At 46.9% G+C, this 59,677-nt stretch overlaps 3 long non-coding RNA genes across 5 annotated transcripts; 1 reads left to right on the forward strand and 2 right to left on the reverse strand.

The window, feature by feature from the left end:
* Positions 1-201: 201 nt before the first annotated feature.
* On the reverse strand, positions 202-11,532 carry LOC145532396 (uncharacterized). 2 transcript variants are annotated; one of them, XR_014073193.1, is made up of 7 exons: positions 11,270-11,532; positions 10,634-10,686; positions 6,143-6,235; positions 4,141-5,800; positions 3,936-4,035; positions 2,876-3,608; positions 202-708 (listed from the first exon to the last, which is right to left on the reverse strand). It is a non-coding gene; the product is annotated as an uncharacterized LOC145532396 (long non-coding RNA). The 2 variants fall into 2 exon arrangements; XR_014073194.1 differs by lacking the exon at positions 10,634-10,686 and having other exon boundaries at positions 4,141-5,026.
* A 48-nt stretch (positions 11,533-11,580) lies between these two features.
* Positions 11,581-59,247, forward strand: LOC145532400 (uncharacterized). 2 transcript variants are annotated; one of them, XR_014073197.1, is made up of 2 exons: positions 11,581-11,753; positions 58,129-59,247. It is a non-coding gene; the product is annotated as an uncharacterized LOC145532400 (long non-coding RNA). The 2 variants fall into 2 exon arrangements; XR_014073198.1 differs by lacking the exon at positions 11,581-11,753 and adding an exon at positions 47,677-47,972.
* Positions 23,543-27,570, reverse strand: LOC145532395 (uncharacterized). Its single transcript, XR_014073192.1, has 2 exons — positions 27,125-27,570; positions 23,543-26,950 (listed from the first exon to the last, which is right to left on the reverse strand). It is a non-coding gene; the product is annotated as an uncharacterized LOC145532395 (long non-coding RNA).
* Positions 59,248-59,677: the final 430 nt, after the last annotated feature.

The raw sequence follows: 59,677 nt of genomic DNA on the forward strand, positions 1-59,677 counted from the left end.
GGAGGACATATGGGGCAGTAATTAAATAACCGTGAACACTTGTCAAGGGCTGTTGGACAGTCTGGCTGGAACCAGGCAGCTTTGCCCGCCTTGAGTCCTCAGGACTGTTCTGTGAGGTTGTATTCATGTCCTCTCCTTTTCACAGAGGAAGAAATGGAAGCTTAGAGGGATGGTGAGAGTCACCGAATGTTACAGCTAGATGGGGCTGAGCAGGCATTGACTGGTTTATTTCGCTTCAGTATCCGCCACCAGACTACTTCCCAAGCTTTATTCATTTATGGATGAACTGTTGGAGTTGCCACCACATTGAAGATCATTTATTCATTTGGGTTGGCCAAAAAGTTCATTCAGGTTTTTCTATAATATCTTATGGAAAAACCAAAAGGAAGTTTTTGGCCAACCCAGTCCTCACACACACGGGACACACTTTACTACTGTCCCTCTGACTTGCAAAGATGCCAGCTCTGGGCTGTAGCAGAGCTGAGTTTAATCCTGCTCTTCCCACCCTGCACAGGCCACCTGAACTCGTCTCATCTCTAAAATGGGGAGCTTGGGCTCAGCTTGATTGACAGAGGAATAGATAATGGGAATAAATTCAGAGGTACAGGGACTTCCCTGGTGGTCTAGTGGTTAAGACTTCGCTTTCAAATGCAGGGCGTGTGGGTTCGATCCCTGGTGAGGGAGCTAAGATCGCACGTGCCTTGTGGCCTAAAACCAAAACATAGAACAGAAATAATATTGTAACAAATTCAATAAAGACTTTAAAAGCAGTTCACATCCCCCCAAAAATCTTAAAAACAATTAGGAGGCACATTTGTAGCATATTTTCAACATTATCAATATTAAGGGATTCCTTAGCACTTTCCATATCCTCCCAGAAATTTACAATTAAGTTAAAATTGGAAGGTAGACTTAGTGTCCTAGAGTTTGAGGCAATATGACATGGTCTTGTTACTCTATTTGGAGCAAACACGTTTGGTATGTGTTTTTGCTTACTTGCAGAAACCATAATGACAGTAACATCATGCTTAAGGCCACAGATTTTAAGGTCAGAAAGATCCGGTTTCTTTCGGATCACTCCATTCACTGGTGGCGCGAGCTTGGTTATCTGATGGTGCTCCGCCTCGACTGCATTAAATCAGTTTGGGATGCTTTCAGGTGTAAGTAGCAACTACTATAACAAAAAGCCAGCGGAGACTTAGGTTTTTTCCCTCTCATGTAAAAGGAAGTCCAGAGGCAGGAAGTGATTGTTTCAGAGGCTCTAGAATGTCAGCGCTATGTGACTCTTTCTTCTTTGTGCTCGCAGGAACCTGACTGCTTCACTCTCAAGTCAGGGAAAAGGAGGGCAGGTGGAACCAAGGACCTCCCAGGACTCGCCCAGAGACCTCCTGTTACTGCTTCACTGGCCTGAACTGGGTCACGTGGCCAGAGTGGGGTGGGTAATTAAGTCAGATAATGCATGTAACGGGATTTTTTTTTATCAACTACCTGACTTTTCCTACAATACATGCTTCCTATATATTTTGTCTACATACTCGTGTGTGCTCAGTCACTCAACCATGTCCAGCTGTTTGGGACCCCATGGACTGCAGCCTGCCCGGCTCCTATGTCCGTGGAATTTCCCCAGTAAGAATACTGGAGTGGGTTGCCATTTCCTACTCCAGGGGATCTTCCTGGCCCAGGGATCGAACCTACTTTTCTTATGTCCCCTGCATTGGCAGGGAGGTTCTTTACTACTAGTGTCACCTAGGAAGCCCTGCAAACTCTTGGACTACCTGTTAATATGACAATGATCTTGGATTATCATTTTCTAGAAAGAGACCACTGGGAAGAAGATTTAATCCTTCTACCATCAGGATTAATTAAAATTTATTTTTAAATTATTGTCAATTTAGAAAAGTTTCTTTTGGCTTCACAACACATTACTGTGATACAAATCTTTAGGATTTTTGTGTCAAATTTGGGAAAATACCTGTCAAGTTTGTTATATATGATCTCTAAGATTTTAGGCAATGTGTGTTTCCTAGGGCAGGGATGAATCTTCCCAAGTGGCTCAGTGGTAAAGAATCTGCCTTCCAATTCAAGGAGACGCAGAAGACTGCGGGTTCGATCCCTGGGTCTGGAAGATCCCCTGGAGGAGGAAATGGCAACCCCCTCCAGGATTCTTGCCTGGAGACCCCCGTGGACGGAGGAGCAGGGTGCGCGCACGCGTCTTGGCTGCCGTCCCGTTTGTGGAGATGGGGCATTTCTTTTATGTTATCTCTGTCAATGTCAGTATTTCTTTTTCCTGGGTGATCACATCATGTATTCCTCTTCAGTAGGTTGTGATGATTAATTTTGTGTGTCAACAAGATCTCGGGTTGCCCAGATACTGGTTCCATGCTATTTCTGGGAATGGCTGTGAAGGTGTTTCCAGATGAGACTAGCATCTGAGTTGGTCGACTCAGTAAGCAGTGTGCCCTCCTCAGTGCGGGTGAGCATCACCCAATCCCGTGAGCGACTGAGCAGAACAAAACAGCAGACAAGAAGAGTTGGGCTCTTCCCGACTCCTGGCTTAAGCTGGGACATTGATTTTCCTGCCCTAAGTCCTCCTGTTTCTCAGGCCTTTGGACTCAGCCTGGAACTATACCCCTGGCTCTCCTGGGCTGCCAGCTTCTAGACAGAAAATTATGCAACCTTTCAATCTCCTTAACTGCATGAGTCAATTTCGTCATAATAAATCTCTTCCTATACATGCATATCGTATTGATTCTATTTTTCTGGAGAATCGTGATTAATAGAATGATTAAAAAACCCAATAGCCTAGTGAATACTTCATTCAAAATTCTCTCTTGCTTTCTTTGGTATCCCACTTGTACTTGGACAGAGCACTCACCAGAATTCCAAGGTTAGTTGCATCAAGTATAATAAGAGGTGAACTGGTAAGTGGGAAATGCACCAAACGTGACCCTCCTGTGTGTCTTCACACACATGGTCACTATTTGTTGGATGAGAGGGTCTACTTCCTTCTCAGATAGTGCTGGTGGTACAGAATTCACTTGTCAGTACAGAAGGCTTGAGACGGAGGTTCGATCCCTGGGTCCGGAAGATGCCCTGGAGGAAATGGCAACCCACTCCGGGGTTCTTGCCTGGAGAGTCCCCATGGACAGAGGAACCTGGCGGGCTACAGTCCTCAGGGTCGCAAAGACTGGCCACGACTGAAGTGACTCCAAACATAGGACTTATAACAGTGTCTCTGCTTTTCTGGCCCTGCAAGTATGTGTGTGTCTAGTCCTTTCTGGAAGAGGCCAGCACTGATGACCACTTTTGTATCCTAGCACCCAGGACACGCAGTCGTTGAATTTGGTAAATGTATGACCGTTGCATCAGGGCATGATAGCTCTATTTGCTTGACAGCAATTCTGGAGCACTGTAGGTATTGCATCTTTCTGCATCAAAGCTTTCAAAGTAGTTATGGGGTGTGGAGGTGCACACAACTTCTCACACTGCCGTGCACACCTCGGAGGCCTCCCAGCAAGGCGCTGCCTCTGGGTTTCTGTGTGTCTGCTTCCCCTGTTGCGGAAATGAAATCGCTCTCTCATCTGATGTTGCCCAAGGGAAATGCGTGCCTGGAAAATGATCAGCAGAGAAAAGAGTGTAGACAAGTAAATAAACAGTTTAATGAATGTAAGATAAAACGTGAACTCAACCCAGCTTTCAGAACCTTACATTTTCCTTTCGTCCTCTCTTTATTCAATAATTGCACAATTACACCTTGCATAACTGATTTTATGTACCTATTGGTCTATAACTAGCTACAGTATCATGGTTAAACAAACATGTTCTGACATATTAATAGAAATAACTTTGTAAATACAATCCAAATTCAGATTCTACCAGTGCTGGTTTTTCCTGACCCAGGCGAACTCAGTGTTGTGAATTTTAACAATAACTACCTTTCACTGAGAGTGTAACATACACCGTGCATTGGGGTGAGATGTCGCTGTGCTACTTTCAACCCAGGTAACAGCACTGCCATGTCACACCGTGTCCGCGCTGTACAGAAGGGAACACAGAGATGCAGTGAGGAGCATGAGCCTGTATTTGAACTTAACATGCTTCACTAGAAAATCGGGCTGTTGCTGAAAGTTGACTACCCACCTGTGTACACGGAGCATCAGCTGAGGACGCGCAAGGGTGGCGTATAGATAGCCACGTGACGTCACGTCTCACTTCTCGCCCCAGTATTAACGTGACCAAACACCGGTGCGGGAAGCCCCCTGCAGATATTTGTGCCTCTCCCCACCGTCCTGCCCCCTTCCCTTACGCAGAGCGGAGTTTCTTGTATCAGATGACTGGGACAGGGCTGGCGAACATGTTGCCCGGGGCTGTCAGCTGCTTCTGGTTTGGAAGTGGTCTCTCTCAGAAGCATGAGTGAGACCCGGAGATGACATCTTACAAGCTGGTGACAAGGCCTTCAAGTAGCTTCCACGGCAAGAAGGGCTTATTATGTGTGATTGTTTTCAAGCAGTATCTGCAGATTCTGCAGATAAGTTGTCTTGTTTCTGTCTGCTGTGTGCCTTGTACGGGCGCCCTGATTGAATCATGACTGTTCGCTCTCCTTGGCTGTGAATTAGGGCACCAAGGGCCTCTAATCAGGCCTGGCCGTTGTCCACACAAAGTTCATTAATGCTCTTCTGGTTGAAATGTGAAGGAAAGAACAACCATTCGGTACTGCAATGTCAAGGGAGACATTTGGTTTGAAAAGTCTCAAAAACAGCCTTACTTAAAAAAAGAAAAACCAAACCTTCTAGGGCATTTCTTTTTTGAAAAAAGTAAGTTGAGTATCTTGGTTTAAAAAAAGGAGAGTTTCTGCCTTTCCAGTTAAGAGCAATCTTTAAAAGTCATCCAAAAAAAAAGTTGGCTCTGTTTTCTGAATCGCTGGTTGGGAGAACAAAAGCAGCAAGGGAAAGTTTGACTTGGCTTCCTCTACAATTTGTTTATATCATCGGAGCAGAAAGAATCTCAGAGTTCAGCTCGCCACTTCCTGAATCAAGAGAGAAAAATGCCCTGAGTGTTGGATTCATTGAGAAATGCAAAACGATCAACAGAAATCCTGCCCGACTGGAGGGGCCCGGCGGGGGTCGGGGGGAGGGGGGCGTGGGGAGGCCACAGGAAGAACCTCTCTTGGTTCAGCTCGAGTCTGACAAGACAACTGCAGAGTCCCGAGTCACTCCCTGTCCCTCCCAGTGGCCGCAGAGAGGCAGCCTGGTGGAGGGTGCAGGCTTCCCTGGCTGGTTGCTATGGAGCCGGCTTCCTCCGAGACAGAGCTGTCAGTCGATCCAGCTCACAGACAGCAGTTGGCAGCAGTGGAAGAGCATTGAAATCACAAATACTTAGTTGGGAAAAAAAAATGTCCAAGTCAGATGTAACTGAGAATGATAAGGTTCTGTTTGCTTCTCCAGGTAGTAGCCGGGAAACAGCCAAACCAGTTAGGTAGGACATTTTCTTTTTTTGGTCAGGTATGTACTGAATCACTGGCAGCAAACTTCAGACAGTGTTAGGAGAGAGGATTTCTCTCTCTCTGGGTTCTCCTGGGCAGAGTGCCTGTGTCCCTTCCCCTCCACACACACACATGCTTTTTGAAAGAACCAGTTCGAGGCTGGCTGAGCTCAGTCGACTATGGCTGCTAGTGGAGTGAGGGCCTAAGGATCTAGATGAGAAACGTCAGGCTGCTCTCCTCTTGAAGGACTCTCCCTGGTGTGGTTTTCCAGCTCGCCTTTTTGTAACTGATTCGGTTGAGGTCTGCCATAGCTGGCCTCTTGAAAGAGAAATTTGAAATCAGTGGGTGAAAGAGCTGAGAAAGAGAAAAACACAGTTGAGCAGTGACTGTGCTTGGCTGAGCACCCTGACGGGAGACGCTTTCGTTGGCCTTTGGAACACTGGGGAGGTTTGCAACACAAGCAGGTAGTAACAGAGACAGAGCACAGATGGAAGGGAGAGACAGAGCGGGAGGATGCAGAGGCTTCCTTTCCTCTGAAAGGCTGGCTCAGCCTTCCTGAAGCGCATTTCTACAGGCAGCTCAGAAGCGGGAGAATATGCCAGGTAAGGAGGTTGGAAGCCGTCTGAATAATGAATAGTGCAACGTGCAGTGACTTCAAACCTCTCAGTTCCTTATTGGTAGTTTTTCTTCCCATTTGGAGGGCGGGTTTCAGTCAGTTCCCTTGTCTAATTCTTGCTTCCCGCCACGCCGCTGCTGTTTTCAAAAAAAAAAAAAAAAAAACTTGGTCATCGTTTGAGAGCTTCAGACCTCAGGGTGCAGTTAGCTTCCTCTTGAATTCCTCTGACGGTTGGTGGGCTATGTGTCCAAGGTCCTTTCTGTAAGTAGGGCTGAGGACACTGAATTTTCTGAGTGTTAAGAAACAAAAATCAGGTTTCAACAGCACTGTTACTAGAAAATTTGGAAGTTGCATTCTTTCTAGTCTGTTCTGTTCAATTCTGTTTTATTGGCATCGGAACATTTCAAAGTACAAAGGGCTATTATATAAAAAGGACACTTGGATATTCTTCTTAAAGGTTCCCTTGTACTTTCATAGGATATTTACAAGGTTACTAAGGATGCTTTCTCATCACTGTATTTTAAATGGCTTGACTATTACTCCCACATTCATTTGAGAATCATTGAAACTGCTTGAATGGAATGGGGATATCCTTTGTTCTCCATTGATTTGGAAACAAAGACGCAGAAAACAGTTTACTTTGCTGCTGAATGCCATATGCAGATGAATGTATCATCCATTAAATTAAACCAAGGCTCTGAAGACTTTTTCAAGTCTTAGAAAGAATGCTCTTGTAGCCCTGGTACATGTTAGAATTTGCCCTCCAGTTTTCATTTATTCCATTGTGTTTGGGTCTAACATGGCGTTATTGAAGTCACACACCCAACTCTTCAGGAACAACAAAGAGTAATCCGGAGGAGAATAAGTTAATAAGTAAGTAAGTGTGTTCAGTCGTGTCCGACTCGTTGAGACCCCATGGGCTGTAGCCTGCCAGGCTCCTGTGTCCATGGGATTTCCCAGGTAAGAATACTGGAGTGAGTGGCCATTTCCTGCTCCAGGGATCAAACTGGCATCTCTTTGGGTCACCTGCATTGGCTGGCAGATTCTTGACCACTAACACCAGCTAGGAAGCCCAGTCAAGAGCGGAGAGTCAACATCAAAACAGACAGAAGTTGCTGTGCTGTTTCTCAGGTGGGCAATGCCAGATGGGCATAAGTAGGCAGTGAGCTCCACTCATTCTCTCCTGTCTTCCCCTTTCCCAGTCTCTTTAGACCACGGTTCTCATCTCTGGCACTGTTGATGTTCGGGCTGGGTCACTCTGTACTGGGGTGGGGGCGCTGTCCTGTGCATTGTCGGGTATTTACCAGCTCCCCAGGTCTGGACCCACTAGATGCTGGCAGCACCCCCTCCACGGTCATGACAGGCAACCCTGTCTCCTGTAACGGCCGCATGCCCCCCAGAAGGAGCGGGTGTGGAGGGGGTTTGGATCACCTCTGGTTGAGAACCACTGTTGCAGAGCAACCCGCCCACAGATCCTGTTTGAAAGAGGAAGAGAAGATTAACCTAGTGCTCAGCCAGGGAGAGGGAAAAATCACTGATTCCAAAGCTGTGCTCTTATCAGAATTTGTCAAGTTAGAACTGAGAACGTGAGAGAAGGGGCAGGAGAAGGAATCAAAGGGCTCAGAGACAACTTCACAGCTAGCCCTTCACTTTAAGGGAAGGACTACAGCAGAAGTGCATGCCAGCATACGCAGTCAGATGCTGAGCTAAGGCTAGTGATTGTTAGTTGTTTTTCTTGTTATTTTAAGTAGTTCAAGGACTCACTATCATTGTGCCCCTCCGACCGGTGAGCATCTCACAGTAGACAGAAAACAGTGTGTCTCAGGGTCTTTCCCTTATGATCTTGAAGTAATTAATATTCACTAATTTAATTTTCGGTGGCTAAAAATGGGCTTATACTATTCCAGTATGCTTTAGGTGCAGACAGATACTCTTTAACTCTACTTATACGAGATTCCTAGAACAGACAAATCCATAGAGTCAGAAAGGACATTGGTAGCGGCCAGGGGGTGGGCGTGGGGAGTAAGCGCTTAACGGGGACAGAGTTTCAGTTTAGAAAGGTGGAGAATTCAAGAGATGGCTGACGGTGCGAGTTGTACAATGGTGAGAATATACTTAGTGCCCCTGAACTGTGCAGTTAAATATGACCAAGATGTCGTCATTGTTCAGTCGCTAAGTCGTGTCTGACTCTTTCACAACCCAATGGACTACAGCCCTCCAGGCCTCTCTGTCCATGGGACTAATCAGGTAAGAACACTGGAGTGGGTTGCCGTTTCCTCCTCCAAGGGATCTTCCTCACCCAGGGATCGAACCTGCATCACCTGTACCGGCAGGCGGATTCTTTACCACTGAGCCACCAAGGAAGCCCCATGGTTAAAATGTATTTGTTTACATTATGAGCTTTTTACCACAATAAAAGAGATTTTTTAAACGGGCATGTACTATAGTAATAAAACACACATTTTATGAGATACTGTGAGAATAATAAAAGTGTATCATAATGACATGAAAATGACTAAAGAATCTTAAACCCTGTCTTAATAAAGATATATCTGTTTTTTTTCTAGGATGTGTAGTCCACACTGACTTTTTTTTTATTAACTATTGAAAAAAGAGAAGCAGTGTCCAGAACCACACAATCTGAGTCCTGTATACACAATAATAAAGCTATCAGTGTTCACCTTTAGTTTTTTTTTTTAATTTTAAATTATGAAGTGTTTGGAACACTGTGACAAGTGTATAGAATAAACAGTGCAATGGTCCTGTACTTACTGTTGATTTACTGGTTTCCAGCTCTCCCATTTCAGAGCCTTTACTGGTCCGTCCTTCTGGCAGAGAACACTCCGGTGTCATTTATCTGCACGGCTCACCCCTCCCTTCAAAGCACCCTCCGTTTCCCTGGACACTTGCCAGCCAGCCCTGCTTTCGTTTTTTTATAGCACTTATTGTATGTAAATATGTATTTGGTTTACTTGTCTGTTTCCTCCAACTAGAATCTAGCCTATAACTCCCTGAGGGTTTTGTTTTATCTACTAGTCAGTGCTCAGAACAATGCCTCGTACACAGTAAGCACTCAGTAAACATCTGGTGAACGAAAGTGTTACCTGGGCAGACTTTGTGGGCACAGCAGGCTGGTAATGGTTTGGTTTGCGTGGATGAATTCTTGCACTCTAGTAAATGACCTTTGTCTTTTCAAGTGTAATATTTAATATTTAATTAGTTTGGCATGACAAGTTAAGTGTTTCAAGCAGTTAATCATTTATTCATTTAAAATAACAGGTTGTTTTTAGAAGTCTAAGGAAGAAAATAAAAATGGACTCTCAGCCTGTTGACCAAAGAAGCCTACTGATAGGCTTAATAAAGCCTACTTATATCTTAATAAAGATATATCTATTTTTTTCTAGGATAATAACAAAACAAATGATAAAAGGACATGCTTATAGTTAGAAACCTGAAATTGTATAGAAAAGTTACAGAATAAAAAGTAGAAGACATTCCCCTCTGTACTTTACTGGTTTCTATCACAAAAAGAGACCCTTGTAACCAATTTCTCATGAAATGTTTCAGAAAATTTTTCTGTGCCTATAGGTATACGTTTACTAGCAAAATACTCATTATCTTAAGTTGCGTTAGACACACACAATAGCTTCTTCCCCGACCCTTGCATAGTTTGTCCTTAGGTATTTATTTGGTCAGCTACACGTTGAAGATGCTTCTTCCCCCAGCTCTGCTTGCCTAATCACCGTTCACCCCAAGGGCCTGGCGCACAGCAAGCCTCATTACCCGTTCGTTGAGCCATTGGTTAAACTGGTACACACTCTCCAATAGCAGGCACTATGCATTTTTTTAATGTACATTCACCAAAATAGTGTTCTTATACCATTAGTGAAGCTTTTTAAGATTCGTGTTCAGTGAACAGTAATAGATTCTTAAAAACTGTTAGCATTCTATGCGTTTTCAATAAATCATCTCATGTGATCCTCAGGCAGATCTCCTAAAGTGATTATTGTCATTTCTGTTTCTCGAATAATAAAGACCCAGAGATGTCAAAACCCAAGGATAGATGAAGACTGTAATATTAGGGGAAAGTTCTAGGCCTCCACGCCCTATTTATATTTCTAGGCATCTTCGTTTTTCACCAGGCTTAGAATGCTGTGGACGTTTGGGCGGAGCTCTAAATACTGACTGTGTCTGAATAGTCTGTCGTGTCCCAAAGGTATATTTCACATCTCTCTAATTAGCCCAGCAGATGAAGCAAAGATCTGAAGACTCACTAAGCACTAACAAAACAAAAAAGCAAGCAGAAAATTCCTCTACCACAAGAGAAACTTCTTGACAGTGTAAAAAAAAAACAAAAACCAAATCCACCTGGCTTCTAAGAAGCAGGCCTGCAGCTCAGAGTCAAAACACAGGAAGTGAGTTGTAAATGGCACAATGAATAAAACAACTATTTTGGGGGGTGAAACAGAATCTGGTCTCTGATCTTTAGATTGTCACCTCTCAAACTGAGGAGGGACTGGAGTCAAAATGCTCACCCAGTGGCTCCTTTTTCAAAAAAAAGCAGCCAGTATACACCTCAGTAAATAAACTGAAAAAGAAAAAAAAAAAAGATTGAATTACACACTTAAAACCAGTAAATTTTATGGCATGTAAATTATATCTCAATTAAGGTGTTAAAACAGCCAAAGTAACAGTGAAAAGTTGTTTTCTTTTGCCAGCAGTCAGCTAGTACAGATTCAGGGTGTGTGTGTGTGTGTGTGTGTGTGTGTGTCGTGTGTGTGTGCCGTGTGTGTTCTGTGGTGGGTGTGTGTCGTGTGTGTGTGGTGTGTGTGCCGTGTGTGGTGTGTGTGCCGTGTGTGGTGTGTGTGCCGTGTGTGTGTGGTGGGTGTCGTGTGGTGGGTGTCGTATGTGTGGTGTGTGTGTCGTGTGTGTGGTATGTGTGTGATGTATGTGTCGTGTGTGTGTGATGTGTGTCTCTCTGAAAACTGTGGTCTGTGAGTCCAGAGCACACCAGGATGTGGAAGACTTAGAGGTTACTGTTTCATATTATGCAGAACACGTGCAGAGCCAAGGAGGCGAAAACAGTCCTTTGATAAAAAGACATGGGACTGGGGGTCTCCGGAAAAGTGAAAGCGGTTGAAAAGATGAACCTTTTGTCCCGGAGGCGTTACCTGGTCCTCCGACGGGCGAAACCGCAGAGCGTAAAAACTTGCCTCCCAGTTGCCTGTTGATTCTGTCCCCTTGCAATGCAGGCTCGTTCATGCGCCAGGATTCAGAGATTTATGGAGGCAGAGTGCACAGGGAATTATTTCCAAAAGAAATAATCCCGGGAATAGTGAGAGGGGAGGGAGGGAAAGAGAAACGGAAGGGAGATTAATTTCCAGGACAGGAACATTGGCTGTAACGCCATTCAAGTACTGACGCCGCAAGAACTAGGAGCGGACGAGGGCGCCTCAAGAGGAGCCCCCTGCGGGGCCTGGGCGCGGAGTGCAGCCCAGAAGCGGAGGCGGGGCGGTGGCGGGAGGGCCGCGCGGCCGCTGGGCCGGCGCCGCGGCGCCCCCCGGGGGCGGGAGGGGCCACAGGCCGGCCTCCGAGTGGCGGTCGGACGCGCGCTCGGCCCGAAAGACCCAGCGAGCCTGTTTTTCGGAGAATTACGTAAGCAAGTGCCCCACGCTTCCCTCGGATGATTGTCTGTGAATCATAGGTTTAAAGCTGTCAAGACGTGTCAGGCGAGGACAGTGGTTGCCTTGGGGGAAGAATAGGGAGTAGTGAATGGAGCAGGCACGGAGGGGCTTTCGGGGCCTGACTTCCCGGATGCGCTACTTTGGGAAAAGTCATCAGGCTGGATTATTTCTCGTCTGTCTGCTACCCTGTATGTGGGTTTGACTCACTTTAAAAACATGTGCCAGTATGCTCCCCCTGCCCCCACCCTCGGTCCTGTCCCACGTCAGTGACCAAAGAGAACCTGGGCCCTCGTCCTGGTGAGTTTACGCCCTGAGCTCCGGGGGCCCTCCAACAACCCGTGCACCCCGAGACCTCCGCACCCCGGATCCCTCTTCCTCTCATCCTGTCGTCTCCCCCTCCAAGGCAGGTCCCACGTCTGTCCGGTTCTCGCCGCCTCTACTGACCCTCTGAGTCAGCGTCCTGTTTGGCTGGGTGATGCCTAATGGCCTGCTAATGGGGTTTCCTGCTCCCCTGCTCCCTCTTCCGCGAATCCAGTCTCCGGCGTTACCCTTGTTTTCATCTGGGGCTGTGCTGTGCAGGCTTTTTTCTCTAGTCGCGGTTTACTGGCTTCTCACTGCCTGGCTTCTCTTGTTGTGGAGCCCGGAGTCTAGGCACATGGACTTCGGTAGTTACAGCCCCCGGGCTCCAGAGCACAGGCTCAGTAGTTACGGGGCATGGGGCTTTGTTGCCTCGCGGCATGTGGGATATTCCCGGCCCAGGGATCAAACCCGTGTCTCCTGCACTGGCAGGAGGATTCTTTACCACTGAGCCATCAGGGAAGCCCTCCAAAGTTATTTTTAAAAATGGGAATCAGGTGTGACTGCATCCTTCCTCAAAGTCTCCCAACAGCTTCCCATTGTGTTTCTTTATAATAATCTTTATGATTTTACGGTCTTCTTTTAAAAAACAAAACTCACTTGGTTGCACAGAGTCTTAGTCGCAGCATATGAACTCTAAGTTGTGGCCTGTGGGGTGTAGTTCAACTCCGGATCGAACCCAGGCCCCCTGCATTGGAAGTGTGCAGTCTTAGCCGCCCGACCACCAGGGAAGCCCCGCCCATCACATTTCAAGTAAGACCCAGTGATGGGTAAGCCTCCTGGAGTTGCCTTCTTTCTGCTTCTCAGACGCACCAAGCTCATTCCTTCCTCCCGGGCTTGGCCTGGCGGTCCCTGCCCGGGTCTCAGCTCTCCTGCCATCTCCTCACCATCGCCGCCCCCCATCCATCACATCACGTGATCGCCGCGACCTCATCACCATCACGGCGCCCGCACTAGTTCACGTGGTGCAGCGCCTCTTAGCTGTGCTGTTGGCCAGGTTTCTCCCTCACTAAGATACAGGTTCCCAGAGAGGCAAGGACGGTGTCTGATGTAACTGTGTCCCCTGGGATGCTATAAATAGTCTGAAGCAGCACATGCCTGAAACCCAGCTCCTCCAATCCGCATTCCCCACCATCACCACCTCCCCACGACCTGCTTTCCTCAGAGTCCGATAGAAGGAGCTCTGGCATTCAGTGGCTTAGGCCAGAGATACTGGAGTCACCCTGACACTCCTTTATTCCTTCACATCCCACAGTCAATCCTTAGCACCTCCTGGTACCCTTACCTTCACAGAGCCTGCCCCAGCCCCGGGCCAGGGAGAAAAAGTGTCCCCAGAGCTTCCCAACTCCCCCCACGCCTCCCTGGGCCCCCCTTCCAGCTAGTCTCCAGAGTCAGACTATGTTATTTATATATATATTTATATATATATATATTCAAATATCTGTCAATTGTCAAATATATATCTGTCAAATGTCAAATATACATATTCAGATATTCAAATATATATGTAGTCAATAATATATATATTCACATATATATATATTTACTTAGGCACTCCATGCAGCCTGTAGGATTTTTAGTTCCCTGACCAGGGGTTGAACCCAGGCCCTCAGCAGTAGGAAATAGAGTCCTAACTACTGGATTGTCAAGGAACTCCCTCCAAAATAATTTGAAATCCCACTTCTCTTTCCAGATGTATCTTCTCAGCAACTCCCCACCTCAGAGCACAATCTAAAGTCCTTCAGGGCCCTGCCTGCGTCTGCTCCTGGGCACCCCACCTGCCTCCCGGCCCCCTCGCCGTCTCCCGGGCACCCCGTCCTCCGCCCGGCCGCCCTCGCCGTCTCCCGGGCACCCCGTCCTCCGCCCGGGCACCCCGTCCTCCGCCCGGCCGCCCTCGCCGTCTCCCGGGCACCCCGTCCTCCGCCCGGCCCCCTCGCCGTCTCCCGGGCACCCCGTCCTCCGCCCGGCCCCCTCGCCGTCTCCCGGGCACCCCATCCTCCGTCCGGCCGCCCTCGCCGTCTCCCGGGCACCCCGTCCTCCGCCCGGCCGCCCTCGCCGTCTCCCGGGCACCCCGTCCTCCGTCCGGCCCCCCTCGCCGTCTCCCGGACACCCCGTCCTCCGCCCGGGCACCCCGTCCTCCGCCCGGCCCCCTCGCCGTCTCCCGGGCACCCCGTCCTCCGCCCGGCCGCCCTCGCCGTCTCCCGGGCACCCCGTCCTCCGTCCGGCCGCCCTCGCCGTCTCCCGGGCACCCCGTCCTCCGCCCGGCCCCCTCGCCGTCTTCCGGGCACCCCGTCCTCCGTCCGGCCGCCCTCGCCGTCTCCCGGGCACCCCGTCCTCCGCCCGGGCACCCCGTCCTCCGCCCGGCCCCCTCGCCGTCTCCCGGGCACCCTGTCCTCCGCCCGGCCCCCTCGCCGTCTCCCGGACACCCCGTCCTCCGCCCGGGCACCCCGTCCTCCGCCCGGCCCCCTCGCCGTCTCCCGGGCACCCCGTCCTCCGCCCGGCCCCCTCGCCGTCTCCCGGGCACCCCGTCCTCCGCCCGGCCGCCCTCGCCGTCTCCCGGACACCCCGTCCTCCGCCCGGGCACCCCGTCCTCCGCCCGGCCCCCTCGCCGTCTCCCGGGCACCCCGTCCTCCGCCCGGCCGCCCTCGCCGTCTCCCGGGCACCCCGTCCTCCGTCCGGCCGCCCTCGCCGTCTCCCGGGCACCCCGTCCTCCGCCCGGCCCCCTCGCCGTCTTCCGGGCACCCCGTCCTCCGTCCGGCCGCCCTCGCCGTCTCCCGGGCACCCCGTCCTCCGCCCGGGCACCCCGTCCTCCGCCCGGCCCCCTCGCCGTCTCCCGGGCACCCCGTCCTCCGCCCGGCCCCCTCGCCGTCTCCCGGACACCCCGTCCTCCGCCCGGGCACCCCGTCCTCCGCCCGGCCGCCCTCGCCGTCTCCCGGGCACCCCGTCCTCCGTCCGGCCCCCCTCGCCGTCTCCCGGACACCCCGTCCTCCGCCCGGGCACCCCGTCCTCCGCCCGGCCCCCTCGCCGTCTCCCGGGCACCCCGTCCTCCGTCCGGCCCCCCTCGCCGTCTCCCGGACACCCCGTCCTCCGCCCGGGCACCCCTTCCTCCGCCCGGCCCCCTCGCCGTCTCCCGGGCACCCCGTCCTCCGCCCGGCCCCCTCGCCGTCTCCCGGGCACCCCGTCCTCCGCCCGGCCTCCTCGCCGTCTCCCAGGCACCCCGTCCTCCACCTGGGAACCCTGTCCTCCGCCTGGCCGCCCTCGCCGTCTCCCGGGCACCCCGTCCTCCGCCCGGCCCCCTCGCCGTCTCCCGGGCACCCCGTCCTCCGCCCGGCCCCCTCGCCGTCTCCCGGGCACCCCGTCCTCCGCCCGGCCCCCTCGCCGTCTCCCGGGCACCCCGTCCTCCGCCCGGCCCCCTCGCCGTCTCCCGGGCTCCCCGTCCTCCGCCCGGCCCCCTCGCCGTCTCCCTCCGGCCACGCTGGCCCAGGACACGCCCCTCCCTGCGGCTCCCTCTGGACCTCTCCCCGATGCCCCTCACTGTGTTTCCTCACTTGTTGGGGGTTCTGCTTCTCCAGCATCTGTCTTCAAAATTGCCCCCATCCTGACCCTCCCTATTTCTCTTCTCTACTTACTTTTCTCCAAAGCTTAAGACTCCACGGACGTATGTCATCTTTGTGTAGTCACTAATGCTCTCCTCCCCCTAAATTCCACGAGGGTGGAGATTTTTGTCTCTTTGTCATGGCTGTGTCCTCACTGCTCACGTTTGTGCCTGGCAGATAGTAAACACTTATAGGTTATTAATAATTAATTGAATGAAAAGTACACGCTAAAGATGTACGTGCTCATCACGTGAGTGAATGAATGATAATTAACAGAGCATTGCCAAAGTCATGAAATCAACTAAGACATACAGAGTTTCTATTGTGGGTCTAACCTGATCTATAGTATATATAACAGATACGATCTCTGGTCATGTGGAACTTGCAGTCTACTTGGGAAAAACAACTGATCCAACAATCACAAAAAGCATCTCATTACAAACTTGGGACTGCTAGGAAGAAAAGGAACATTCTGAGAGTGTAGCTCCCTTAGAGAGAACTAGGAAGACTTCTTGGAGGTGTAGCTCCCTTAGACAGAAGTAGGAAGCCTTCTCAGAGGAGGTGGCATTTGCACTGAGATAAGAAGGTTTGGATGGACAGAGAAAGGGAAGCTTGGAGACTAAGGAGAACATCTGTGGCAGGAGAAGCTTCCAAAGCAAAGCCCCACCCCCAAACTTCTAGTCCAGTGGGTGCGGATTAATCATTTACATCTTACTGCTCCAAGATCATAGTGAACCTTGGAACTTGATTTCTGATACTTACTATTGAGCTCAGTTTTTGGCTGCCAATATTGGTGATGATTGTGATTCTTTTCCTAATGGAGATGGGAACCACCTCCAAACTCAGGAATCTGATTAAGTATTGGAGACTTCAGAGTTTATGCAGTATGTGGTTGGGTTTTTACATCCTCATCCTTTTTTGTTTTCTTCTTTTTGCAGTCTTTCAACACTGGCTGGTCATTAAAATTTAGAGCTCACCCTGGGTTAAGTGGATGATTTCCTGGAAAACAGCTGGTTGAGCTTCCCCCGCTTGCCTCTGAAATAAACATCCCCTTTGGAGAAAGGCTTTCTTCAGCGCCTTCCTGCTCAGCATCTTTTTTTTTTTTTTTTTTCAATTTACATTCCTGTTTTGCTTGACTTCTCAGAAGAAATCTAGAAGAATAATCACTAAAATGACAGCCCAAGGTTATGATGCACTGTTTAGCATCCCCAGCCCTGGGAGCTAGGCACTATTCCTAGAAGAATAATCACTAAAATGACAGCCCAAGGTTATGATGCACTGTTTGGCATCCCCAGCCCTGGGAGCTAGGCACTATCCCTATCTTGTATTAAGAGATGAGGGCCTGAAGCTCGGAAAGCCATGTGTCCCACACCAATAAATAACTACAAAATGGCAGAGGCGGGCCTTATGTCCAGGCCAGTTGTCTCAAGAACTCATGCTTTTAATCATCAAGTCACAAGGCCTCCTTGACCTCAGATTTGAAAGTCTCCTCTTAACTTTAATTTCTCCAGCTGTTAGATGAAGGCGTGGAAACCAAGGTTCTAAATCTTTCAGTCCACGTTTAGACCGGGGGGTTGGTACTTTCTCTTGCAAAAGCAACCAACTTTGGCTGATTTGTGTTGAGAAGAGTTTAATGGGCTGATAGTCACAAACAGGAGGGGAACTGAGAGCTAAGGAAGAAAGAAAAAGGGAGCGAGGGCTGGAGAGGGAGGGGGGCAGAGAGACCGAGGGCCAGGGCTGTCTCGTGCATCCGGGGAGCAGGTAGACGTCTCAGAAATACTCTCCCAGAGTGGGGGAGCTGCGGTGTGGTCTCCACCCTGCCTCACTCTGGTGGAGATGGACCGTCCCGCTGTCTTGGCTGTGGATTCATCCCTCGGCTAGGAAAGGGCAGGGTGTCTTGACAGTCCCACTGATGTGATTCACGGCGGGGTGGGTAATTCCTCAAAGGACAATCAGGGCACTGTAACCCAGGCAAAGAGAAAGAGATGCTGGGTTCCTCCAAAACAACTGACCCCCCTGTAACTTCTCAAAAGATTGGAAGTGAAAACTCGGTTTGGTCTCGATTAAGGCTTTTGCTAGGGCTTCCCCAGTGGCTCAGTCGGTAAAGAATCTGCCTGCCGTGCAGGAGACCCCGGTTTGAATTCTGGGTCAGGAAGATCCCCTGGAGATGGAAATGGCAACCCACTCCAGTATTCTTGCCTGGAGAATTCCATGGAAGGAGGAACCTGGTGGGCTACAGTCCATGGGGTCGCAAAGAGTTGGACGTGACTGAGTGACTGACAGTAATCCACTCGTGGTGGGGGTGGTCCTCCTTCTCAACCTGATCACTTCCCAAAGGCCCACATCTCCTAATACCATGACTGGGGATTCGTTTTCAACACAGAAATTTGAGAAGGGGAGGAACACACAAACATCCAATCCAAAGGGCAGGTGGGAGCCAAAACGTCACCTCTGTGGCTGATAAATCTAGATATCTGGGAGCCACTGGGCTACCCCCCCTGGACCCCAGAATGAAATGAATCTTCCAACAATTCCAACACAGGAGCAGAGGACAACTCCCCTGTCCACGAAAAGACAGGGAACAGAGGACAGCTTGATTCTGCCCCAATTTACCTACTAGGTAATCCTCTCTCCTCCAGGAGAGGAGTCGGGGAAGGGCAGAAAAGGCCAGGAGTTTTAGGCGATGGGCTCTGTCCACATGGATGGAAGCGCCAGTAAGCAGAGAAGGCCCTTTCCCGAGCTTCCTGACCAGCACCAGGGGGCCTGGGGAAAGTGCACGGGGGTGTAGACCCTGCGCTGATCACCGTCAGAGAAGCATGACTTGATACTCGGCAGCGATCTACTGGTTACATTTTCCCAGCTGCAACTAGAAATATTGCCATCACTCAGGACATGACACCAAAACACTTGGTTTTGAAGGGTGGAAACTTTTGTCAAGGACTGAAAGTTCTCTTAGAATAGAAACGTTAAAAGCCCCAGAAACAAAGGTACAATAATTATCAACCTGATGACAGTCAAAGCTGGTTGCCTCACTGCCTCACACCGAATGGACTGACAGAACAGTGGCTGAACTTTGGGGGCTGAGGCTACGTTTGATTTTCTGCTCCACTCCTTGTTTAACCGTGTGAACTGAGGCTTGTTGATGTCTCTGGACCTCATTTCTGCAACTTCCATTCCACAGGTTTTTGGGTGAAGATTCTGTAGAGATAAAAAATTTCAAACTCACAGACCACTTCCTGGCACAGAATAAGCTCCTAACAAACCCTAGCTCGTGCTCCTGTGATGATTTTTTGTCATTGGTGACAATGGTTCGGGTCCCCGTGTTGCCATTCTTTGTATTCACTTGCATCGTCCTCTGGTGGTTTGTGCAGCAGAAACAACCCTGAAAGAGAAATCCGGGGACCCAAGTTCAAGTCCAGGTTTTGGTACTTTCTAGCTACATGTTAGTTGGCAAAATCACTAGACCTTGTTGAGCCTCAGTTTTCTCATCAGTCATGGGTGACATAATAGAAAGGCTTAATTTGAACTTGGAACATGGCCTTTTCTTTCCTTGGGACATTCTTTTCTTCATCCCTTTATTTATTAACAAGAGTTCAGCCAGGATCTCAGCTCCTCTGCCTGTCCTCAGGGCAGCCCCGCCCCGCCCCTCCCGGATGCACAGACTTTAACGGGCAGCATCCTGCATGCCAGGCTTTTCTGGGGGCTCAGTGGTAAAGAATCCGCCTGCAAAGCAGGAGATGCAGATTCGATCCCTGAGTCGGGAAGATCCCCTGGAGAAGGGAATGGCAACCCACTCCAGTGTTCTCGCCTGGAGAATCCCACGGACAGAGGAGCCTGGCGGGCTGCAGTCCATGGGATTGCAGCTGAGCACGCACGCACACTCTGAGTGCCAGACACTGTTCTCGAGGCAGAGTGGTGAATTAGCAGGATATGGTCTCAGACTTTGAGAATCAGAGGAAAAGGTCAAGGGACTCTTCTCCGTGTGGCGTCCCCGGGGGTCAGCCCGTCTCCCTAGCCAGGCTGGCTCTGTGCTGTGGACACAATCAACGTGATCCAGATCTAGGAACACGCACACTCTCTCTGCCACCTTCTCCCTGCACCAGGGACGTTGTGAAGCTACTTGTCAGAGTCCAGCTGATTATGTTAGTACATTGAACTTCCCCAAGAAAGTTCTCCCAGCGTCACGCCTGCTCTCCACCCCAGAGGGAGATTATTGAGATTGACTAACAAACCTCCTTGTGGCATCACTGAGCCATGGGGCACCAACGTCCTGACTCAATCAAGATGCCTTGCCATAGGCAGACACGTACAGAAAACAAAATAAGACAAAACCAGCCACATTCCTTCTCACTGTTCCTGCTGGGACGCCCTTGACCGACTTTGCTGGGCAGGCAGGCTGCAGGCTGAGCTTGGCCTAGACATGCTTGGCCAGCTGCTTGTTGTCTCTCAGTAACAGTGCGGCCTTGGGCAAGCAGTGCACTCTCTTTAGGCCTCGGTTGCCTCGCCTTGTCTGTGAAATGGGGATGATGGCATTTACATGCTAAGATCACTATGAGGGTTAATGGAGACAAAGTATGAGAAGCATTTAGGGTCACGCTTGGGGCATTGTTGCTCAGTAAACACTAGGTATTATTATTCCTGTTGAGGACTCATGTCATTATTATCACGTAGGAAAAAGACCAGAGTAGTTTGATAAAGATCCACCACTCAGACAGTGGATGGCCTGGAGTGAAATCTCCCCTGCCCCGCCTGGCTGAGTTCTGCTCATTTCTGAGGTCAAGGCTGTAATGTCATCTCAGTTATTTTCACCTTGGCTACACATTGGCAGTACCTGCGGTGCCTGTACAGTTTGTGACGCCTGGTCCAGCCTCCAGAGGTTGATTCAACCAGGTGCCCCCTGGCCATGGGGATTTTTAAATGCACCCCAGGAAACTCTCGAGTTCAGCCAAATCCCAGAGAATTACTGCTCTTAGAGGCAGTGGAGCGCAGTAGCTGAAAGCACAAACCTAGAGCTAGACTGCTGGGGTTTGAATCCTGGTTCTGAGAGTCACTAGAGGTGCAACTTTTTGTTAAGACTAATGCCTCAATTTCCTCACCTATCAGATCAGTTCAGTTCAGTCGCTCAGTCGTGTCCAACTTTTTGCGACCCCATGAACCGCAGCACACCAGGCCTCCCTGTCCAATAAAATGGGTTTAATAATAATAGCAGCACCTACCACATAGTGTTGAGAGCAAATGAATTAATATGTGATACTATTAGATTTGATCCCTGGGTCAGGAAGATCCCCCGGAGAAGGAAATGGCAACTCACTCCAGTACTCTTGCCTGGGAAATCCTATGGACAGAGGTTGGCTATAGTCCATGCTGTTGCAAAAGAGTCAGACAGGACTGAGAGACTGAACTGAACACTTAGTACAGGGCGCTGTAGTAAGACTTTTAGTTATAATTCCTTTAACTTCTCAACCCACGAATATTTTACCACAATAAAATATGACAAAATTTCCCATTTAACAATGTTAAGTGTACAATTCAGTGACATTCGGTATATTTTCAGTGTTATACAACCATCACCACTGTCAATTTTTAAAACTCTTTTATCATCCCAAATAGGAACTCTGTACCAATATAAATAACTCCCCCTTCCTTGCAGCTCCTGGGGATCTCAATTACACTTTCCTTCCCTCTGAGTCTGCCTATTCTGTGTTCCTTCAGATTAGGGACATCATTCAATGTTTGTTCTTTTGTGTCTGGCTTATTTCACTTAGCATAATGTTTTTGGGCTTCATTCATGTTGTAGCATGTAGTAGTTTCCCTGTCTTTATAGCTGAGTAATACTCCATTGCATGTTAACACCTCTTTATTCACTCACCTGTTAGTGAACACGGGTTGCTTCCACCTTTTGCTTATTGTGGATACTGTTGCTATGAGCCCTGGTGCACAGGGATCTGAGTCCCTGCTTCCCGTTCTTTGGGTGTTTGCCTGAGGGTGGAGCTGCTGAATCGTATGGTGATTCTATTTAACTTTTACAGGCTTTTCACATGGGCTGCACCATTTTACATCCCCACCAGCAAGGCACCAACATCCTATTTTTTCCACATCTTCACCAACACTTAAAAAAAAAGTAATAGTCATCCTAATGGGTGTGAAGTGGTATCTCATTGTGGTTTAGTTATAATTCCTTTTGATCTCGTCCAAAGTAGATTATCCATCACCTATTATTCACTCGCCCACAGCACACACAGCTCTTTACTCTCACGCTGCTATCACAGCGTGTCCTTCTGCTTGTTGAGTGTCTGCCTTGCTGGCAGTCCAGGGCTGGGCCAACTGTGGCCTGAGGCTGCAGGTCAAATCCTGCTGCTGTTTCTGTATGATCCATAAGCTAAAAATGATTTTTACATTTTTCTAACTGGTTAAAAATGAAATAATATTTCATGAAATATAAGAATTATATGATATTCAAATTTCATTATAAATTGCCCATAAAGTTTTATTGGAACATAGCTATGCCCTTGTGTTTACATGTTGTTTATAACTGCTTCTGCACTACAAAGGCAAAGTTGAGAAATTGCAACAGGGAGCATATGGCCTGTAAAGCCAAAAATATTCACTATCTGGCTTGTTTATATATAAAGAAAAGGATTTGCTGAATCCGGCCCTAGACCCTGAACGTAGAACAGTCACCCTGATGTCTCCACAGTACTGGCCATGGAATTTGTTGATTCCATCTTTCATGCTAACTCCAGACACAAAAATAAATTTGAGATGAATCAGAACTAAATGTAAATGCTAGAACTAGAAATCTTCTAGAAGATTAGAAAAACTTCTTTGTAAACTTGGGTTAGGCAAAGATTTCTTTGGACACAGAATCACAAAAAAAATTGAACAATAAAAAGTTTCTGCTTGTCCAAAGATACTAGGAAGAAAATAGACAAGCTACAGACGGGGAGAAAATTTTTATACCTGTATGGGATAAAGAACTTTCATCTAGAATATACAAAGAATTCCTACAACTAATACAAGACAAACATACATATTAAATGAGCAAAAAACCTCAGACACTTCACTAAAGGTCTAGGCAAGCTCCTTTGTTAGCATATTTTTTGTAAAATAAGTAATGATCCCCTACATTTTAAAATATGTAAAATTCCATATACTAAGATACACTGACAACATTTAGAGGAAATGCAAAAACTAAAGAGTGAGATAAATTTTATCCCTGGAAACTCAGTTGAGACAGGTTTTGAAGTTGAAATAAATGTGTAAGAATTTAGTAATTTTTGAAGTTGAAAGAAAAGTTTCAGAATTTAGTATCTTCATGGTCTAACTTGTAGTGTGCTCAGCACTCTGCAGGTGTGCAAAAGTGTATTCATGAATAAATTCATACTGATGTTTATGAGCTTTAACCTCCTATAAGAGTTAACTCTAGTTTTCATGCCTATTTTTACCTAAAGCCAAATACACTTAATTATTTGAAGATCTTTAAAAAAGATATAAGCATGGCCAATCAGCCCCTGAAAAAGTACTTACCATTAGTCATCAGGGAAATGCAATTTAAACCCACAATGAGATACAATCAATTCACATATATTAGAAAAGCAAAAAAAAAAAAAAGAAGAAGAAGACAAAGACATACGCAAAAAGCAGTGGGTGCTGATGAAGGGAGGGGCCCCCACATCCACTCTGGGTCTGTTAGTTAATGCCTCACAGAAGTACAACAGTTGTGGAGAACTGTATGGCAGTTTCTTATAATTCTGCTCCTCGGTATTACCCAAGAGAAATGAAAACAACCGTCCACACAGCAGACTTACACATGGAAGTTTACAGCATTTTTATTCATAACAGCCACAAACTGGAAACAACCCAAATGGCATTAACAACAAAACAGATCTTTAAGACTAAGGTGCATTCACTGGATGTACCTACTCAGTAATAAAATGAAAAGAACTACTGATACATGGAATGACACAGATGAATCTCAGAATTATGCGAAGTGAAAAAACAGACCCATCAGAGCACACGATGTATGATGCTGTTTATATGAAAGTCTAGAAAAACTAATGTAATTTATAGCAACCAAAGCTGATCAGTAGTTGCCTCTTGGGGGGTGCAGGGTGGTAGTTGGTGTTGCCCGGGAAAGGACAGGAGGTAATAAATACATTCTGTGACTTGTTTTGGGTGGATGTTAATTACAGCAGTGTATATAATTGTCAAAACTCAGAACAGTTGAGATCTGTGCTCTGTATGTAGAGCGAACAGCTGAACTTGAAACAGACCATCTCCCTTTATAGGTGGGCCAGTCTCTGAGGGTCAGCCTCTCCTGCCCACAGTGAAGCCTGTCAGGTTTGCAAAGGAAAGGGGAAACCACGGTGCTCTGATGTCTGCCAGCTGCCAATGGCCGGGCAACTCATTTCCTGTTTTAACCAAAGCTCTGGCGTGAAGGAAAATTACGTGATCACTCCTCCTCTGTGAGCCCCGGAGCTTGGACACTAGAAAGCCCATTTCCTGGTCTTGCAAAAAATACACCAAAATACATAAAAAGACAGTTCCCTCAGCTAGAAATGCCTTCCACCTGCTCCCAGGTGGAAACTGCTGGTGGCTGCCCCCCCAACATCCCAGGACGCCCCTCCTCTGGCTGACTAGCCGGAAGCCCACCTCCCCCATTAGGCTGCATAGACTCCCTCTGGATGAGCCCTGGGGTTCCAGCAGGCAGGCAGGCGGGAGACACAGAAGCAGTGGCTGTTTCTGCTTTTATTTTTAGAGCGTGAATGAAACCAAGCTGCCTCGCTGAGGCGAACTGCTCAGACCTCTTGATTCCTATAAAGCTGAGGCCAGAGTCGGAATCTTTCCTTCTGGATGCGTTTCCCAGGGCTGCTGTAACAGCAGCACCTCAAACATGAACCTTAAAACAATATAAACTTGGGAGCGCCCTGGTGGTCCTGTAGTTAAGACTTCACCTTCCAGTGCAGGGGTTGTGGGTTTGATGCCTGGTTGGCGAGCTAAGATCCCATGTGCCTTGTGGCCAAGAAACCAAAATGTAAAAAACAAAACAGAACAACACTGTAACAAGTTCAGTTAAGACTTTAAAAAATGGCCCACATCAAAGAAAAAAAAAACCACTTTAAAAAATACACACTTATCTTAACAGTTCTGGAGGTCAGATGTCCAACCTAGGCCTCTTTGGGCTAATGATCAAAGTGTGAGTGGGGCAAGTTCCTTCTGGAAGTCCCAGGGGAGAATCTGACTCCTTGCCTCTTCCAGCTTAGAGGCATCCTGGTTCCTTGGCCCCCGGAGCCTCCCTGCATCTTCAAAGCCGGCAACATGGATCCCGTCATGACTTGCTTGTGGGGCTGTGCTCTCCCGCTTTAACACTTTCAAGGGCTCTGTGATTATACCGGCGCCACCCGGATAATTCAGACTTCCCTCCCTGCCTTCCCTGTAGGCCGACTCCCTACCATCTGCTGAGGAGCAAGCTTGGTTCCAACTGCAAACTCTATTGCCAGTGAAGGTGACGTATTTCCAAGTTCTGGGGGGTTAGGATACGGACCTTTCTGGGGAGCCATCAGTCTGCCAACTATTAATACACTCCCTCGATTCAAGTTCGACTTCAACTCCCAACTTCCTCACTCTCTTCAAAAGGACCTGGGTTGATAGCTCAGTTCTGAGATTTACGAGTATGATAACTCCAACAACAGCGGCAACAATGACAGCGACCGTACATTGGGAACAAGATGTAAAAGCAGGCACTGGGGACCCAAGGTCTCATCTGATGCTTCCAGGACCCCTGTGGAGTGAACGGGCTTCCCTGGTGGCTCCGTCATAAAGAACCTGCCTGCAGTGCGAGAGACCTGGGTTCCATCCCTGGGTAGTGAAGGTCCCCTGGAGCAGGGCATGGCAGCCCACTCTAGTACTCTTGCCTGGAGAATCCCATGCACAGCCTGGCGGGCTGCAGTCCATGGGGTCGCGAAGAGTCAGACACGGCTGAATGACTACACACATGTGTGGATATCGTCACCCTATCACAGATGGCGAAACTGAGGCCCAGGCAGTATAAACAGCCAGCCCAAGTTTGCTTAGCTTTTAAGGGGCCAATCCAGGATCGGCACCTAGTTTGTCTGACTTCAGGGTCTTTGGTCTTAACAGCAGATGTCTTAATAGCAAACCTCTATGACATCGCCATGTTACCCTTTTTCTGAGCAGACATTTTATATGAGGATTAAAGGTAATGTCTGTTGGGTGCTTAGCACGTATGTAGTAGAACCCATGACATGGATTCAGGGTTATTCCGAGATAGTCCTGTTGCCTCTTTATGCCTCTCCTGTTCCTTCTTTTCATCCATCCATCCGAGGCAACTTTTTAATTGTCTTCAAAGTTCTGTAAGTTAGGATCTAGGTTTCAAGTTCAGACGACGACTTGGGTTCAACTTCTGGTTTTAGCTGCTTCACTTTGAGCCCATAGCACCTCTTTAAGCCTCAAATTCTTCCCCAGTTGTAAAAGTTGGCATGTAATTATTTCTACCTTATCAGGTTGTTGGGGGAATTAGAAACAGCCCCATGCATCCACATAACTCATGGTTAAGTCATGGTTAAGTCAACCTCATGTGTCTACTACTGAAGTGGGTAATGTGAGTGAAGAAAGTATGACCTACGTTCACATGGATCCTCTCTGTCTTTAACACACACACACCAGCTAATGACATAAAATGGGAAATTAGGAAGGACTTAAAATGGGAGACCAAGACAGTTGATAACGTGATTCCAATTTGTGGTTAGGAAATCCGTCAAGGATTTCATGTTCTCAAGGTCGACGTGTTCTCAGAGAAAGGAAGGATTCACTGAGAAAGAACGTGGAATGTGGAGTGAATCACACAGGCTGTCATTGCCTGCAGCCCTCTAGGGGCCCTTTGACCATCCTGCTGGGCTATTTTAATCACCAGATGTGGTCAACCACAGCCTCTCACACACAGCCATTCACATACAAACGTCATGATTTTTCACCATATCTGTCTCTGCCTTGTCTAATATTCACTTATCTTTTTCTTTAAATCAATCTACTACTTACTATTACACTGCTAATATTAATAGCAAGAAAATGATATTAATACATAGTATTTCTTACTACTTACCTACATTTATGGGCTTCCCTGGTGGCTCAGGGGTAAAGAATTCGCCTGCTAATGCAGAAGATGCAGGTTCCATCCCTGGTCAAGGAAGATCACCTGGAGAATGAAATGGCGACTCACTCCAGTATTTTTGCTTGGGAAATCCCATGGACAGAGGAGCCTGGTAGGCTACAGTCCTTGGGATCACAAATAGTCGGACACAACTTAGCTACTAAACAACAACAAACAAAAGCAAAAAGTTACATTTATAGTGGAAGGAAACTTTGGCACCTTAGTAAATGGGAGACTGATTCGCTTGCACAGGCAGAAACTATGAAAATAACAACACGACTATGAAACGCATTAAGTAACTTGGTGCATCCCGTCATCCTGTATCCCAACAGCAGTCGGTGTAACGTCCCTGGGGAAGGCCTCTGCTAGGGAAAGCGCTGCGGAGGATTCTGCGTCTTCAGGAATTTGTTGCCTGAACTTTCTGCTTCCCAGTTTCTTGTCAGTAGGCCAGGACTGCCATAGCCACCACTGCTGAGAAATGACTGAGCTGAGATGTGCGGGGATGTGCACCAAGCCGGTCTGCGTCGAGTCTGGATTCTCACGCCCCTCTGTGCTGCCTCACCGGGGCAGAGAGCCATCAGGTCAGCCAGCGCTTAGGAGGAGGTCCGGGGGGCGCGGACGGAGAATCTGTGGGCCCTGAGCGCGGGACCCCCTGTGTGAGACACACTCCCTGTGTGAGCGCACCCATCCTCACAGCGGACTGTGACGGAGGTCTGCGTGTGGTTCCCACTTACAAATGCGGACGTGGAGCCTCAGAACCTTTAATGAACTTGCAAGTAGTCGATGGTGAAGCTGGGTTGGAACCCAAGCAGTCTGTCTCCAGAACCACTGTCCCCACAGTTTTATCAAGGCATCCTACAGACAGCAAGATGTTTATGTCACCGCCCGTGACGGTTTCCGCGCGGCATCTGAACATCTATCAGTCCGACGCAGGTCTTACCTAGCCGCCGCTGAGCCCCACCTTGCTTGATGTCCTTTTAAAGGTAGAATGCAGATGACTTTGGTCTTCTAAGAGATTAACCTACCGGGAAGGTGCCCATCCATTCACTCGCCATCTGGAGGCTGACTCTGCCAGGCACTGTGCTCAGTCTCAGGAGAAGGAGAGGACTCGGAGAGGACCGATCACACCGACCACGTCCGCACCCGCACCAGCATTTCCAGCTGCGGGCGTGCATGTCCCCTCACCTGTAAAGGAGGCTGACTGCAACTCCCCACAATTTTTTTTTGTCTTAATTCATCTTATGGAGAGAATTTTTTGGCTGAGTGTTTACGGAATAATCTTCCTCATTTGCTCTATTCTGTTGAGTTGACGAGTATCACGATGCTTTCCATGCTTTCATTTGTTTTGCTGCCTGTAAAAAAGAATACAGTCCCACAGCCCCAGACCTAGGGGCCAGGGGTGCTGTGTAAGCCAGGCTCTTCCAGATTTTTAGATATGTTTTGTTTACACTGAATATCAAATAACACATGAATACTTCTTCGAAGAAAGGTGTGAATATTCATGCCACCTGGGATCATGAAAGCCCTCGGGTAAATTCAGAGGAGTCCACATTTGCTGTCAAACGAGTTTTATGGATTCTAGATTTTGGACTTGTGATTGAAGGGTTATGAATAGGACCTGGTATAGTGGAAAATTTGGGAAAGCATAATGATGTATTAAAAATGAAATAATCATATTGACAAGAGATCACTACTGACATTTCCATGTATCTTTTCTAATTCATCGAATTATCAAACAATATCATTATTTTTTTATATAATTTTTATTTATTTATTTTTGTCTGCACCAAATCTTTGCTGCTTTGCTCAGGCTCTCTCTAGCTGTGGCGAATGGGGGCTATCCTTGGTTTCCTTGTGTGGTCTTCTCACTGCGTGGCTTCTCTCGTTGCGGAGCACAAGCTTGGGGTGTGTGAGCTTCAGCAGGTGCAGTGTGTGGGCTCAGTAGCTGTGGCTCCAGCTCCAGGGCTGAGCTCAGTAATTGTGGTGCGTGGGCTTAGTTGCTCCGTGGCATGTGGAATCTTCCCGGACCAGGGATCAAATTCAGGTTCCCTGCATTGGCAGGCGGATTCTTATCCACTGCGCCATCAGGGAAGTCCTAAACAATGTTATTTTATATGTCTGGGCCAGTGGTTTTCTACCAGGGCTGATTTTTGTCTGTAAAGGACATTTGACAATATTTGGAGACATGTTGGTTATTGCAGCTGCGTGGGTGGAGAGGTACCACTGACTTCTAGTGGGTAGAGGCCTAGGACGCTACTAACCATCCTATAATGCACAGAATGGCCCCACAACAGAGGACGATCCAGCCCCAAATGTCAGAAGTGCCGTGACTGAGAAACCTTGTATAGGTTCTGGGCCTACACAACAAACAACAGCAAAAATACCCATCTGTTTACTATGTGTTTACAAAGTGTATATAGATATACACACAGACAAGTATAAGCATTTTACAGATTTGGTATTCTTCAGTATATGTTGTTGTTGTTTCATCAATAAGTTGGTCTGACTCTTTGCAACACTGGACTGTAGCCTGCCAGGCTCCTCTGTCCATGGGATTTCCCAGGCAAGAATGCTGGAGTGGGTAGGCATTCCCTTCTCCAGGGGATCTTCTCAACCCAAGTATGGAACGTGCGTCTGCTGCATTGGCAGGCAGATTCTTTACTGCTAAGCCGCCAGGGAAGCCTCTCTACAATATTTAGGTGTTTATTTTTTTGGTCAATTTGGGCAGCTTGTAGGATCTTAGTTCCCCGACCGGGGATCAAAGCTGCACCCCCTTACTAGTGCAGAGGCTTAACTGCTGGACTGCCAGGGAGGTCCTCAGAGTTTTTAACTTACTGTTTCATGAACATTATCAAAACTTCTTTAAACGCATCAATTTCATGGCTATAAAATGTTCCTTCAGAAAGATGTGAAATTGATTTTTTTGGCCATTTCTTTAGATTAAAATTGATGTTTTCATTTTTTCCTATTATTTAAAATAGCACCATGATAAATATCTCTACATCTACATCATTGGTGTCATCTCTGGTTATTTCATTAGATTTGAAGGCTTGGGATGGATTCTAGAAGAGAGGTGATTGAGTTGAAGGGTATAAACTTAAAATATCCTTGATGTACATGATGAAACTGCTTTGTAGAAAGGTCCCAAGGTCCCTTTGGGACCTTTTGTAGAAAGGTCCCAAGTTTTACTTTGCATAGGAGCTTACAGAGTGAACTAACCCAGGAAGAGAAAAACAAATATTGTATATTGGTGCATACATATGGCATCTAGAAAAATGATACTAATGAACCTATTTGCAGGGCAGGAACAGAGATGCAGACATAGAGTGGACTTGTGGACACACACAGTGGATGGGGCAGAGACTGGGGCAGCAGTGACATGTACGCTCGCTGGTGTAAAGCAGGCGGCTGGAAGGAGGCTGCCTGCAGCACAGGGAGCACAGCTCCGCTCCGTGCTGCCCTAGGGGGGTGGGGGAGGGAGGGGGGCTCAAGAGGGAGGGAAAGTGTGTGCCCAGAGCTCATTCCCGTCGTTGTACAGCAGAAAGCAGCACAACCTGGGAAAGCAGCTATACTCTAAACGTTGTTTTTAATTAACAAATGTTAGAAGTCTTAGCTGTTAAATAACAAACAAAGCTAGTTCAAGCTCCCAACAGCAAAACTAGAAGATTCTGGTGACGGGAAAAGGCCTTCAGAGAGAAGGAAACAGTGTGCTGGGTTCGAGGGCAACTTCACATTTGAACCTGAATGAATCAGGTTTGCTTCCTCTCAGTCGGTTCCGGGCACTCACTGTAGTTTGATCATCCCAGCGTGCCAGCCGGTCGGTTCCAGTGCAAAGACTAGGCAACAAAACATAATTAGGAAGCGACTGAGTCCTGGGAAAACGCGGCAAAGGCTCAGAGTCAGAGCTGCGGGGCGGAAAACCCTGGGAGGAGGCGATCGCCGTTTCCAAGCACTGAAATTCGGTAACTAAAAGGCTAGAAGACGGCCTTCTTGGGGAGCTGGGAGTGGTTCAAAGGGTGTGGGATATATTTGGACAGTGAGAATTCCAGAGTGAGATCTCAAGATGGAACTTCCTCGTGGGTCTCTGTAGGCCTAATCTGTGGAGGGAGCGATAGAATTCCTTTCCAAGAGTTAGCAGGTGAGACAGTGAGAGAAATGCAAGCCAAACAGATGATGTGATTTTGTTCTTCAATGAGTGTTGCGTGAGAACTTAATACAGTGGGTAACCTTCTCCCCCCCCTGGGGTGAGGAGCTGTCAGCTCCAAACCGCACTGCAGGGAGGACCTTGATTTGAAGGGAAGAGAATTCACATTGTATCTGGGGCTACCCAACAACAACATCATTTAGAGTAGGGGTTGGCAAATTTTCCACAAAGAGACGGATTGTAAATATTTTTGGCCATGTTGGTCTGTGTCAACTGCTGACCTCTGCGCTGGTAGGCTGGAAGCAGTCACAGACAGTGTGTGGATAATGTGCATGGCTGTGTTTCAGTAAAACTTTATTTATATAAGCTCCGCTTATTAAAGCTTTTATTTAATAAAAGCTCCCTGCTCTGGAGACTTGGGAAAGAGTGAGGAGATTCTGAGAGATCTGAGCTCAAATTTCATCTCTACCACTTATTGGCTGTGTGACCCCAGACCAGTTAATTAACCCTTCTGAGCATCACTTTTCTTGACTCTAAAAGAGGACTAACTGGAGTACCCACCGTGAGTTTGCTCTCTGAATCAAATAGAACTATGCCTGAGTGGTGTTCAGCGTAGGACTCGGCACATAGAAGCCCTGTAATTGAAGAAAGGCCTGTAAAAGGAAGGCAGGTGTTACAATTCTTATCCCGTTGTATGTGGGTTTGTGTAACTGTTTTCTCCACTCAGTTTCTTTCTCCTCAAGCTCAAGGACCTGCTGCCTTGGCACATAGTGGGTCTCTAGAAGCAGCAGTAGGCACGTGGGTTTGGGTGCCCAGGGTTTAGCTGGGCAAGGTGGGGCAGGGCAGCAGGACAGGACAGGGAGGCGTTAGGCAGAGCTTTGTCTCAGCTGCGGTCCACCTTCGTCCCCATCCCACGGAATCTCGGAAGCATCCATGGCACCACAGTGTCACCTGGAGGCAGAGGGGCCGTCCCTTCAGACCCTGAGCTGGTCAGTTGGTTACTGGCTGTGAGCTGTCCCACGAGGGGGAGGGACAGTCTCCCAGGTGAGCTAGCAGCTTTCACACTGACGGCAGCTCCAAGGAGGAGCAGCTGCAGCTGCCCTGAGCAACACAGCAGCGGGGAAGGTGCTCTGCCTGTTAGGGAGATGGGAGGGCACAGCGCCAGCCTGGCACCCAGTGCTTGGCGATGGCTGGTTGCGTGAAGGATGCTCTGAGGTTGTGCCCTAACCACCCATGAGACCAGGCTGCTTACAGGAACAGGAAGAGGCACAGAGCCGAGGGGACTAACTCCTCGTCTCTCAGTTCAAGGGTGAGTCGTTTAGCCTAGAGGCTGGACCCAGGGACGGCGAGGACCTTGATGGGGCTGTTCTCATTCTGCAGGGACAGGAAGTGGCTTCTTTCCCAGTGACTCGTGGCATTTCCTTTGCCCAGAGGGGTGACTGGCATCATCTGGGTGACCGAACCCTGAGCTTGGCACTAATGGTGATGATGTCACAGTTAACACCTGCCCAGGTTCTGGGGTCCTAGCGGGAGTGTGGTCACATCCGAGCCCTGTCACTGGGGCCAGCTCACCCTGAGCCAGTTGCTTGGCGTTCCTAAGCCTCAGTTTCCTCATCTGTAAATTGGGGATAAATAATATTTCTTAATTCATAGGGTTTTTGTGAGTATTAGAGTTAATGCTCGTAAGATATTTTACAGACATCAAATGTCTGGCACCTAAGCAAAGTTGAGTGTGTGGTAAATTTTTTTTATTTTTTACTTTCTTCATTGTGGTGGTATATTTTGTTTTGTTTTGTGTTTTTTTTTTCATTTTGAGAAATGGTATTGCCAGCTCACTGTTTCTCCATTGTCATTTGCATATTACTTTGGATTTTTGCCATATCTCTCACCACCTAATATGCGTTAACTGACTCTTTACAAAAAGCCTTAAACACTGTGAACTTGCAGGTAAGACCAGTACAAGAATGGTGCAGATGAGCTAGTACCTGGCACATGGTGAGTCTGCTATAATGAGAGTCACTGTCATCAACATTGACATTCAGTGATGTGTTTTGCCCCATCTCAGACCTTTCTTTTAGAACCAGCTCTCTTGCATTCCCTCCAAAGATGAGGTCACATCTTTGCTCCTGCATGAGCTCATAGATATATTCTTATAGTGACTGGCTGAGCTAGGAATTCTGTGCATAATATCAGGGGATTTTCTCTTCCTGTTAAATAACCTGGAGTCTGACAGATTCCAAGGAAATGGTTACTCAGGGCAGAGTGCTCATGGCTGATTAGAAGGAGTGGAAATTCCCCTTCTTTGCCTAAAGTAACTGGAACTGGACCATGACAATATGAGCTTTGTTCAGGCTTGAAACAGTATCCTTTCCAAGTGAACTTGGTACGGAAATACTTACCAATATATGTTGATAGTTCTCACTGACAGGCTAGAAAAAGGTTGGTTCTTCTGTGTTTGCAGTTAAAAGGGCCATTGTTAGGAGCGATGAGCCCCAGAGGAGAGAACTAGAAGTAGGTGGACCTGGTAATATTGGATCCACCTGACTTCTCTCTCCGCTCCTTATCCCCGTGGGTTTCTTTCCTAGCGTACAAAAATTCAAATTCTGAGAGACACAGATGCATGGAACAATTTTATGGACTCTGTGGGAGAAGGTGAGGGTGGGACGTTCTGGGAGAATAGCATTGAAACATGTATATTATCGTATGTGAAACAGAACACCATTCCATGTTCGATGCATGAGACAAGGGCTCAGGGCCGGGGCAATGGGATGACCCAGAGGGATGGGATGGGGAGGGAGGTGGGTGGGGGGTCCAGGAAGGGGAACACATGTAAACCCATGGCTGATTCATGTCAGTGTATGGCAAAAACTATTACAATATTGTAAAGTAATTAGCCCCCAACTAAAATAAATAAATTTATAAAAAAAAAAAATTCAAATTCTGGAAACAGACCTGCTCTGCATTTATTTGCTTATTTTTATGACAAGTCTGTTTGTGACAACCTTCTCCCGGACACTCCCAAGCAGATTCTGAGGAAGTGCGAGAAGGAAACGCCCAGATTGTTCAAGTGGAGCAGAGTTCAGACTCCAGAGAAGCTTTAATCCCATGCCTGGAGCCGGGTGAGAAAGTTCATAATTACAACAAGGGCAGGGGTTCAGTCCGGGTCTGACACAGGATGAAAAGATCTGAGATTTGGTTTGGATGAATATTCTAACACTCAACTATGATTCTGACTACTGTAAACTTAAGAAAAAAGACTGGGCAGGATCTCCAGGAGGACTTCACTCTCTGTTTGTTTGTTTTTTTTTAATTTACTATCATTTACAAATGACAACCCACTCCAGTATTCTTGCCTGGAGAACCCCATGGACAGAGGAGCCTGGTGGGCTACAGTCCATGGGGTCACAAAGAGTCGGACACGACTGAGTGACTAACTTAACTTACAAAAATGTATTAAAGGCTAAGAGGAGGAGGGGGTGCAGGAATGAAAGTGGGAATTCATACATCAAAGGTTTTTTTGGGCTCCAAGAACTTCTGTTATTGCTGGTTATGTTAGCCAGCGCTAAGATTTTCTCAAGGCCTGAAGTCTACTGCATATGATTTATTAAGATGAAGCACCGTATCAGGGACAACTTCCTTCTAAAGGAAGGCGGTAGAGTAGAAAGGTCATTTTGATGCATTTTCCTGGCCGAGGGCTGGATCTGTCAGCTCCCTGGACTCAGGACTGCCAGCAGGGTCCCCTGGCCCAGCTTCAGAGCCAAGTGCTTAGGGCAAGGACTGGTTTCACCCACAAAAGGAGGCTCCGTGCTCTGGCCTGGAGCAGAGTGGCAGGTGGAAATTCAGAGGTCACTCAAGCCTCAATGCAGTTGCATCATTCTGCTCATTGAACACATCTATTACTCAAACTCTGTGACCCCAGCTTGGCCAGGGATAGTCACAGGAGGGAGAGCAAACGACAGTGTGTGTGATGCTGGTGATGGTGGTTCCAGCTCTCCAAGGAGCTTGAGCTGGAAGGACACGCCTGTTCTTCCCAGAGGAAGGGAGAGCCCCCTGGCTCCTTGGAGTATAAACACGGTCTACAGATTCATAGTGTTTTCTTAGACTGTGGCTCCTAAAGATAAGCCAACTATTGTGCATCTGGTGTTCAAAGACATAGTCACCTCTCTACTCCAGAGTAACCTTACATGAATGTCTAAGGAGACCTAGAAAAGAACTGACTTGTCAGTCTGGTTTACGAAGGGCTTCCCTGGTGACTCAGTCATAAAGAATCTGCCTGCAGTGCAGGAGAAGTGGGTTCGATCTCTGGGTTGGGAAGATCCCCTGGAGGAGGGAATGGCTACCCACTCCGGTACTCTTGCCTGGAGAATCCCATGGACAGAGGAGCCTGGTGGGCTACAGTCCATTGAGTCATAAAGAGTTGGACACAACTGAGCGGCTAACACTTTCACATTTTTCTTTTTCTGGTTTGTAATGGTAAGCAACTGGATACACATGAAATGGCCAGTTAAGAAAGAATGCATTCTGGATTGGGTATGTGCCTCAAGTATGTGGTCAGTCAGATTCTCACCTGGGACTTTTGTTAGAGGTATTAGGAAAGGTGTGTGTGTGCACAGGACTCACCAGCCATGAGGACCATTTAGGCCTGAAGCTAGATATGATCACCGTACATTCGTATGGAAAGAGTCTGCCTGAAAATGACAACAACGCAGAGGAAAAGAGACCCAAGAAATGGGGAACGGCATGCTCCTGCCACCGCATGTGACGCCGGGATCCAGCTGTGCCTGGGGTCAGAAGTAAATTTGGATGTGTCAGTCATGACAATGATGAATTCCTTTTTATTCCTAAAGCAGATTGACAGATGCTGCTGTTGCTTGCAGCTGCGGTGGTCTTGCTATTACCCCCTCCTCCATCTGATCTGAACTCTAAATGGATAGATAAATACTTATTTTGGTTAATGACCAAATTCTGCAATAGAGGAAATCCACTAATCCAAGAATTAAGTGCTAAGGATAGACTTTCATTCTAAGAAATTGGGCTGCTTCAACTATAGTTTGTTCAAGGGGAAACGGAAAGGTATTCTGCCTGCTACTGATAGTCATTTTTGGCGTAAGTTGGGACCAGAATGCATCCAGTTGCTATCAAACATTGATATCTATGATGACTACAAAGAATTTCTTAAACAATCAGTTTTCATCCCAGAAATATACACTTACCCTTTGAGTCACTGGTGGGCTAATCATTCTTTCTGCCACTTTGGGCTGGCTGTTCACCCAGATTTTGAGTTTATGACAAACGCACACTCCCAAATATCTATCCCCAGTGGGCCTCGACGTGATGCTCCGGCTTGTGGGACGTAGCCTTGCAATCCTGAGGCCTCAGCATAACCAGGCACCCATTTCCCATGGCTGCCCACTGAGTGAGTGCTGGTTTCATCACCAGGGGAACAGGCCTTCGACTTGTTTTTCTTCTAAAGATAATGCTTCACGCCAAGTCATCCACAGCATGCAACCAGGGACGAGGCTGAGATGTCTAGAGATGCAAAAGGGAAATTGTGTAAGCCAGTTGCATAACCATCACCTCCTGTTAGAGCTTGTGCCTGAGAAGACTGTCTTTCTCAGCCTTCCAGAAAGCTGTGTGCCCCCCGGGAGCGAGTTTGACAGGAATCTATCTTGAAGAATGTGGACACTAAACGGGTATGGGACTTGAGACCACAGAGAGTCTGAGAGAGGCCCAGCCTGTCCCTGCTTGATGAGACTTCCAGCATCTCAAGAAATAAAAATGAAGAACTGACAAAGGCCACCAAGAATTAGGGAATATTTTCAATGTCTACAGTGAATGAAATAAGAACTTGAGTAGACACACTAATTACTGCCCACCACAATGACACTGCGCTGTGTGCAGCAGTATAGGATTTATAAGACCCTGTATCTTAGGATGAACTACAGCCAGCATGGTCTGTGGCTGGCACACAGGTGGTGTTGTTCAACTGTCCCTTAGACTCCTCACTCCAGCCCTCCACCTCACTTTAATAATTTAAATTATTAAGAATGATTCAGTTGTGTCATGAGCCTCTTGCCTGCTTAGGCCTGGAAGTGAGCGCAGGGAGAAGCAGCAAGAACCGTCACTTGATGGGAACCCAGAGGAATCCAACGCTTGGTCTATGGCTTTGTTCCAACCAGCTGTGTGATCTTGGGGAAGTCATTGAACCTCTGGATTTCCCCATCTATGAAAAAGCGCTGGATAAGGGCCATACAAGTTCCTTCTAAAGTTTTATGATTACACCAGTTTCTTGTGAAGAGTCTAAGTACTAAGGGCAGGAGAAAAAAATAAAACAATTCCACATAGATTCAGCCTTTGCCAGTGGGGTGGGTGATAAGGATCAGGAAGTGTGTGTGTGTGTGTGTGTGTGTGTGTGTGTGTTGACAGCCTGCAAAGAAGATACTATACAACACTAACACTATACTGAGAGGGTAAATGCAATGACGAAAAACGCAGCAATGAAAGGAGACGGAGAGAGGCCCAGGAAGGCTCTTTGAATGACCACCGCTTCCCAGCTAATTTGACATTCTTTTAGCAAGACACTGAGAAAGGACGCACCATAGAGGTGGGCAGAGGACTCAGTGGGCAGAGGGGCCATTGAAGGATCTAATGGTACTGGAAATGACTCCTCGGTGAGTCAAGAGCAGAAGGTAAAGAAGAGAAAGGAGAGCAGTAATGATCAGAACTGGATTCCTGCAGCACTTCTGAGCGTGCCGTTAGGCAGGTCTGGATTTGAATCCCAACCCTGATCACTTATCAGCTGTGTAAACTTTTATCCCCTCTCTGCTCTGATCTTCCATCTGATCTGTAAGAGGAGACTCAGAAGAATCTCTGCCCTGTGAGGGTGAAATGGAATCATGCCTCTGAAGAGCTTAAGCCCAGGAGTGGGCACATTAATATTAATACCCAGCCTATAATTAGTACAATGCTTGCTAATATTTGCTGAGCATCAACCAAGTCATACTTAATATGATGACTTCTTCTCGCCTTCCCCCAAACAAGCCTGTGGGGCAGGCACTGCGACGATCCCATTTTACGGATGAGGAGGCCAGGCTCAGCGCCTGGGTCACCACACGAATGTTAGTCATCGTTATTATCTGTCCTCTAGCGACACCAGGGGAGGTTATGGCGACCCAGCAGCTCCACAGGCACGTGAGCGCAGATAGGCAGCGGCTGCTGAGGCTGGCACTTTCTGGAGGTGGGAAGTGAAGAAATATCACACTTGATAGTAAGATGTTTCTTTCTTCATCCAACATGCTTGTGTTTTATTGGGGCATCATACACACAATGCAATGCACCCATGTTAATCCTTGGTTGGAATTCTGACGGAGACACGCAGCCCTCTAACCACCACTACGGCCTTTAGCCAGAACTCATCTGCTTTCTGTCTCTAAAGCTTTGCCTTTTCTAGGATTTCATATAAACGGATTTCATACGTTCACTGCACACGTTTTTGAGATGCACCCTTGTTCTCCAGTGTATTAGAGACCCCTTCCCTTATCCTGCTCTGTCACAGTCCATTATAGGGAGGCACTACAATTTGTTTATTCACTCATCAGTGAGTGGACACTTGGGTATTTCCAGTTTGGGGCCATCATCAAGAGAACTGCTATGAAAGATTGAACACACGTTTTTGTATAGACACATGATTTTTTTTCTCCTTGGTAACACCTTGGAGTGGGATTGCTGGGTCGCAAGCTAAGTGTACGTTTCACTTTATAAAAATCAGCAAACCATTAGACAATGTGGCCGCACCGTTTTGCATTCCTATCAGCCCTGTAGGGAATGTCCAACTGCTCTGCATCTTTGCCGACCACCGGATTATCAATCTTTAAAATTTTAGCCATTTTAGCAGCTGTGTGGTAATACCTCATTGTGGTTTTAATGTGTATTTCCTAATGACTGATGATGCTTAGTATCTGTACATGTGTTTATTTGATGTTGTTATTTCTTCCTTGGTGAAGTGTCTGCTTAAACATTTTTCCCATTGGGGGAAAAATGTCTTCTTACTACTTATATATCTAGAATACAGGCATGTATTCTAGGTTCAAGTCTTTCCTCAAATATATGTTTTGCAAGTATTTTCCCCATTTGTGACTTGCTTTTTCATTTTCTTAATAGGGTCTTTTGAAGATCAAGTTTTTAATTTTTATGAGGATTAATTTATCAATTTTTTCTTTTATATGAAAGATTTTGTGCCCCAAGGAATATTTGCCTAACCCAAGGTAGTAAAGACGTTTCTCCTAAAAGTTTTATAAATTTCTCTCTCATGTTTAGGTCTATTAGCTCTTTGGTCCATTTTAAATTAATTTTTTATGTATACTATGAGGAAAGGGTCAAGGTTCATTATCATTTTCATATGGATATCCAGTTGTTCTAGCATCATTTGTCAAAAAGACTACCACTTTCCCATTAAATTAAGTTATGCCTTTTTATAAATCAACTGACCATATTTATGTGGGCATTTCTCTGGATGTTCCATTAATCTACAAATCTCTTCTTACGTCAGTAAAAATCTTGTCTTGGTTACTGTAGCTTTACTAATAAGTCTTGAATTCAGGTACTTGAAGTCTTCCACTTTTGTTCTTTTCAACATTCACTTATGGAGTGCCAACTGTATATCCAGTCCTGCTCATTTGTTCATTGATTCATTCAAGAAAAAATTTAGAGTGACCATTATACCAGGCTTGCTTTAGCTGCTCGGATTCAGCGGTGATAAAAATACACAAACTTTCCGCCCTCATGGAGTTTACAATCCATTGGAGGTTTGGGGTTGGTGAGTTGGCTGATAATCAGAAAAATATGTAGATTATGTTTGTAAGATATATACTCTGTGTGTGTGGTCAGACAGTAATAAATGCTATGAAAAAAATAAAGGAGAATGAACTTGTGGACATGGTGGGCGAGGGGAGGGGAGGGTGGGATGAACTGAAAGAGTGGCACTGGCGTGTAAACACTATCATGATCCGCCTGCCGTGCAGGGGACCCAGGTTCCATCCCTGGGTCGGGAAGATCCCCTGGAGAAGGGAAAGGCTACCCACGCCAGTATTCTGGCCTGGAGAATTCCATGGACTGTATGGGGTCACAAAGAGTCAGACAGGACTGAGCAGCTTTCGCTTTCACTTCACTTCACGCAAACTAGATAGCTAGTGGGAAGCTGCTCCATAACACAGGGAGCTCAGCTCTGTGCCCAGTGATGACCCAGAGGGGTGGGATTGGGGGAATAATGGAAGGGAGGCTCAAGAGGGAGCGGATATATGTCCTTAAAGCTGATTCACATTGTTGTACAGCAGAAACTAACACACACTGTAAAACAATTATACTCCAATTAAATAAAAAATAACTATTTAAAAATAGAGAAAAACATAAGGCACAGGAAAGAATAGTGATGGAAGAACTCTGAGGAGGTGATAACCCCAAAAGAAGTGAGGGGGTGAGTCATTTAACATGGTCTCTTCAGGGCAGAAGAGAAAAGAAGTGCCCAGAAACGGAGCAGGGTAGGAAATGTTTAGGGAACTTTCCTCTGGTATATTCGTAAGGATTGTTTAAGTCAATCCACGGAGTGGTCATCTCTATGATAAATAGAGCTGGGTGACAGCTGAGTTGAGGCTGAAACGATCTTAGAAAATGGATGCTGTTATGTGAAGAACTGGATACAAGCTTTCTAGGAACAGGAACAGCAGGTGTAATGGCCCTGAGGTCAGATAGCCCTCAGCATGTTCTAGAAATCAGGTTAATATGGGGCAGTCTTTGAGACGAAGCCTGACAAATAAAAGAGACCAGGGAATTCCCTGGCGATTCAGTGGTTAAGACTCCACATTCCTACTGCTGGGGGCCTCTGTTTAATCCCTGGTTGGGAAACTAAGATCCTGGAAGCTGAGTGGTACCACCAAAAAAAAAATAAAGACAAGATACCTATAGGTATAGGTGTAGGTGTCAGTGTAGGTGTCGGTATAGGTGTAGGTATAGGTATAGATACAGGGACAGGGACAGGTATAGGTGCCTGTGTGTGTACCCAAGTGTCTGCACAACGTTGCTTCCATCACGTCTAACTTTTCTCTTCCCTGTGGGCTGCAGCCCGCCAGGCCCCTCTGTCCATGGGATTCTCCAGGCAAGAACACTGGGGTGGGTGCCGTTCCCTCCTCCCAGGACTGAGTCCATGTCTCTCACGTCTCCTGCATTGGCAGGAGGACTCTTTCCGCTAGCGCCACCTGGGAAGCCCATAGGGCTTCATGAGCCAGAGGTTAAGAGTTTGGATTTTATTCTATAGGGCAGTGAGTACCATCGGGGAGCTTTAAATAGAGGGAGTGTTTCTATATGTCATTCGGTGTAACTTAGTGGCCTGTATTTCAGAAACTTCAAGTCCTGAGAAGCTGCTGGGGTGTGGCTGTACCATCTGGCAGCTTCTGGTAAACCCCGTAATCTGGGAGAGTTTATGAAAACGTTTAGGAATGAACCTCACATTTTGACTGTTGAGTTATCTTGGGTGCACGCAGGGACGCTTCATTTTATTAGTATGAGGTGTGAGCTTTGATATAGGGGGTGTGCACGTGTGTGTTCACGTGTGCGTGTGTTTGGAATTCTTAATCTTCGTGAGTCATGAAGTGTATTTCCACATTTCAATTAAGTGAATGCTGTTTATTTTTATAGTCTTTCTCTGTCTCCGGCTTTTAAACTACCTTTAATTTGAAAATAATTTAAATTTATCCACCAAGTTGCAAATAGAGAAATAATGTAGATTACCTTTTTCCCTTTATATATTTACCTATTAACATTATTAACATTTTACTCTATCTGCTTTTTTGGTCTCTCTCCACATACACACACAGACACACAATTTCTTCCTAAACCATCCATAACTGTTACATTCATCATAGCCCTTGACTCTCAAATACTCCAACTATGTATTTGCTGAGAATGGGGATTCTCTCTTACACAGCCACAATAGATTTTAAAACTTAATACATTTATCCTGATATAACAGTTTAACTTACCATCCAGATTTTTATCAGTCAGCCTTAGAGTGTTCCTTTTGACATTCCCCTTCCAGTACAGGCTCCTGTCTAGCGACAGGGTGTGCATTTAATTGTCATGGTTTTTTTAGCCTCCTTGGACCTGGAACATTTCCACAGCTTCTCTTTGTCTTTTGTGAGATTAGCATTTTTAAAGACCGTGATCCTCCCCCTGCCCTCTGCCCCACTGTAACAGAATGTTCCTCTAATTGTGATTGTCTGATTAGGTGTAAGTTAGGTATGCATTCTTGGCTGCACTGAGGCACACAGAGGATACGAGGATACGTATCCTTCTCAGGATACCATCTCTGGAGACACAGGACATCCACCTGTCTGTCTTGGTGATGTTAAATACTCACAACTTTTCATCCGGTGTTTATGGACGATATGAGGTAGGGGAGAGGGGAAGAAACCTGAAATAACAAAGAGGTGGATGACTCAGCATTTGTTAAGTTCCTGAGTCATCTGTGTTACTGATTTAACCACCCAAAGCAAGGCTTTGTATAATCACAAAGGACACACACACATACACACACACACACACTCACACACCCAAGTTCCGATCCACTTTGCATTTTTTGTAGCTGCCGCCAAAGTCCTGTTTCAGTATATGGAGCATTGGAAGAAATAATGTGAAGGTATTTTCAAATTCTGCATTGAAGAGTCACATATAATCATTACTTATATATATAATTATATAAAAATTCCTTGGGTCTTAAACCAAGGAGGTGGTGCCATGGTTATGAGCTTTGTGGGCACAGCCAAGCATATGGATTAGCTTAAAGCAGTGGTTTTCACCCCCATACATTAAGTTCTCCTGGGTGAGTTTAACACTCAGTGCTGGGCACAACCCCACTCCGATCAACTGAATCAGAAGTTCTAATAGTGGGGTTCATGGATGGAAGAATTTTAAGGTAGAGAATCACCAGCTTTACGGTATGATTCTGGAGCTTCAATAATCCCCAAAGGTCTTTAACTTTTGGTCAAGTGCTCCCTTTAACAGCTGAAGTATATTGAGCACCTACTGTGTGTCGTGAACAGCCACAGATTTTGTTTACAGAGCATCCATTTTCCCTTCTATGGGAAAAAGCTCCCTGGTTTTACTTTGGCCAATACCACCCCCACTCGCAGCTCATGTGGTTCTCAGGTTATTGTTGTTTAGTAGCTCAGTCATGTCTGACTCTTTCAGACTCCATGGACTGCAGCATGCCAGGCTTCCTTCCCCGTCTTTCACCATCTCCTGGAGTTTGCTCAAACTCATGTCTGTTGAGTTGGTGATGCCATCCAACCACCTCATCCTCTGTCATCCCCTTCTCCTCCTGCCTTCAATCTTTCCCAGCATCAAGATCTTTTCCAATGAGTCATTTCTACACATCAGGTGGCCAAAGTATTGGAGCCTCAGCTTCAGCATCAGTCCTTCCAATGAATTCAGTTCAGTTCAGTTGCTCAGTTGTGTCTGACTCTTTGAGACTCCATGGGCTGCAGCACACCAGGCTTCCCTGTCCATCACCAACTCCCAGAGTTTATTCAAACTCATGTCCATTGAGTCAGTGATGCCATCCAACCATCTCATCCTCTGTCATCCCCTTCTCCTCCTGCCCTCAATCTTTCCCAGCATCAGAGTCTTTTCCAATGAGTCAGTTCTTCGAATCAGATGGCCAGAGTACTTGAGTTTCAGCTTCGGCATCAGTCCTTCCAATGATATTCAGGACTGATTTCCTTTCAGATTGACTAGTTGGATCTCCTTGCAGTCCAAGGGACTCTCAAGAGTCTCCTCCAACACCACAGTTCAAAAGCATCAATTCTTTGGTGCTCAGCTTTCTTTATAGTCCAACTCTCACATCCATACATGACAACTGGAAAAACCATAACTTTGACTAGACGGACCTTTATAAGCAAAGTAATGTCTCTGCTTTTTAATACACTGTCTAGGTTTGTCATTGCTTTTCTTCCAAGGAGCAAGCATCTTTTAATTTCATGGCCGCAATCACTATCCACAGTGATCTTGGAGCCCCCCAAAATAGTGTCTCACTGTTTCCATTGTTTCCCCATCTATTTGCCATGAAGTGATGGGACCAGATGCCATGATCTTAGTTTTTGAATAAATTTTAAGCCCGCTTTTTCACTCTCCACTTTCACTTTCATCAAGAGGCTCTTTAATTCCTCTTCATTTTCTGTCATAAGGTTGGTGTCATCCGCATATCTGAGGTTATGGATATTTCTCCTGGCAATCTTGATTCCAGCTTGTGCTTCATCCAGCCCGGCATTTCACATGATGTACTCTGCACAGAAATTAAATAAGCAGGATGACAATATACAGCCTTGACGTACTCATTTCCCAATTTGGAACCAGTCCATTGTTCCATGTCCAGTTCTAACTGTTGCTTCTTGACCTGCATACAGATTTCTTAGGAGGCAGGTCAGGTGGTCTGGTATTCCTGTCTCTTGAAGAATTTCCCACAGTTTGTTGTGATCCACACAGTCAAAGGTTTTGGCATAGTCAATAAAGCAGAAGTAGATATTTTTCGGAACTCTCTTGCTTTTTCTATGATCCAACAGATGTTGGCAACTTGATCTCTTGTTCCTCTGCCTTTTCTAAATCCAGCTTGAATGTCTGGAAGTTCTTGGTTCACGTACTATTGAAGCCTGGCTTGGAGAATTTTGAGCATTACTTTGCTAGTGTGTGAGATGAGTGCAATTGTGCAGTAATTTGAACATTATTTAGCACTGCCCTTCTTTGGGATTGGAGTAAAATCTGACCTTTTCCAGTCCTGTGGCCACTGCTGAGTTTTCCAAATTTGCTGGCATATTGAGTGCAGCACTTTCACAGCATCATCTTTTAGGATTTGAAATAGCTCAACTGGAATTCCATCACCTCCACTAATTTTGTTCATAGTGATGCTTCCTAAGGCCCACTTGACTTCGGACTCCAGGATGTCTGGCTCTAGGTGAGCGATCACACCATCGTGGTTACCTGGGTCATGGAGATCTTTTTTGCATAGTTCTTCTATGTATTCTTGCCACCTCTTCTTAATATCTTCTGCATCTGTTAGGTCCATACTATTTCTGTCCTTTACTGAGCCCATCCTTGCATGAAATATTCCCTTGGTATCTCTAATTTTCTTGAAGAGATCACCAGTCTTTTCCATTCTATTGTTTTGAGGGGCTGACTCTGAATCCTGACTCCAGAGATGGACATTATTTCCTAGGTTTGGCCACTTGATCTGTTCATGAATGGTCTAAGTTGGTCAAATAAGACCTCGCTGGGCTGGAGGAAGCACAAGCTGGAATCAAGATTGCCAGGAGAATATCAATAACCTCAGATATGCAAATGACACCACCCTTATGGCAGAAAGTGAAGAAGAACTAAAGAGCCTCTTGATGAAAGTGAAAGTGGAGAGTGAAAAAGTTGGCTTAAAGCTCAACATTCAGAAAACTAAGATCATGGCATCCAGTCCCATCACTTCATGGCAGATAGATGGGGAAACAGTGGAAACAGTGGCTGGATTAATTTTCTGGGTTCCAAAATCACTGTAGATGGTGACTGTAGCCATGAAATTAAAAGACACTTACTCCTTGGAAGGAAAGTTATGACCAACCTAGACCACATATTAAAAAGCAGAGACATTACTCTTTGCCAACAAAGGTCCGTCTAGTCAAGGCTATGGTTTTTCCAGTGGTCATGTATGGGTGTGAGAGTTGGACTATAAAGAAAGCTGAGCACCGAAGAATTGATGCTTTTGAACTGTGGTGTTAGAGAAGACTCTTGAGAGTCCCTTGGACTGCCAGGAGATCCAACCAGTCCATCCTAAAGGAGATCAGTCCTGGGTGTTCATTAGAAGGACTGATGTTGAAGCTGAAACTCCAATACTTTGGCCATCTGATTTGAAGCACTGACTCATTGGAAAAGACCCTGATGCTGGGAAAGATTGAGGGCAGGAGGAGAAGGGGATGACAGAAGATGAGATGGCTGGATGGCATCACCAACTCGATGGACATGGGTTTGTGTGGACTTAGGGAGGTAGTGATGGACAGGGAGGCCTGGCGTGCTGCGGTTCATGGGATTGCAAAGAGTCGGACACGACTGAGCGACTGAACTGAACTGAAGACTTTTGTTGGACTTACTGGCAAAAAGGTGCTTTAATTCCACTAGGGCTTAAAACTAAGAGAATGTTAATGTGAAGTTACCAGGGACTACTACAGAAAGGGGACCTATCTAAGAGTGAAGCCAACATAAAGTAAAGCAGAAAAAGAGATGAACTTGGTGGATATTGGTTTGAGCCCCTGTCCTGGATCCAGCCATGCCTGAACTCCTAGATTTTTTAACTATATGAGCCAATAAATTCCTATTTTGCTTAAGTCAGTTTGAGTTCAGGTTCAAGAAGCAGGCAAGACAAATCTCAGCCATAAGGACCTGATAACTTGACCTAAGGTGAAAAGTAACCAGAGGTAGAAAGGCCTTAGAGAAGGAGGGACATTCAAACACTGGTCCTCTGGCCTATGGCTGTGGGATGTCACAATCACGCAACCTCCCTGGACTCCAGCTTCCTCCCCAGTGTAGTAGGGGTGGACTAATAAAATTCAAGAATGCATTTGTGGAGTTGGTGGAGCCAAACCCTCCTGCAGAACTGCTTGGTTCAGATAATACAAAGCTTCCTCCATCAAGCATGTGTGCTCAGAAGCCAAGCTCCAGCGTCCAGGAAGGAGCTTGTGGCAAAGAAATGATAAACTAGTACTCGCTAGCATTCACTGAATCCATGCCACATGCCTTCTGAAGCCCTTCACCTGCACCGTCTTGCTTATTCCTAACGGAAGGGGCAGATATTACAGAGAAGGCAACTGAGGATACAGCCGACCTTTCACTGACTGTCACAAGAGCCCAGGAGTCCAGCCGCAGGCTTGTCTTCTTCCCAAAAGGTGCAACAAACTAGTCCTGGGGGTTTGCCACCAAGAAACCCCTTCCAAAAGGTTTCCGGGAATTTTACAAAGAGCAGTGGACATCCATTTGGACAGGAGTTTTTTAACCTCATAAATATGTTCAAGGCACCAGAAGAGGCAAAAATAAGCCAAATGCAAACTTTCCTCAGCATCTTCCCCTTAGATGCAGAAAAACAAATCATAAACTATGCTCAGTAATGAATTGGTAGTCTTGCGATGCCCTAGGGCAGACTTCGAATCAGCTGGGATTTCAGCCCTCGTCCGTGGGGGGAGGGGATGACTCCTGCAGAGAATGTGCCGGAAGAAGAAGAGAGATGGGGGGCAGGAGGGGCAAAGGAGAGGATGAAACAAAGATTGGCAAGGAGGGAGCTGGCGGAGGGAGAAATAGAAGTTGAGAGAGAGGTGGGGGGAGGGGAGAGGTGGGGGAGAGGTGGGGGGCGTAGAGATGCTGGATGGTCAGGCAGATGCTGCGCTGTGGGCGGGCGGGGGCAGCTAAGCACGGCCCGGCCCTGGTCCCTGCAGCCGCCCCGTCGTCCCCACCATTTTGTTCCCCAGCAGGTGTGTGAGACCAAGGCTGGGTTCAGGGCGCCTCCAAAGAGCGGACCGGGCGTCGGGGGCGGAGCTCCCGGGGGCGGCCCGCTCGCCCCAGGTCGGCTCGCGCGGCGGCACGGAGGCAGGGGGCACGGCTTGGGCCGCCCTCCTCAGTTCTGCAAAATGGTGTCCGCGCCGCGGCCCGGAGGCTGAGGCGCTGCGAGGGGTGCGGCTCCCCGCGCGCCGCCTGCGCCCCGCGGCTCTCGTCTTCACGCTCGGACGCCGTGTCCTCAGAGTGACCTGTGCTGCCTGGGGCCTCGGACTGCTGTTCACAAAGAAGTCACACTGAAAGGAAGAGTGTCCCTCACGCTTGTGTAGTCTTTCCGGAAAAGAGGAAACGCAGGTGCCCCCTGCTGGGCGGGACAGGCGGGGCCGAGGCGGGGCGTGGAGGGGGCTGGGGGCTGGGCCTGGGCGCCGGTCCCGAGATGGAGGCGGGGCCTGGGCGCGATGGGCGGGGCCTGAGCTCCGCTCCCCAAAGTAGAGGCGGAGCCGGAGCACCGAGGTCCCTGAAATAGAGGCGGGGCCTGGGCGCGATGGGCGGGGCCTCCCCACCCCTCACCTTCTTGTGTGACCCGCTCTCACCCATCAGGGCAAATGGGGTCAAGCTGAGCTCTTTTAGCAAGGGGAACTAAAAACCAAAACTGAAACTGCTTTACAAGTAAACCATTCACTTTGAGAGAACTGAAAATTTCTTCACTGGGATTTTTTTTTTTTCCTGTCAATAAATGTTGAATTTCACAGGTGCCAGAGAAGCAGGGAAAAAGGCAGGGGACTTGCAGGACACCGCCAACTTGTTTATCAAAGCGAAGGGTTTGGGGTCTCAGGGAGGCCCTGGCAAAGACTGTGGCTGTGCCAGGGCAGCGGGGGCGGGGGCTTCGAGGAGATGATGGCCAAGTTCCTTTCCATTTATAAATTATTATTGACCCTTTGAGAATAAAAGAGGTGCTATTAATGATTACAACAGGTCAATATGAGTAATTCTGGAGTGTGCCAGGCAAGGCAGACTCTTTAGCCCAGCATTTTCCAAAAAGAACTTTCCACGATGATAAAAATGTTCTAGATCTGTGCTGTCCAATAGGGTAACACCGGCCCTATATGGCTACTGAGCATTTGAAGTGTGGCATATGCAACCTAGGAGATTACTTTGTCCTTTAATTTTTGTTAATTTAAATTTATTTATTTATTTTTTAGCCCCACTTTAGGGCATGCAGGACATTAGTTCCCCCACCAGGGATCCTATCAGGGGCCCCATGTAGTAGAAGTGTGGAGTCTTAACCACTGGACTGCCAGGGACAGTTATTTAAATTTAAACAGTTGCATGTGTCTAGTGGTGGTGCTAGTGGTAAAGAAACAGCCTCCTAATGCAGGAGACATGAGAGACACGGGTTCGATCCCTAGGTTGAGAAGATCTCCTGGAGGAGAGCATGGCAACCCATTCCAATATTCTTGCCTAGAGAATCTCTTGGACAGAGGAGCCTGGCAGGCTACAGTCCATGGGGTCACAAAGAGTCGGACATGACTGAAGTGACTTAGCACACAATCACAGTGACTAATGGTTTTCCTGGTAGCTCAGCCGGTAAAGAATCCACCTGCCAATGCAGGAGACCCAGGTTCCATCCCTGGATCGTTAAGATCCCCTGGAGAAGGAAATGGCAATCCACTCCAGTACTCTTGCCTGGGAAATCCCATGGAAGAGGAGCCTGGTGGGCTACAGTCCATGGGGTCACAAGAGTCAGACATGACTTAGCAACTAAACCAGCACCGCCAGTGGCTAAGGTACTAGACAGTAGAGCTCTGGTCATACTACTCGTAGCCGAAGACCAGGACCTTGGTGACAGCAGCTAAGTCCTCAGGCATAAGGCTTGTAAGACAGGCTCTCAGTAAGAATTGATTGAATTAATAGGTTGTGCTAGTGGTAAAGAACCTGCCTCCCAATGCAGGAGGCATAAAAGATGTGGGTTCGATCCCTGGGTTGGGAAGATCCCCTGGAGGAGAGCATGGCAACCCACTCCAGTATTCTTGCCTGGAGAATCCCATAGACAGAGGAGCCTGGAGGGCTACAGTTCATGGGGTCACAAAGAGTCAGACACAACTGAAGTGACTTAGCACAATAAGGATTGGTTGAACAAATAAAAGCTCAATAATCAAGTCACTGTGCTCCAAGTCTGCAGTGGCATAAACTCAGAACACTTCTCAGAGACTTCTAGGAACTTGGAGAAACTCTCCCAGCTTTGCCTGGGAGAGCCGAGATCCCAGTGACATTTCCTGTCCAGTGTCCAAGGCTAACCCCAGGTCTTGAGAGTCCGCCTTGGCATATGGCACTGCCATCAGCACTTGGAAAGGTTAGCTGCTGCTTGTTCCAACACTTTCCTGGTAGCGTCCTAAAAGCTGGCAGAGTGTCCACGTGATCAGAAGAGAACTTTGACCTTTGAGGTTTCACCAACAACTGTTAAAATCTCTCCATTTGTCTCTTGGTGTTATAGGTTTGGAAAGCCACATTTTTGTTTCCAATTCTAAATTCCTAGGTGATGTCATTTAGTCCCCAAACACCCCCTGGGGCAAGGCTCAATAGAGGAAGACAATCTGCTAACAAGTTATCTGGAGGTGTCAGAAAGAAATGAAGAGAAGCAGTGCAGTTTGGGGAAATGTTTCCAGGCTGCTTTCTGGTTTTAGCAACTGCACTGGATGAGATAAGATACACATGGCTTTTATAAGGAGGCAGCGGGATCTCCAGGGGACATGAGGCAGGAAAAAAGAATCAGGCTGAAAGCATCCGATCAGCACATATTCACTGAGAAACAGATTACAATATAGCAAAAGAAGCTCTTCAAGGAAAGGCTCCTATGGGGACCTCTGGGGCAAAGATTCAGTGCGCTCTGGGACAACTTGACTTCAACTTGATGGTATTTGAATAATCTGCCAGGAAGAAAGCAGATATAGCACACACGGTCACATTCAGCGTTGAAACTCTCAGTTTGACAATGAGTAATGATCAGCCATGCCCAGAGGCCAGGCCGACACTCTCTCAGAAACAAGCGGGGAATTGAAGCAATTATTCAGTTATTCATGGACATAGCTACTGGCCAGGGCTGCATCCCCAATTTAGCCCAGAAACAGTAACACTATTATAAGCTGTTTGCAATGTGTGGGTCTATCTTGAATTTATTAAGGAAAGGAAATTACAGAAAAATCCAGAATGTTGTTGGGAGTGCAGTAAGACTGAGTCACACAGACAGTGAAGTGGGAGGTTGAGGGCCTCTTACCACTGAAAGGAACATCCTGCTTTGAGCCAAAATGAAAATAAAGATTTGGGTTTAGATATTTCAGATGGTCATTTCTTCACATCACCCTTTATTATCTGCATGGTTGCTAAATTTCATATTGGATTGCATTTGTGGCCAAAAGACAGAAAATAGGACATTGAAACAGGACATTGTTCAGTTGTTTAATCACTAGCTTGTGTCCACCTCTTTGCAACCCTATGGATTGCAGCAAGCCAGGCTTCCCTGTCTTTCACTGTCTCCCAGAGTTTGCTCAAACTCCTGTTCTTTGAGTTAGTGATGCCATCCAACCATCTCATCCTCCGTCACCCCCTTCTCCTCCTGCCCTCAATATTTCCTAGCCTCAGGGTCTTTTCCAATGAGTCAGTTCTTCACATCAGGTGGCCAAAGTACTGGAGCTTCAGCTTTAGCATCAGTCCTTCCAATGAATATTCAGGGTTGATTTCCTCTAAGATTCACTGGTTTGATCTCCCTGCTGTCCAAGAGACTCTCAAGAGTCTTCTCCAGCACCATAGTTCGAAGGCATCAATTGTCTGGCTCTCAGCTTTCTTCATGGTCCAACTCTCACATCCGTACATGACTACTGGAAAAACCATAGCTTTGATTATATATACTGACCTTTGTCGGCAAAGGGATGTGTCTGCTTTTTAATTCGCTGTCTAGGTTTGTCATAGCTTTCCTTCCAAGGAGCAAGCATCTTTTTAATTTCATGGCTGCAGTCACTGCAGTGATTTTGGAGCCCAAGAAAATAAAATCTGTCACTGTTTCCACTTTTTCCCCATATATTTGCCATAAAGTGATGAGATCTGGGGCTTCCCAGGTGGCACTAGTGGTAAAGAACCCTCCTGCCAATGCAGGAGACAAAAGAGATGTGATTTCAACCCCTGAGTTGGAAAGATTCCTCACGAGGAAAGCATGGCACCCCACTCCAGTATTCTTGCTTGGAGAATTCCATGGATAGAGGAGCCTGGTGGGCTATAGTCCATAGAGTTGCAAAGGGTCAGACACGACTGAAGTGACTTAACAATCATGCACGCATGATGGGACCAGGTGCCATGATTTTAAGTTTTTTAATGTTGAGTTTTAAGCCAACATTTTTACTCTCCGCTTTCACCCTCATCAAGAAGCTCTCTAGTTTCTCTTTGCTTTCTGCCATTTAGAATGGTATCATCTGCCTGTCTGAAGTTGTTGGTATTTCTCCCAGCAATCTTGATTCCAGCTTGTGATTCATCCAGCCAGGTATTTCTCAGGATGTACTCTGCATATAAGTTAATGGGAAGCCTGGCGTGCTGCAGTCCATGGGGTCACAAAGAGTCAGACCCAACTTAGCTCCTGAACAACAGCAAAGCAGAGTGACAACACACGGCCCGATGGACTCCTTTCCCAGCTTGGAACCAGCCCCCTTTTCCATGTCCGGTTGTATCTGTTGCTTCTTGACCTGCATACAGGTTTCTCAGGGTATAGGTAAGGTGGTCTGGTATTGCCGTCTCTACGAATTTTCCAGTTTGTTGTGATCCACATAGTCAAGGCTTTAGCGTAGTCAGTAAATCAGAAGTAGATGTTTTTCTGGAATTCTCTTGCATTTTCTGTGATCCAGTGAATGTTGGCAATTTGATTTCTGGTTCCTCTGTCTCTTCTAAATTTTCGGAACATTATGAATAAAATAATATTATTTCAGCTGTTCCTTGATTAGCCCCTCCTGGTGACTTTTGGTGGGCTAGAAAGAGAGGAAAATGTCTTATTCCCCCCTTTATTTCCTCCCTTCAAAGTATCTTCGCATGTCACTCAGTTGTGTCTGACATTTTGAGACCCCATGGACTGTAGCCCACCAGGCTCCTCTCTCCATGGAATTCTCCAGGCAAGTATATTGGAGTGGGTTGCCATTCCCTTCTCCAGGGGATCGTCCCAACCCAGGGATCGAACCCAGGTCTCCCACATTGCAGGCAGATTCTTTGCCATCTAAGCCTTCAGGGAAGCCCCAGAATATAGTTTACCTACCTATAGAAGAAAACCCAAATATCAACAGCTTAAATAAGATTTATTTTTTCCATTTAGTAAGAAATTCAGAGGCATGGGTGTAGTATAGATTTTAAGATCAAAATTTTGGGTCTTATTCTCATAGTCACATAGTTTTTCAGGTAGCAGAAAAGGAGAATAGAAAAAGAGATCACCTGAGACTTGACCACTCCTCCCTACCCCATTCCCCAACTTTAAGGAACTTTTTGGGAAGTATACCCAATGACTTCAGACATTACATTGCAAGCGAAAAGTGAAAGTGAAAGTTGCTCAGTCATGTCCTACTCTTTGTGACCCCATGGAGGAATTCTCCAGGCAAGAATACTGGAGTGGGTAGCCTTTCCCTTCTCCAGGGGATCTTCCCAACCCAGGGATCGAACCCAGGTCTCCCTCATTGCAAGCGGATTCTTTACCAGCTGAGCCAAAAGGGAAGCCCAAGTGGGTAGCCTATCCCTTCTCCAGCAGATCTTCCCGGCCTAGGAATCAAACTCAGGTCTCCTGCATTGCAGGCAGATTCTTTACCAACTGAGCTTTCATTGGCCAGCACCAATGAAGTATTAAAAGGCCAGGTCTACTTGACAAGGAAGCTGGGAAATGCAGTTTTTAAAGCTGAAGTTTTTAAAGCCTCCCCTCCCATTAAAGTTGATATTCTGTTAACAAGACTATATTAACAGAATAATATGGATAGGCATTAAGTAGGCTTCAACACTTCAAAGCATCTTAAAACAAATTAAAACAAATTTTTTATCTAGTTTTGCAAAAGTAACATTGATTGTCTTTATGAATGACATTTATAAGTCCCACATAGAAAGACAAGGTTCATGCCTACTGTTAAATACTTACATCAAGGAAGAAAACCAGTTAGTTAAGATGAGTGTGTGTGTGTGTGTGTGTCCCTGAAGGTGGCTGCATTCTTAGGTGTGACTTTGTCTGTCAGCGCCTCTGTCTTCTTCCGTTAGGACCTGAGCTGAATGGGATCCTCCTGAGAACTAACTTCCGTAGGAGTTTCTTAAGCCTGAAACACACTGTCTAGAGCCAGTTCAGCTTCATTAGTGATTTGAGGAGAGATTTATTGAGCCAGAGGGAAGACATCTCTGAATAGAGTGTGTCTACGTTCGTTAAGTACCTAAAACAGTCACGGTGTTTGAGTGTTTTTTAGGTTCCGGTCTGAAACAATTTCTCTGTGAGTCAGAAGAAAAAAAAGAAGTTGACGGGAGAGGCTGGGAATCGGAGCTAGGGGATGAGGGGCCACACAGTGCAGGGTCTTACGAGCACGTTAACAGGTTGAGCTTCAGCCTGTGGCTCAGGGCTTACAGGCTCTTCAGGGCCAGGCAGTAACATGGGTCCATGAGGCTGGTCAGGTCGACAAAAGAGGGACAGAGGCAAAGCCCCCAAGTCCCCATGGTGACAGTCACTGCTGGGCTCCAACCAGTTAATGCCGTGTGAAACTACAGACCCGGTTCTGCCAGGGAGGCGGATCGTTCAGGAGAAGCCCAATATCTGAATGTTTATATGAAATTGGATCTGATTATGTGGAGTCAAATTTTATAAAGCTGGGCAAAGTGCTGATCAAATGTGGCTGCAGCTGGCACCTTTGTGAGCAATATGGTACCAGTGAGACTCTGAGAAGGTGGGACGGGGCACTGAGGATGATCTGAGATGGCAAAAAGGGGAGCGCAAAGGGGAGCACAGAGGCAGGGCCAGTGAGGTCTTCACTGATGGCAGGAAAGCGGTTGGGAGGCTCTCGTCCCAGCAACTATTAACACAGTGAGGCCCCATCTCACACTGGTCTGAAGGGCCATCTTTAGAAAGTCTATAAATAATGAATGCTAGACAGGGTGTGAGAAAAGGGAAGCCTCCTACACTGTTGGTAAGAGAGTAAATTGGTATAGCCACTATGGAGAACAGTATGGAGTTTCCTCAAAAAACTAAAAACAGAGCTACTATCTGATCCAACAGTCTCATTCTTGGGCAAATATCCAGAAAAGATGAAAACTCTAATTCAAAAAGATACATGTACCCCAATGTTCATAGCAGCACTGTTTACAATAGCCAAAATATAGAAACAATCCAAGTGCCATATATATATATATATATGTATAGACACACATATACATGCAGTGGAATATTACTCAACCATAAAAAATGAAATATTGCCATTTGCAGCAACATTAGGTGGACCTAAAGAATATCATAGTGAGTGAAGTTAAGTCAGACAGAGAAAGACAAATACTATATGATATCACTTATACGTGGAATCTAAAACAAAATACAAGTGAATCTGCATTCAAAGCAACTCACAGACACAGAAAACAAACTTACAGTTACCAGAGGGGAAAGGCAGGGGAGGAGGGGTAAATTAGGAGTATGGGGTTCACAGATACAAACTGCTGTACGTAAGATAGGTAAGGGACTGTTCACTTAACTAGTTACTTTCATTTAACTACTCACGTAAGGAAGTAAACATAGATAAGGATTCACTGTATAGCCCAGGGAACTGTCTTCAGTGGCTGGCAGTAACTTAGAATAGAAAATCATCTGAAAAAATATGTCACTGAGTCACTTTGCTGCGCGCCTGAAGCTAACACACTACTGTAACCAGCTATATTTCAGTTTTTGCAACAGCAGGAGAAGAGGTGGTATTGCCGCACGAGGTCACCGAGGAACTCAGTGCAGACTCTGCTCGAGTCGGTTGCTGCTGCCACCTTGGAAGGGACGTTAGTCAACGTGTGTGAACATAAACAGGAAAATGGATCGACTGGTTTTAACCAGTCCATCCTAAAGGAAATTAACCCTGAACATTCACTGGAAGGACTGATGCTGAAGCTCCAATGCTTCGGCACCTGATGCGAAGAGCTGACTCACTGGAGAAGACCCTGATGCTGGGAAAGACCGAAGGGAAGAGGAGAAGGGGGCGACGGAGGATGAGGTGGTTGGACGGCATCGCCAACTCAATGGGCATGAATTCGAGCAAACTCCAGGAGTTAGCGGAGGACGGAGGAGCCTGGCGTGCTGCCGTTTGTGGGGTCGCAAAGAGCTGGACACCTCTTGGCAGTTGAACAACCAGGGCAACAAAGTGGCCTGGAGGTCCAGTTCTCAGTGTTTTCCCGAGAGGAGCGAAGCCCCACGCAAGTGCCCAGACGGGTAGAACCAACAGTATTCTCTGCTGCCTCCTTGTCTGTGATGATAAGGGGCCAGGAAGCAGCTAATAATGTCCTCAGCAGAGCTACAGGTAAATAAACTCCAGGCCTCGGTGTATCTGGGCTGTGGAGACACAAAAAACACTCAGAAAGGTAAGACACGCGAGAACGCTTCCACACAAAGCCACACCCCCGTCTTCTCTCTCCCTCTCCCGCTTCTCTGGGTCTCTGCAGGCGCGGGTACAGGACCTGCCGGCATCCGCACCCTCCCCTCAGCATCCGCAGCACTGGATACCTTTGTTGAAGGAGAAAGTTTCCAAGATGAGGGATAAGTGGTCACAGGATAAGTGGTCACAGTGATCTATGTTTAAGTTGTCGATGATTTTAACTAGGAAAATGCCTTTCTGGATCTCTTGTGTAGTGAGAAATTACATGAAAGGGGAGGATGATGCATCTGGCGTTTCGCAAGGACTGTTGTAGCAGGGAGTGGCGCAGAGATGACAGCATCTTGAGGGGTGAATGGGAATTTAAGAGGCAGAAGTCAAAGCGAATGGAAAGAGCCGGGCTAAGGCCACCGAAAGGCCTGGCGGGGGCGGCGGGTGGGGGAGACGAGAGAAAGTTCTTTGTTGGTTGGCTTTTCACCGGGGTGACTGAAAATCTCAATAAAATGGTATTTTGATTCCCTTTCACAGGGCATTGCTTCTACAATAGTAGATTCTACAAATCTCAATAAAATGGTATTTTGATTTCCCTTTCACATGGGGTTTGCTTCTGATTCAAGATCACTCCTATGGTCATCATCCCAACTCTTTTGATGTAGAGAAGTCTAGACAGATTTTGATAGGAAATTAAAATTGATTGGTCGGATAGGACCAGAATATCTGCATAAAGGCAACACACTCCTGGGGAGAAAATGTTGCTTGAAATAGGATACAAAGGAAGGTCTGCCAACAGAGAGATGGTTACGTTAGTATGAGAATCAGCAGGGTAAACTCGTATGTGGTTATTAAAAATCACATTTCCCAAGTTTTTAGATTGGAAAACATGCAGAAATGCTGATAATCCAATGTTTGATTTAAAAAATGCTTGCCACAAAACTTTATGTGCAGTTGAGTCCAGTTGCAGTTTACGAAAATAAGTCTATCTGCGTGAGGGGAAAAAAGAAGGAAGCATTCATTTGGTAACTGTTTTTCCTGGGTGATGGGGAAATCGGTGATTTTATTTTTCACGCATTTCTGTTGACATGACAATTTTCTATCGAAAACAGGACTGCTCTTTTTTAATTCCCCAAAAGAACTGTTTTTAAAAACTGTCGTTTGAAAAAATCATCTCTGAGGGACTGCAGCCAAGGGAGGATTCCTGTTTGACAAGGCAGCAGACAGGCGGGTCCCAAGCAGCCTTTTGGGGACTTTTTCCCCCTTTTGCCCAAATGTCAAGTGTCGGGCATTCACACGGTTGAACAGGACCTGATGTGAGCGACTTCCCTAAAAAGGACCTGATGTGAGCGACTTCCCCAGCGCCGATGGCAAGTGTGAGGCCCTCCGCCCCTCCCGTCCCAGGGGGCTGTTGTGAGTTCTCATATTTATAGGAGAAAACACGGAAGTTGAGTGGGCTGGAGTTCACAGGCTGGCAGCAGAGGTTTGGTCCTTGTCTCCTTGGAAGGACCCTGGAATCCTTACGGAACATACAGGACATGTATGAACATCACGGGACAGGGAGCAGTTCTCTCCCTCGTGCCGAATCCCGCTTCTTCCCACCAACTTGGCAGGACACAAAACGACCTCATGATTAAGCCTGTAAACTTTGGAATCAAACAAACCCGTGTGCAATCTTGGCTGTTTTTTTTTTTTTTTTTTAACCTAACAGTTCTGTGGCTTCCAGAAAATTCTGTAACTTTTTTGTACTTTTGTTTGCTCATGTGTAAAATGGGGATAAAGATCACCACCACATTGGGTTCCTTTGAAGATTAAACAGGATAAAATACAGAGAGTGGACATGTGCGACCCTATGGATTGTAGATTTTTATTCTTGGATTATCTGTTTTCTTCTCACCCTACTTTAGGGCCATCATTCATGGGCTGAAATAAGAAAAGATGGCTTGGGAAGAAAGATACTCTTGGTGACCTGCAGATCTTCTTGTGAAAAGTGAAATCTCCCAGTTCCAGTTTGGCTCCAGCCAATGAACCAACCAATTTATTGAGCACTATTACTTGCTAGGATGGATTCCCTCATGGCTCAGACGGTAAAGAATCCTCCTGCAGCAGGGGAGGCCTGGGTTTGATTCCTGGGCTGGGGAGAACTCCTGGAGGAGGGAATGGCAACCCACTCCAGTATTCTTGTCTGGAAAATTCCATGGACAGAGGAGTCTGGAGGGCTACAGTCCACGGGGTCGCAAAGAGTCGGACACGACTGAGTGACTAACGCCTGCTAGGCAGTGTGCTTAAGCCCTCTTACAGGTATGTGACTGGCGTCCACAAAGATTGTATTATCCCGTTATGTTTTATTCAAATAAGTCCTGATAACAGCCACTTCTCACCACTTCAGCAACGATGCTAGTCTCAGCTGCCATCTTCTCTCAAGAAGTCACAGCAGGAGCCTTCTCCTTGGCCTCCCCACTTGCACTCTTTCCATTTCCAGTGAACTTTGGACTCAACCAGAACAGGAGAACAACCAATCTGGAGAGAGTAATGTTGCATGGAGGAGCCCAGGGACTCTGGAATCAGGGACTGAACCCTGCCTTGCTCAGTTAGTTGCTAACATACCTTCAGTCACAAGGTAGCAACTGACAAAGGCGCTTTCCATGCCCCTGGTTGCGTGGCTCTGAGCACGCCAGGCTTGCCGTCACCCATCACTGCTGAGACAAGCAAACATTGAGGTGCAGCTGCCTGTCTCTGATCGCTAGGGAAGTGCCTCTCACTTCAGTAGATTGCTGCCATTGCTCCTTTCTCTCTGCTCCACCAGCACAATGGGAGAGAAATTTACCCTCCCAACACACACTAAGATTTGAGAGGGCTTCTGCTTCAGGAAACAATAGTACATAGCCAAGAATCTTTCCCTGCAGCTTTTTAAAGCCAAGCTTTGGATTAACCAGATGTCTGATGAGCATTTTTTTTTTTTTTAAATATGTCTACCAAAAGTGAAAGTTCTGTTGTTTTTGTTTATAAATACATCAAAACACTCATATCTTTTATTGATCTCTGCTGAGGGAGTTGTGGGTTTTCATGCAACGTTTTTTGAAAGAGTGAAAAGCAAATACCTCAAAATGAAAATAGGATCACACATGGTTTTATCATCTTGTGCAGTTCATCTTATTATAACCTGATCTTATGGAAGGAATCCCATTTTGGTTTAATCTTTTGGGACTCCCTGCTCAGCTAACTTGAAGGTTTAGCTTGGGATGTTTAATTCCATAGTCTATGATCATTTTAGGAAGTTTACAAAAAAGGCAAAACACAATATACAGGATGATTCACTGTGGTGGAGTTCAAAGCAGAGTGATCAGTAGTAATTCTACACACGACAGTACAGCAAAGAGAAATGGCTTAGCCAAGCTCGCACATTGACATGAGAAATCCTAGACCATGCATCTTATGAAGAAACAGAAGCGGGAT

The sequence above is a fragment of the Giraffa tippelskirchi genome, chromosome 13 (assembly GCF_054371585.1).
Source record: "Giraffa tippelskirchi isolate mGirTip1 chromosome 13, T2T-mGirTip1v1.2.pri, whole genome shotgun sequence".
Taxonomy (NCBI): Eukaryota; Metazoa; Chordata; class Mammalia; order Artiodactyla; family Giraffidae; genus Giraffa; species Giraffa tippelskirchi.